General features: G+C 45.5%; 3 protein-coding genes and 1 pseudogene across 5 annotated transcripts in view; all 4 read right to left on the reverse strand.

The window, feature by feature from the left end:
* The window catches only part of LOC123070287 (paired amphipathic helix protein Sin3-like 5), a 5,977-nt gene extending 972 nt beyond the window's left edge, over window positions 1-5,005 (reverse strand). Inside the window, exons 1-13 of one of the 2 annotated variants that reach the window (XM_044493415.1) lie at window positions 4,870-5,005; window positions 3,881-3,991; window positions 3,161-3,386; window positions 2,881-3,088; window positions 2,692-2,793; window positions 2,502-2,576; window positions 2,366-2,420; window positions 1,931-2,088; window positions 1,706-1,851; window positions 1,466-1,572; window positions 1,116-1,367; window positions 589-980; window positions 118-456 (exon numbers count right to left, since the gene is read on the reverse strand). In XM_044493415.1, the coding sequence (XP_044349350.1) occupies window positions 118-456; window positions 589-980; window positions 1,116-1,367; window positions 1,466-1,572; window positions 1,706-1,851; window positions 1,931-2,088; window positions 2,366-2,420; window positions 2,502-2,576; window positions 2,692-2,793; window positions 2,881-3,088; window positions 3,161-3,324 (1,998 nt within the window). In that variant the 5' untranslated portion in view covers window positions 3,325-3,386; window positions 3,881-3,991; window positions 4,870-5,005. The remainder of the gene's footprint in view (window positions 1-117; window positions 457-588; window positions 981-1,115; window positions 1,368-1,465; window positions 1,573-1,705; window positions 1,852-1,930; window positions 2,089-2,365; window positions 2,421-2,501; window positions 2,577-2,691; window positions 2,794-2,880; window positions 3,089-3,160; window positions 3,387-3,880; window positions 3,992-4,869) is intronic. The other variant, XM_044493424.1, reaches the window with a different exon arrangement.
* A 2,376-nt stretch (window positions 5,006-7,381) lies between these two features.
* Window positions 7,382-13,175, reverse strand: LOC123070296 (paired amphipathic helix protein Sin3-like 3). Of its 2 annotated transcripts, XM_044493436.1 has the most exons (17): window positions 13,004-13,175; window positions 11,812-12,034; window positions 11,507-11,726; window positions 11,323-11,424; window positions 11,140-11,214; window positions 10,997-11,057; window positions 10,550-10,707; window positions 10,326-10,471; window positions 10,119-10,225; window positions 9,778-10,032; window positions 9,220-9,632; window positions 8,748-9,098; window positions 8,555-8,616; window positions 8,310-8,448; window positions 8,019-8,120; window positions 7,784-7,884; window positions 7,382-7,693 (listed from the first exon to the last, which is right to left on the reverse strand). In XM_044493436.1, exons 2-17 carry the CDS (start codon window positions 11,973-11,975, stop codon window positions 7,606-7,608), a joined length of 2,544 nt encoding a protein of 847 aa, XP_044349371.1. In that variant the 5' UTR covers window positions 11,976-12,034; window positions 13,004-13,175; the 3' UTR covers window positions 7,382-7,605. The 2 variants fall into 2 exon arrangements, with proteins under 2 accessions (XP_044349371.1, XP_044349378.1); XM_044493443.1 differs by lacking the exon at window positions 13,004-13,175 and having other exon boundaries at window positions 11,826-12,034.
* Window positions 13,176-45,117: 31,942 nt separating this feature from the next.
* Window positions 45,118-47,687, reverse strand: LOC123182818 (AAA-ATPase At3g50940-like; annotated as a pseudogene).
* Window positions 47,688-60,159: 12,472 nt separating this feature from the next.
* LOC123070312 (uncharacterized) lies at window positions 60,160-63,871 on the reverse strand. The gene is made up of 9 exons (XM_044493454.1): window positions 63,567-63,871; window positions 62,258-62,372; window positions 62,061-62,167; window positions 61,588-61,713; window positions 61,355-61,475; window positions 61,166-61,250; window positions 60,948-61,061; window positions 60,816-60,855; window positions 60,160-60,542 (listed from the first exon to the last, which is right to left on the reverse strand). The coding sequence occupies exons 1-9, from the start codon at window positions 63,744-63,746 to the stop codon at window positions 60,390-60,392; spliced, it is 1,041 nt and encodes a 346-aa protein (XP_044349389.1). The 5' UTR covers window positions 63,747-63,871; the 3' UTR covers window positions 60,160-60,389.
* Between the last annotated feature and the right edge of the window lie 7,779 nt (window positions 63,872-71,650).

The following is a 71,650-nucleotide window of genomic DNA, read 5'->3' on the forward strand; positions in this document are numbered from 1 at the left end:
TGCCATACAAGGAAAAATAAATAAAATTATTTCGCAAGAACATATGTAGTTTGCTTAAATGAAACAATAATCCTTTGACTTCCAACCAAAAAATAAAGCAGAGAGTAGGATGAATACCTGGTAAAGCCTGCGAAGCACAACGATGAAACAACAAGTACCTCCTTTCACACCACGTGGTTTAGCAGATGTTTGCCTTGATTCATGCTGCTTTTCATGTTTGGCCCCATGGTCACGAGTACTAGGTTCGGAAGTATCGATTATGCGGCAACGAGAGCTCAACCCATCTCTAACAGAACCAGCAACATCACAACTTACTGGTTCTTTTCCGGCACCACGCATGACATCCAATATAATGGTTTCTCGATCGGGTATGAACTCGCCTTCCTCAATATCTGCACCAGAACCATCGTGTGAAGAGCTAAAGTCTTTGGAATTTTTGCTTACGAATTCACCTCTCTGAAATAAAAATTGACAGGGTGCAGGTTAGTATTACTGAACATGGATACTAAACAAATCATGTTATTGCATATTCAAAATTTGGGACACAATTCTTAAGAACAGAATATTATGTCTTATGTGTATGAGTACCTTGGAGGATAGAGGAAGATTATTGTCAGTGAAAGCATCAGGATTGTCATTGAGAATATCTTTTCTGGTGCCGCAATGTTCACAAGCTTTTTCAGGAGCTACAGTTTCCTCTGATGAAGGCTGTGCACAGTGAGCAGAAAGAAATGGATGTACTATTTTTGTCCAAGTCACCATCTGCTTCTCTTCAGAAGCGCATGCAGAGGAGATTATACTGCTTATGTCCTCGTGTATATCAGGATTAGCATATTGATCTTCGGCCTTTGGCTTCATTTTATTGATTTCTTTGGCATGTCGATCTTCAGCCTTAGGCTTCATTGCATTGATTTCTTTGGCATATTGATCTTCAGGCTTCGGCTTCATTGCATTGATTTCTTTGGCTTCAGCCAGCAAAGCTGCACGGGAAATATGTATGAAAATAAGACTAACAAGACAAAAAAAGATGGAAAAACTTTCTTGAGTAGATGAAGCAGGCCTAATGCTGGTTACAAGTGCCATTATATTTGAGGCAGAGTGAAAGTTGAAACTACCTTTTCGGTTCATTCTCTTTGCATCCAATTGTTTGAAACAGGGGCCGCGATTATCAAGTGCTCTGTAGTAATTTTTTGCTATAACTTCTGAGCAAGTCTTATGCAAACGCAATCGTGACTCCCTTATTTCTACTATGCTCTGATTCAAACGAGAAAGTATAACAGGGAGAGCAGCACTAGCATTGTCGGTATCCAACAGAGCTTCAAGAAATTCCTCACCATATAGTCTTATGATGCACCTCCTGTGTAGAGCTTTGTACAATTAAAAAACAAACAAGAAAGGAATAGTTAGTTAGCTGAACGTACAAAGAGACCGACTCAAAGTTTTGTTTCCGGTGACCCATTCTTACGAGTTAGTTGTTCCTTAATCTTAACATGGCTGCGAACACGATGTTGGAGATTCGCAATGAAGTCTGCAGTCACACTAAACCACTGCAGGAGCATGTCACTCTCAAACCTGAAGAAAGAACACAGCAGTGAAACATCTTCAAAACAACAGGGCACTATGAAAATCATCGGTTATTCGCTGATATATTTCCGAATAAAACAAAGACTGAACAATAATGAACAAATTAGCAACTGGTGCATACATGTCTTCTTCGCAAAGCAACATTTTTGCTTCATATTCATTTGCAGCTTTATGGTTAGGGCTTTCCTCCTCAGATACAGGACAAATCAAAGCATCATTGAGAATAGACCTTCCCAGTTTGGTCCGGTAACTCAATAGAGGTGTACACTGCGATGGAGAACAAGTATGATTTGGATTAGTTGTGCCAGTAGTAATTTACATGAGAATCTCGTTTGTAGGGATTTACATTATCTGGCAGCAGGTAATAGCTAGGAGTGCAATGTCTTTTGAGTTCCTTGGGTTCCAATTTTGGGGGTAATTCATCAATTCTTGAGGTAGTCCATTCTGGCAAGCGTTTAACCTTGTCTTCCTCGTCCTCTTCAGTGTGAGGCGACACTCCATTACCTACGAGAGATTAGTATATATCTTAAGTTACCGATCCTGCTGCAGAACTGCAGTTTGCTATTTCATCTTGGAAGATCAGACATGACTGATATTGATGTGTTGGTCAATAGCAAGGATTCAATTAAACAGAATAGGTTGAATCGCGGACTGCAAATAGCATTTTGGGGAGTAATTAATAAGAAAAGGGCATAAATAATTGCATCTAGTTATCATAGGTGAATGCTGAAATAAGGAACCTAGGGACTGTTTGCATTCAGGGCAGGAGAGGCGGAAAAACCTTCTTTCATATGGACACCATCCAAGCTGTGATTATCATTTTCTTTAACTAAGACCTGCAAAGGAGAATCAATGAGATGACCATGTCACATGAGTAAATAATAAACTGAATGATGTCACTTGATGAGAAAGGGTACCTTCAGGTCTGCCGGGAGAAAATTATCTATAAACTCTTCCAACAGCTCGGGACAGTTACGCATGCATCTCTCCACCTACGAAGACAAGGAATTATGAATCAAACACGCTGGTCTTTTCCAATCTTCTACAGAGAAATTACTGAATGATTACTTAATAGTTATACACAGTTTCTGAAGAAGTAATAAGTACATTACTGTAAACTTCTCGAGGGGTCATGGTCCTGTCCCTGCAAAAATCTTGCATGGTTTGCAAAAAAGCAGCATAATCATCGTCGCTGATGTTAGGACATGTCTGCAGTCATAAGGTAGTCGAAGATCGTGTTAGCAAATAGCAACCACAGGCGAACAGAAGGAGCAACCATGAGATTTTATTCACCACCTTCACTCTGGAAAGAAAATCCATTGGTTTCTGCACCAGGGGGTTGACAGCAACGGCATCGACATTGCCATTGCCTTCGAAGGGGCTACGGCCTTCGGTAAAGTTCAGGAAGCTCTGTTTAACTGTAGGACAGCCCTGGAATAGCTTCAAGGCCGTCTCTATGCAGTTTTCAGGGCAGATATTCCTTATTTCACCATCAGGGTCGGCACTGCAGTTGGGAATTGTGTGAATGTGATCAACAAGGTATTTAATACCGACTAATTATTCAGAACATACATACCGTTTTTTCCAAATGCCGGTCATGGTCTTGACAAACTCGTGGTACACGTCGTCGGGGAGGTTCTCTCTAGCAAATAGCAAACATTGCATAGTCTCCAGCATGTACTCTTTTTTCCCCTCTTTGTATCCAAAATTGTCGTCGTCAGCTTCATTGGGAGACGCCATTTTCTTTCACTGCTGCTAGCTCTGATGATCAGTCCTGCAAATTAATATGCAAACGACAACACCTGCACGTCACAAACGAAAATGCGTCAATGAATGTCATGTCTGAATTCTGAGACTACCAAAATCTATATATTGCTGCATTTCCCCTTTTTTAGGGTGTTTCGCAATTATATTCCTATGCACGCAAACATCTTGTGTAGTGCCGTAGACAGTATATAAAAAGGGAAATAAAAGAGGAAGTGCTATTTTGAAGTGCTATTTTGTAAAATGTGCATCTATCCAAAACCTCATTTTCCACTAATCAATGCCCATGACCGTCGACTTAGAAGACTCGCGATCGCCGCAACTGCTAAAATGTGCAACAACTTAATTTCCATTAATCGACATGCATAATTATCTTTGGCTTGAAAATAAGGAGGAATCTCTAAAATCTAGAGGTACTCGCATGAGCACCAGGACATCATATATTGGCCAAAGAATCCAGAAAAAGGAATCAACTATGAAAGCGATGGGAATTGCAAACATGGAAAGTAAGAAAACCCATTGCAGCACGTGCCTACGGCAAGGGTTGCTGCGGATTCAAATTAATCAGCCTGCTCGCGTCCACGGGGTAAGCTAACACGATGTATGTAATCAGCCCTGCAAATTAATACGCAAACGACAACACCTGAAAGTCACAAACAAAAATGCGTCAATTAATGGCATGTGTCAATTCTGAGACAACCAAAATCTATATATTGCCGCGTTTCCCCTTTGTTTAGTGTGTTTCGCAATTATATTCCTATAAACACAAACATCTCGTGTAGTGGTAGAGACAGTACATAAAAAGGGAAATAAAAGAGGAAGTGCTATTTTTAAGTTAATTTTGATATTATCTGACACGATTGTAAAATGTGCAACTAGCCAAAACCTCAATTTCCACTAATCAATGCCCACGATTATCGACTTAGAAGACTCGCGGTCGCCGCAAGTGCTAAATGCGCGACTAGCCAAAACCTCAATTTCCACTAATCAATGTGCACGTGGTCGCCGCAAGTGCTGAAATGGGAAACAACTTAATTTCCACTAATCAGCGCGCATAATCTTTGGCTTGAAATAGGGAGGAATTACTAAACATCATATATTGGCTGAAGAATTCCAGAAAAAGGAATCCGCTATGAAAGAGATGGGAATTGCAAACAGGAAATGGAATTAAACCCGTTGCAGCACGTGTGTGCGTACGGCAAGGGTCGCTGCGGATTCGAACGAATCGGCCTGCTCGCGTCCCGCGGGACAAGCAGCGGCGCAACCTAACACGATGTAATCGAGCAAGCAAACAATCCACAGGCCGGCGGCACTGGTCGCCGGCGCCGCCTGTTGGAGCGCCAAAACCCCACCGCCAGTGCCGCCGGCTGCACTGGTGTCCCGGCCGGCGACGGATCCGGGTCGGCGCGAGCGCATGGGTCCGTCCGTCCGCTGGGAGTCGGCTGATCTCCGTCGCGATCTTCAACCGGCAATCAATAGAACAGGTAACCGAGGGTGGGCTCGGGATCGGTGGGCACGTACCGATGGGCGTGGTGGGTCGGGATCGACTATCGAGCGAGGACGAAGGGAAGCTTCCGACGGCGAGGACGCGGCCGAGGGAATGGGGCGCCGGGCGAGGGAGGGAGAAAGAGGGGGTTTGAGCGCGCCGCGGGGTGGGGGTGGGGTTGGGGTTTGGGGTTTGGTTGGGGTCGGGTCGGGTCGGGGTGACCGAGCGTCAGACTCTGCAGTGCAGGGGCGGATCCAGCTTGGATCATTTCTGCAGAAAAGGTTCATATACTACTATGTATAGTTATATGGCAGAAATACTAGCGTACATGCCTATGTGACCAATAGGCTTATGGGCAGCACGGCAGCAGGCCACCAGCCTACTAGCCCTGGAGAAGGGATCAGCCACTTCTGCTCGCTGCCCACGCACACGAGACCACTCACACGCTGACAAGCGGCGAGACTACAAGCAATCTGAAATGAATGTGCGCGATGTCGACGTCACGTGGAGAAAGAATGCAGTGCCACACTACGTGGTTGTTTGGATAACAAATGTTAGCATTGAGTTTATAGAAAACGAGTTTTTACCTGATTTTTAGGAAAAACCAGTTTTACAAACTTTTTTGTTAATACTCAGTTTATAGAAGACCACGTTTGGTTGAAAAGAGTTCCCCATTCTCCCGTGATCTCGCCTTTCCGTCGATGGAACGCAGGTAATGGAGCTGGGTGGTTGATCTCGTCGGACGGCCGCGTACGCGCACACGTAGAAGCTTGGTGCCATGGGCAAGCATCTGGAACGATTCGATCCGCCGGCTGCAAAATGTCTGCAAAATGTACGAAACATAGACGTATATACGCGAAAGAGACATGAGGGTTCATGGCAAAAGCCTCCTCGGATCCATGTTCGTTCACACTGTGTGCACGTCGACGTTCATGGCCGTTGGATGATGTGGGTGCAAACCCATTGGTCGACGCCAAGCTGCAGCCATATATGACTCCTCATGCTTTGTTGTCGTGTGCCGACGGCTCGCCGCGAACGCTCAACGAGCTGACCTCGACAGCGGCAACGACGACCAGAACGGATGACACGGAGGACGCGGCGGCCGTGGCACAGCGGCCAGACGAGGACGTATGACCACGTGGTACGACTCACCGGCGAGCCCATCACAGCCGGCGTCGTCTCACTGTCACTCGAGCAGGCCGGCGATATGTAGTCAAGGACATGGAAATGGCCGGTCTTTGCTTAGGAACGGACCCGCCAGGATCAGCAACAGAGAGGAACGAGGATACGCAAATCGAGTTTTTACAAAAACGACTAATAGTCGTTTTTTCACAAACGCGAAATTCTGGGTTTTAGCAAATTCGGTTTTCCATATCCATAGATTAGTTAGGCTAGCCAAACGTGGTTTTAGGTTGTTAGGCCGTTTTCCTAGTTTATATAGAACGGATTTTCTACAAACCACCTATCCAAACAACCCCTACACCTCATTCCACCAAGACTGCTATTGGTGAGAGAGAGACGGGGAGGGGCGATAATTCTTTTTCTTTTTCTTTGTTAGGGTCCACGTGTAAGTGATACATGGACAGGGGTGGGAGATAGTTTTTTTTTCTTTCTTTTCTTTCCAAGGTGGTTCCCACTTATAAGGGACATGTCAGCAACAACCCAACAAAATAGGGAGGGATACAAACATCCATAAAACGTCTCGTAGACGGTTAAAGCCTTTTGACTGAATGGTAACTGCACAAAAAGGCATCCTATATATATCAAAGAGATTCATCTCCACTATCTTATTTATCTTGACATGCAGTCTATCACATCATCCGGTAGGTCCACCATATAAAAATAATTTCCTACTAACTATTCATGCGCATGCTTCTACTACTAACTCTTCATGCGCATGAAACCTACGACAAATAATCATTAACTATTTTTTGCACGCACTCTCAAGAAGCCACATCATCCAATGTTTTTTTTTGTTACCTGTATATGTCTCAACATTATCTAATCCACTGCAGATGTCTAGCTCAAGTCCCCATCCAACCATTTGGTTAGACTTCATGTGTTATTAATGCGAACTTGGACTCATGGTCAAGAAGACAAGAACTTCAACGAGATGAACTCTGAAGGGAAGTTCATGATGGTTCAAGATCAAGAAACCCCTCCCTGACTATACCCAGTGAGGCAGTGACCATGACATCGTTAGGTTGAAAACTGTATTTATATATACAGTAATAATGTATCTAATAACTTGGTGATCTCTTTGCAAATTTTATCCTAAATTTTCCATAATGGTGAGAATAAGCGAGAACTCAAAAATAACCTATTCACAATTTCAATTTCCATTTTCTTTATATACCATTACAGTTAAAACGAATAACAGCCTACAAATTCAAACAGAAAATAAGTAAGATACATCAGATAAAAAACAAAAAAAAGAACAACTGAAAACAAGTAACAAGCATCGCTGGTAAAATGACAATATAAAAGGAGGGTAGGAGGCATACAATGGATTAGAAGTTTCAAATGCATTATGCAAAAAGAATAGAATTGAACTGCATACTATTTTTTTCACAAAAATAACATCAATTGCATGCGATTAGAACAGAATAGTTATCTGCGCTTACCAACGCACATTATGACTTTTGTTTTCTAACTAAATTCATGGGATCAGAGTAGTTCCTTGTAACAAACAAAATTATATTTCTCTATTTAGTTGTAACAATATTTCGAATAATCACATCTAGCATGTAGAATACACCAAGGTATAACATTCAACCATGAGTTTCAGTCACTGCTCCAAGCTGGGAGGAACTCCAAGCTGAGGAAATCGTTGCACTGTTCTCCAACTTGCGTTTTTTCCTAGAAAAAATATGCATTTGTTAGAATACTGAAAACAAGCTAAAAACAGTGCGTATGATTTATATATTGTCCATTTTAGGGAATCACTACCTTCTCTCAAAATGGCGCGGAAGTTTTTCGGTATCGGCAAGAGCTTTCTCTTGCTCCTCTTGATCATACTTCGGTAAAACATTTGATGGATTGTTGGGAAACTGAACAAGGCATAAAACACATGCATCAGTAATAGTATGAAACAGAACTAAAATGCACTTCACGCTGAAACAGCATCTAACATGCAACATGAGGCGGGGTTAGAAACAAAATGGAACAATGATCACAGGATTACGTTTTGATGCCGGGACACAAGTTTGGGTAGAACTGGTCTTCCAAAGTTCTCAAGGAATTGAAAGAGCGAGTTGTCTTGATCTCTTGAATAAATTATGCACAACTGCAAGTAAGCCAAAATAGCAGGATTATCAATTATGCATGCCCAAGTATCTGAGACGAATGGTTGACACTGCTTATCCATTTTCGGATACTTTTTCCAGTGTCAACTAAACAGATTTACAATGATCCACAAAAGAAAGATAAGTAGGTCAGAATTCACGGTCATTATCTCATACTAGATTTAGATTACCTGCTTGATAACTCGGTTTATCACTATATCCAGAGTAAAAAGTTCAACTGACTTTGGCCCAAGAAATTGCAGGCAGAAGTCTTCAAAACTGGAATTATCAATACAATGGGCATGTAGCTTGATTATTTTATCCTTAAACCTGCAACATTCAATGAAGAAGTTGTGATTTTAAAACAAACTCTTACATGGTGAGAAAATGAGCAATTTTGCTTAGATCGTGAACAAGTAAGCATCATGGACGTTACTCTGCATATAATAGATCATCGGCGCATAAACCTCTCGCAGTTTGTAGTCTGTCATATAAAATCTGCCATACAAGGAAAAATAAATGAACTTCTTTTGGAAAAACATATCGCAATAGGTGCAAAAGAAAACTAAGGTCTGTTGAGTTCCAACAAACAACTTCTAAAACAAAAGCAGAGAGCTCAAGATGAACACCTGGTAAAGCCTGCGAAGCACAATGAGAAAACAACAAGTGCCTCCTTTCACACCACGCAGTTTAGCTGATGTTTTGGAGTGTTGACTTGATTCATGCTGCTTCTCATGTTTGTTTCCATGGTCACGAGTACTAGGTTCAGCAGTATCGATTATACGACAACCAGAGCTCAACCCATCTATACCGGAAGTGCCAACATCACAACTTACTGGTTCTTTTCTGGCACCAAGCATGACATCCGACTCAATGATTTCTGGTTCGGGCATTAAATCACTCTCCTGATCAATGTCTTGGCCAAAACCATCGTGTGAAGAGCTCAAGTCGTTAGAATTTTTCTTTAGGAATTCCCCCCTCTGAAATGAAAATCGTCAGCATGCAAGTTAGTTTTACTCGACCTTGGATACTGAGCAATTTCTTCAAAGTTAGAGATTATTATTTTTGGAACAAGAGAATCAGAAATACAGAATGAAATACCTTGGAAGATGAAGAAAGCTTAGTAGCAGGCAAAGCATCAGGTATGCTACTGAGAAAATCTTTGCTGGTGCGGCAATGTTCACAAGCTTTTGCGGGAGCTACAGTTTCCTTAGATGAAGGCCATAGACAATGAGCAGAAAGAAATGGATGTACTATTTTCGCCCAATTCATCACCTGCTTCTCTTCAGAGGCACATGCAGCGGATAGTATACTGCTTATGTCCTTGTGCATGTCTGTATCAGCATATTTATCTCCAGCATTCGACGTGTCTGTATCAGCATATTTATCTCCAGCATTTGACATGGCTGTATCAGCAGCATATTTATCTCCAGCATTCGACATGTCTGTATCAGCATTTTTATCTCTAGCTTTCAAATTCTTTTTATTGATCTCATTTGCTTCCGCCAGCAATGCTGAAAGGGAGACATGTATGAAAATGACTCAGAACAAAAAAAATGGGAAGACTTTGTTGAGTACATGGCTCAATGCAGGATCTAGGTCCAGCAGTGCCTAATACTACTATTTAAATTATGGGACAGGGAGAAAGTTGAAAAATACCTTTTTGGCTCATCCTCTTTGCATCCAATTGTTTGAAAGAGAGGCCACGATGATCAAGCGATCTGTAGTAATTTTTGGCAATAACTTGTGAGTGCGCCTTATGCAAATATGAGCGCGCCTCCGATAAATCTTCTACCTTCTGCTTTAAACGAGAAAGTAGAACAGCAAGAACAGAACTAGTATTCGGACTCTCCAACAGATCATCAAGATCAAGATCATCATCATATAGTTTTTCAATGCACCTCCGGTGTAGAGCTTTGAACAAGAAAAAAAAAGTTTATTAACTGAATAAAGAGGCTCATCCTTCTAAATATATATTAAGGCCAGTGTATCATTCTTACGAGTTAAATGCTCGCTTATCTTCAAATGGCTGCCAGCACGAGTTTGGAGATTGGCAATAAGGTCAGCAGTCGCACGAAACCGGTGTAATAGCATGTCACTCTCAAACCTTAAAAAGAAAAAGGGCATTATGAAAACCATTCTTCCTGATAGCTGAACGAATATAACAAAGACCGAAGAGCAAAACAAATTAGCCACTGGGTACATACATGTCTTCTTCACAGTAGAAAATGTTTGTCTCATAACCATTTATAGTTTTGTGCTTAGAGCTTTCCATCCCAGATATAGAACAAACCAAAGTATCGTTGAGAATAGACCTCCCCAGATTGGTCCAATAACTTGAATGAAGAGTTAACTGCGATCAAGAACGAGTATGTTTTGGATTAGTGCCAGTAGTAATTTTCAGGAAACACATGGGTTTGTAGGAATTTACATTATCTGGCAGCAGGTAATAGCTAGGAGTGCAAGCTCGTTCGAGCTTCTTGGGATCAACTTCTGGGGGCAATTCCTGAGCTTTTGAGGAATTCCAGTCTGGCAAGGGTTTAACCTTGTCTTCCTCATCCTCTTCGGTGTGAGACAATTCTCCGTAACCTATCAGAGATGAATACATATATGAAGTTACCGATCCTGCTGCAGAACTGCAGTTTGCTAATTGTTATTTCATCTACGAAGGTCAGACATGGCAATGGCGACACTGATGTGTTGGTTAGTAGCTAGGATGCACTTAAGAAAAACAGGTTGAACCGTGGACGGCAAACAAGATTTTGGGGAGTAATTAATAAGAAAAGGGGATAAATATTTGCATTTAGTTATCATAGGTGAATCCTGAAACAAGGAACCTAGGGACTGTTTGCATTCAGAGCAGGAAGGGTTGAAAAACCTTCTTTCATATGGATACCACCCGAGCGGTGATTATCATTTGCTTTAACCTTTACAAAGGCCTGCAAAGGAGAACCGAGGAGACAATCATGTCAGATGAGTTCATAATAAACTGAATGATGCCACCTTGATGAGAAAAGGTACCTTCAGGTCTGCAGGGAGAAAATTATCCACAAACTCTTCCAACAACTCAGGACAGTCACGCATGCATCTCCTCACCTACGAAGACAAGGAATTATGAATCAGACACCCTGGTCTTTCCAATCTTCTACAGAGAAATTACTGAAGAATTACTTAGTATACAGTTTCTGAAGAACTAGCAAGTACCTTCTTGTAAACTTTTCGAGGGGTCATGGTCCTGTCCCTGAAATAATCTTGCATGATTTTCAAAAAAGCGGCATAATGATCAGCGCTCATGTTAGGGCATGCCTGCAGTCATTAAGTAATCAAAGATCAAGTTAGCATCAACAGGCGAACAGAAGGAGCAACCATGAGATATTTTTTTCAGCACCTTCAGTCTGGAAAGAAAATCTATTGGTTTCTGTAGCAAGGGGTTGACAACAACGGCTTCGACATCAGCATCGACAATGCCATTGCCTTTGACGGGGCTACGGCCTTCAGTGAAGTTAAGGAAGCTCTGTTTAACTGTAGCCCAACCCTGAAATAGCTTCAACGCCGTCTCTATGCAGTTTTCAGGGCAGATGTTCCTTATTTCACCATCCGGGTCAGCACTGCAGTTGGGAATTGTATGAATGTGATCAACAAGGAAACCATATCGACATCTGATAAGAGACAACTTATTCAGAACATATATACCAGTTTTTCCAAACCTCGGTCATGGCCTTGACGAACTTGCGGTACACGTCGCTGGGGAGGTTGTCTCTAGCAAATAGCAAGCATTGCACGGTCTCCAACATGTATTCTTTCTCCCCCCTTTTGTATCCATAATTGTCGTCGCCAGCTTCATCGGATGACGCCATTTACTTTCCCTGCTACTAGCTCTGACGATCAGTCCTGCAAATTAATACTCAAACAACACCTGCTCATCACAAACGAATATGTGTCAATTGATGGCATATCTGAATTTTGAGACTACGAAAATCTATTATACTGTATTTTCCCTTTTTACGGTGTTCCGCATTTCTATTCCTATACACAGAGAACATCTTGTGTAGTGGCGTAGACAGTACATAAAAAAGTAAGTGCTATTTGTAACCTGACTTGCTACTATATATCTGACACAACTGTAAAATAAAATGTGCAATTAGCCAAAACCTAAATTCCCACTAAATCAATGCCCACGATCGTCGACTTAGAAGACTCACGGTCGCTAGGCCGGCATAGGGATCCTCCGACCAAGTGTATTACAAGTGCTAAAGTGTGTAACAAGTTAATTTCCATTAATCGACACGCAGATCGTCAGCTTGAAACAAGAATCCCTAAAACATCTAGTGGTACTGCTGACATGAGCGTCGGCACCTCATATATATATATATCGATGGCCGTCTTAGAAACCACCCAAGCAGGTTGTATACAAGCAGTGCTAAAATGTGCAGCAACTTAATTTCCGTTAACCAACACGCACAATCTTGTGCTTAGAAACAAGAACCTCTAATTAAGCAGGCAGGCATATATAGGCACTCATCGTCTAGGAATCTCCAGAGAGATGGAAAAGGCAAAGAGGAATTTCAAACATGAAACCCCACTGCACGGCGCACGTACGGCAGCGGATTTGAATTAACCAACGCGCTCGCGTCCATCGGGTGAACAATCCGAGCAATCAACAACAGACGGGCCGGCGGTACTGGTCGCTAGCGCCGCCGAGAAGAGCACCCGACAGACTCCACCGCGGGCATCTCGGGTGCCCCGGCGCCGGACCGGAGCGCGGGCGGCGACCGGTACCGTCGGCGCGCGCGGACGGAAGTCGGCCGATCTCCGACGAAAGTTTGAACGGGCAATCAACGGGAACAGGTGATCGAGGGTGGGATCCGGCCGGGCGGGTACGTACCGACGGGGCGGGAGGGAGGGAGCCCTGCCCTGGCTTCGATCTGGAAGGCTCCTATGGCGATGTGGAGGGCGCGGGCGAGGGAAAGGGCCCGGCGGAGGAAGACGATGAGGGGAGAAGCGGCCGGGGTACGTATTTCAGCGCGCCGCGGGTTCTCTGGGGTTTGGGTACGTTTGGGGTCAGATCGGGTCGGTGACCGAGACCGACGCGTCGCAGCCTTTTCTTTTCCTTTTCCTTTGCGGACTGCTATTTTTTCTTTCTTTAATTCTTTACTAGCAAATATGCCCGTGCGTTGCAACGGGAGAAAAACTATCAAATTATGCAGAAGTGGTAGATAATGGCTATTAAAATGCCAAGGTGAGATAAGGGCTTCTAAAATGTCAATTCAAAAACCATGTCTAAGTGATGTCATGATGAGATAAGAGTCTTTTGAAAAGTCATTTCAAAAAACAAAAAATGGGATGGTTTGACCATGATTTGATTTCCTAAGGTGCAAACTGCATTGATGGACCCTGCCTAAGCTAGACTGATGAATGATGTATATCATTTTGACCTAACGTAGCGGTGGTTGTCATAACAATTACTGTGGTACCAGAATAAACATAGCTGTGTATGAAGGCAAAATAGACATTTAGTTATTTTTATATAGTTTACAAAAACTAACCCATAGAAAGTTGTGTCAATATTTTTTGGGTTCAGCGTTGTACGAAACATGGAAGCCTTTTTTTACCCGATGCGAAGGATTAAATAAAATCATAAATCGACCTCTAGAGATCCCTTATTAAAACTTCTACGCAGGCGATGTTTGATTTTGTTCATCATTTACGGGCCTGTTTTAATTTTGGAAACATTTCAAAAAAATCATGTATATTTTTTTTCTAATTCCAGAATGTGTTTTGAATACTGGATTTTTTAAATCATGTTTTTTTCATGAACATCTATTTGATATTGTGATTTATTTTTCTATGATATGCGAATTTTTTTTGAAATCATGAACAATTTAGGATTTCTCAATAAAACTCGCAGCTTTTTGAAATTTGGTTCTTTTAAAAATCCCGAATGAATTTAAAGAATGAAAAAAAAGGAATTAAAAAAGTAAAAAGCAAAAAACGAAATAGAAAACAGGGCGCCACCAGCCACATATGGGCCGGCCCATTAGCACGTGCAGGAGGAGGAGGCGCGGCATGTACATTTTTTTCTAGTTCAGACTATGTTTGGAATACTGGATTATTTTTAAAAAAACATGATTTTTTATTTCTTGAACATCGATTTGATATTCCGATTTTTTTTATGGTATGCAAACAATATTTTGAAATCATGAATATTTTATGACTTCTCAATAAAGCTCGCAACTTTTCGAAATTTATTTCAAAATCCTGAATTAACTTAAAGAAGAAAAAATAAAAACATAAATAAGAAAGTGAAAAGCAAAAAAGAGAATAGAAAACAGGGCCCACCACCAGCCAATTATGGGCCGGCCCATTAGCGCGTGCAGGAGGAGGAGGCGCGCCATGTACATTTTTTTCTAGTTCCAGACAATGTTTGGAATACTGGATTATTTTTTTAAAAAACATGATTTTTTATTTCATGAACATCTATTTGATATTCCGATTTTTTTCTATGATATGCAAACAATATTTTGAAATCATGAATATTTTATGACTTTTCAATAAAGCTCGCAACTTTTCGAAATTTGATTCTTTTCAAAATCCGTAATTAATTTAAAGAAGAAAAAATAGAAACAGAAATAAGAAAGTAAAAAGCAAAAAAGAGAATAGAAAACAGGGCCCACCACCAGCCAATTATGGGCCTGCCCATTAGCGCCTGCAGGAGGAGGAGGCGCGCCAGGTACATTTTTTTCTAGTTCCAGACTATGTTTGGAATACTGGATTATTTTTTTAAAAAACATGGTTTTTTATTTCATGAACATCTATTTGATATTCCGTTTTTTTTCTATGATATGCAAACAATATTTTGAAAACATGAATATTTTATGACTTCTCAATAAATCTCTCAACTTTTCGAAATTTGATTCTTTTCAAAATCCTGAACTAATTTAAAGAAGAATAAATGAAACAGAAATAAGAAAGTAAAAAGCAAAAAAGAGAATAGAAAACAGGGCCCACCACCAGCCAATTATGGGCCGGCCTATTAGCGCGTGCGGGTGGAAGACCTGCGCTTCCTACGGAGCCAAAAAGGAGGAAAAAGTGTTGGAACCAAGGATCGAACGCTGGTCTCCCGCGTGCTAGGCGTAAGCCTTGGCCATTGGGCTACTTGTGCTCTTGTGTTGTATGAGTGTATCATTCTATAAGAACTAAGTCGTCGGTGATTTTGAAATAAATCCGAATCATCATTTTACTTATGGATGGCATAGTGGGTAATTTATGCGAACTTCGAGGGTGATTTCTATGACGGACGACCAGAAACACTATTTGCTTTATTAGTAGGTAAAGATAATTTCATATATATATATATAGTTATAAATCAATGACATAGAACTTAGATGTATGCAATACTTAGAGCCACACATATAGATGTGCTTCAGCAAAACTGAATTTCATATAAGCCTCAACAATATGGATACAGCGAACAACCTATGCTTAGATAGTTATTCGAGGACAGTGGTATCTCCGGTCCACCAGAGTTCAAGTTCTAGACTTCGCATTGGTGCTCTGCCGGCTTGGTCTTTCGAAGGTGTTCATATGGGTAGGGTGTGCGTGCGTGCATTCATAGTGATGAGTGTATGCTCATGTATGTGAGCGACTTTGATTATAATGTGTTTAAAAATATATACGGATACAAGCTGTAGAACCCGATCATACATGCCATAGGAATTGCGGTTCATCGACTATGATAGACATGATATTTTTTTTATGTGATGCTCTTGGTTGGTGGTTTAGCCGCTCGATGATGACATTTGGTAGCATGACCCTATGCTTGTCGATGTCTCTTCAAGGTGCACCTATGGTCAAGTGTCTACCAATTTGCTCTGTTTGGCGCGATGATGTGATCTCTGATTGGTTTCATCGGTGGGAGCGAGGATATTATCGACCTCATGTGCTCTGAGGCTTTGATGTTGTCCCGCCTGGGTAATTGTTCCCTGACCATCGTTGTGCCCTCCTCTGCGCTTCAGGTGCTCATTTTAGATGAGTTGCCTGCTTCCTTGGAGACCAGTGAGGTCATTGTGGAGCGCATCATGGAGCCTTCGGTAAGCCCGATGTTGTGGTTGGTTCTCAAGCTCACGAGAGGCATGTTGAAGATGATGTGATAAAGATTGGTGCACAATCAGTTTTTATGGAGGAGTTTCTCGGTGAGGTTACTCGCCTGAACCCCACCACCACGACTTGGGACCCAACGCCGTTGCAGGTGGAACAAAGATGGTGACTCTCACATGGAGCAGTGTTCCGGGTGGCTTGATAAGAAGATGGCATGCAATATTCTAACGAAAAAGTGTGTGGAATGTTGGATGATGAAGGATTTTGGTGAGTTGCTAGAGGTGAACAGTGAAGATAGGGGTAAGAATAGGATGAAGACCTATGTAGCTAGACATGTGCAAAAGGCCGCCACGCTTTGATGGGCATCAAAGATAATCACATTGCAAAATGCCAGTCTGTGTTTCTTGTGTGCAAAGGCGGTCACCAGCCACGACGTGGATGAGTGGTGCTTTGGCTCTCGCTCATACATTTGTTTTTGAGGGAAACAACAAGACTCTGTTGTGTATTTTTTATTAATTTTCAAAAAATTAGTACAAAGCAATGTCTCAAAAAAAACTACACATGGATTAAAACAAAATAAAGAAGAAAAATAAAGGAAGCTATACAAAGAGGAAAAAAATGTACAACAAGAACAACATCAGTAGGAAGCTGATCATATCTAAACATAATTATCTAATCTTTTTAGAGAAAAGACGCAGCCGAGCCCGAGTAGGGCGCTAGCCTATAGTCCGAGTTTGAATTAACAAAGCCATCAACCGGCCAGGATACAACTGCAGAGTACAACAAAGAACAAGAACAACAGAAAGCAGCAAGATACAGAGGCGCTGGAAAGCAGCTTACTGAGCCTCAAACACTTCACGCAGGAAGGATATACAATGAAGCACACAGTTGAAGAGGTTGAGGTCCTCCAGCACGGCTAAACCTGAGCGGAAGCAATGCCGGCTCTGGAGAGGAATGAAGATGCACCTAAATGGCATGCCGTCACCAGACACTAAGGGCCTTGACACGATGCATCCATCCAAACTCTGCTCTTCGAAGAAGGCCACAACCTCCTCGCCTGGATCGCAAAGCACCGCATCATCTAAGAGCGGAGAGTTCCCCTGAACAAGAATGGACGCCGCCGACAAACCACAAGAGCGGATCAGAGCATCCATCTGAGTTGACGAGGCTCATCCAAAGCAGAGCAAGCTACACCTCCCAAGCCCAGAACGCGTCGGAGAAAAAGCGGAGGCTTGGGCGAAAAAAGGGCACGCCATCGGCTGCAGTCACTGACCCCAAACAGCGCCCGCCACCACCCAGCCCTCAAGGCGACGCCTTCAAGAAGGTCGCGGAGCCAAAGACGCCGTCGCCGCCCACCGGAGTTAGGTTTTCACCCGAGAAGCTAGGTGGTGAGGAGTGGAAGGGCAGACCTTGACAGACATCTCCATGAAGAAACCGGCGCCCGCGGGCGTCGTCGTCGTCGCGGCCGGCCGAAGCCGACCCGGATTTCCCCCGATCTGGATCCCGACCACCAAAATCGCCCGCATCCCAGAGGCAGGCCAGCCAGCACGCCCAGGGACCCTCGCAGGAGAAGCGCACTGAGCAGGGAAGATGGCCAGTAGCCAGATCTGGCGCCGCCAGCCGCCAGGGCAGCCACGCGAGGCCCCAGCCCACCGGAGATCCGTCGGCCACCCGACCAGATCGCCGGCACCACGCCAACCCCACTGCCCGCCGCAGGAGACAGGGGGCCTCGCCAGGGGCCGCCGCCCAGATTCGAGTCCCTCTGATGAAGATCGGAGCAGAGCAGGCCCCGCCGCCGCAGTCCCCGGCCGCGCCCCAGGCCTGGCCCGGCGCCAGTCTCGTGCGGCGGCGAGGGGGAATGGAGAGAGAGAGGGGGGTTACACCGGCGGGAGGGAAATCACCCCCCGAGACGCCCGCTAGGGGCGGCGCGGGGGAGGGGGAGGACAGTTCCTAATGGGCCTCGCGCGGCGACCACCTTCCCCAAACACTAATTATCTAAATCTTCTTACCCAATCTTCAAAGCCACTGTATTACTCCCTATTGCTCTCTAGAGTGTCCATTTGAGTTCATCTTTGAACTTTCTCCTGCAGATATATAAACTTTGAGGAATATGCTGGAATATGCAGTCATTTATTGTAGTCCCGATAGGCCATGACACTAAGATGATGATCTCCAATAAGAAGGGAACATTCAACAAGTTCTTGAGGTTGTTGATTCCATCTTGTATGCCCAGTATAGTTTTTTTGCGAGAGACATTTCTAATCATGGCAATATGGAGAACACTAGATGTAATAAAAATTACAACCAGGTCCATGGACAACCTAGCGATGACTACAAGCACTGGAACAAGCCAAAGTCACGCCGCCATCATTGCTAGTTGGTGCCCAAGTCGGGCAGATATAAGACCAGCATAACCCCGCAAAAGGGCGGTGAAAGAAGAGGTGATGTCTTGTTTCCCGAACATGCATATTGCATAACACAGAAGTGTAATCCTGAATAAAGAATTGTTTCCTTTGTAAGAGAGGTCTAGTATTTATCATGTCATTTGTTAACAGACAAAAACGATCTTGTGCTTGAGTTGACAACAAGTTTTCCATATCCATTTTATTGAAGGCATAACCTCAGACACAATGGGAAGTAACCTAAAGACCTTGAAAACTTTGTATTGATTGGAGCCCTTAGGCAATTGCCAGTGGTCTGGTTCTAAGGAGAGAGTTAGTTCCTCAACTAATAGCTCAAGTTCCTAGAATCGCAGATAAGCCTCTTCAGATAGTGGAAAATGGAAAAGTGTTGTTGAATCCTCAGCTTGATGCAAATCAAAGATGGATATGTGCTGGTTGATAGCAAAGGAATGAAGGTGTGATCATACTTCAATCAAAGGAACCCCATTCTAGTTGTCAGACCAGAAATGTAGAGTCTAACCATTGTGCAGAGTACTAGAGGCATGCTCCTTATAAATTGGAAAGAGTTTCATGCAATCTCAACACTAGAAGGATGTATTGGGTGTAGGAGTTGGAAGGAAAACCATGATCATAATATACTTCCCAAACCACTTAGACCCATGGAATATCCATGTGATTGATAAACTTATGCACCATTCCAAAAGGCGGCTCACTACTAGGAAAATGGCTATAGATGGGATTGACACTAATGGCGCACCAGAAAATGGTACGCCATTAGTATATACTAATGGCGCACCACAATCTGATGCGCCATTAGAGTTTAAACAACTAATGGCGCACCATGCTACGGGTGCGCCATTAGTATCAATTTTTTTTAACTAGTGCGCCTGTCCAAACATACTAATGGCGCATCCCGGCAAAGTGCGCCATTAGTAGTTGTAACTACTAATGGCGCACTAGGCAGCAGGTGCGCCATTAGTATAGAATTTTTTTTTTGAACTAGTGCGCCTATCCAAACATACTAATGGCGCATCCTGCCCAAGTGCGCCATTAGTAGTTGTAACTACTAATGGCGCACCAGGCAGTGGGTGCGCCATTAGTATAGGATTTTTTTTTGAACTAGTGCGCCTATCCAAACATACTAATGGCGCATCCTGCCCAAGTGCGCCATTAGTAGTTGTAAGTACTAATGGCGCACCATGCAAGAGGTGCGCCATTAGTAAGTGGGCAGCAACAAGATATTTGGGACAGCCTCTCCTACCCACACACTCACTTTCTCCCCACTTCATTCTCTCCACCTCCTCCTTGTCTCGGGTGCCTCCTCTTTTTCACCTCATTTCCACCATAGATTCATTCAAATTAAGTGGTTAAATTACCTTGTTTTAATAGGTAAGTAAGGGGGGAAGCTATATTTAGGTTGTTCTCCTTACAACAATGTGCACATGCACTTTTTACGGCCTAGCTAGATCTATGTATGTTCGTGGTGTTGCATATGTTTGTGGTGTTGCATATGTGTTTGTGTTTGGAGGTGTACCGGTATTTGATATGCGATAGTTGCCAATATTTTGCCGGAATGTTGATTCATTTCCGTTTCGGCGAGAATTTTGGCATTAAGCATTCTTTTTGGTCCTATTTTTAGGGAAGGTCATGCCAAATTTTTGTTTGGTTCTAAAATATCGTTTTGCTCTACCCCGCAGGCGACCATGGTCCGCACGATGACCGAAGGCATCGTGAATAGGTTTTTGAGGTCCGCGAAGGCCGAGATGCTTCAAAAGAACGAGACGGAGATAAGATGTCCGTGTCGAAGATGCAAGCTGAAGAGCCTTATTGCGGACCCGGATTCCGGGCAGGTGCGGGACCACCTGCTGTTGCGTGGTTTCATGGATGGCTATCGGTGGCAAGGTGATGAAGATGACTACGAAGTCGTCCATGCGGGCCGGGCAAGAAATGAGGAAGGGCAGCAAGACAACCACCGCGGCTCGGGCGGGCGAGAAGACGAAGAATCCCCAGGAGATGATCACGACTGTGATGCTGTACACAGTCATCATGTAGAAGATGCAGGACATGATGATGAGGAAGATGCCGGAGCAGGCGACGGGCATGATCATGAAGATGATGATGCCGGCGGAGCAGACGACGCTGGACCATCGATGGGCTGGGTGCAGGACCCTCATATTCAAGAGCTGCTTCTCAAGCAGACGGATAACGCAAGAGCTGCCGCCCGAGAGAAAGCCAAGATGGATCAACTTGAGTTAGACGCGGTTACTCCATTGTATGAAGGATGCAGGCCCGAGGATACCCGCCTGAAAGTAACGCTCATGGCCCTGGAGATGAAGGTAAAACACAAAATGACCGACGCATGCTTCGACGAGAACATGTCATTCTGGCACGAACGTCTTCCCAAGGGGAACAAGTGCCCGACCAGTTTGGAGGAGGCGAAGAAAATCGTGTGTCCTCTGGATTTACCGCACGTGAAATACCATGTGTGCATGAACAATTGCATCATTTATCGGGACGAGCACGCGGAGTCTACAATATGTCCGGTGTGCGGTGTCACTCGATACAAGAAGAGGAAGAAAGCTCCTCGAAAAGTGGTGTGGTACTTTCCGATCACTCCTCGTCTGCAGCGGTATTTCGCGGATCCTAAGGTAGCAAAGCTCCTACGTTGGCACGCGGATAGGGAGGAGAAGAAGCGAGAAGATGACGCAAATGATCCGGAGATAGATAAAAAAGACAAGATGCTGAGTCACCCTAAGGATGCGAGCCAGTGGCAAGCATTGAACTTCGAATACCCAGAATTTGGGAACGATCCAAGGAACATCGTGCTGGGCGCGAGCACCGATGGAGTCAATCCGTTTGGCAGCCAGAGAAGCACACATAGCACCTGGCCTGTGTTTGTGTGGATGTACAACCTTCCCCCCTGGTTGTGCATGAAGAGGAAGTACATTCACATGAGTATGCTAATTGAAGGGCCGAAACAACCAGGGAACGACATCAATCTGTATCTGGGGCTGCTGAAAGAGGAGCTTGACACGCTGTGGAAAACGCCAGCCAATACGTGGGACGCCGCAGAGAAAGAATATTTCCCTATGAGAGCCGCACTGCTCACGACGGTGCACGACTATCTCGGTTACGGATATCTTGCGGGGCAGGTAGTCCACGGATTTTCTGGATGCGTAAGGTGCATGGATGACACAACGTATCGCCAGCTAGATAGAGATCCCGGGTCTTCGAAAACCGTGTTCATGGGACATCGAAGGTGGCTTCGCGACGATGACCCGTGGAGGAAACGCAAGGATCTGTTCGATGGTGAAACCGAACCCCGAAAACGCCCGTGTACGAGGAGCGGCGAGGAAATAGACAAGCTGTTGAAAAATTGGAAAGACTGCCCACTGCCGGGAAAGAAGCAAAAGGCGCCAGAGCCGGGAAAGAAGCGAAAGGCGCCAGAGCCGCTGCTGAAGGTATGGAAAACGAGGTCTGTTTTCTGGGACTTGCCGTACTGGAAGATCCACCGTGTGCCTCACAGCCTTGATGTCATGCATATCACGAAGAACGTGTGCGAGAGTCTGCTTGGTACCCTGCTCAACATGCCAGAGAGGACCAAAGATGGGCCGAAAGCAAGGGCAGACTTGAAATCAATGGGCATCAGGCAGGAGCTTCACGCTATATATGATGATGATGATGATGATGATGATGATGATGATGATGATGATGATGATGAGGCGAAGCAGGACACAGAAAGTCGTCGCAAAGGCAAAAAGGCCAAGAAGACCGGAAATGACTACCCTCCCGCGTGCTTCACTCTAAGTCAGGAGGAGATCGAGCAGTTTTTCACCTGCCTCCTAGGAGTAAAACTTCCTTACGGTTACGCGGGGAAGATAAGCAGATACCTAGACCCAGCGAAGCAGAAGTTCAGCGGGATGAAGTCTCACGACTGTCACGTGCTGATGACGCAGATACTTCCAGTTGCAATCCGTGGGATCATGGACGCGCACGTCCGTGAAACGCTATTTGGCCTATGCAACTTCTTCGACGTCATCTCTCGGAAGTCGATTGGCGTGAGGCAACTCAGAAGGCTACAGGAAGAGATCGTGGTGATACTATGCGAGCTTGAGATGTACTTCCCGCCCGCATTCTTCGACGTTATGGTGCATCTGCTGGTCCATATAGTGGAGGATATCATCCAACTCGGGCCGACGTTCCTGCACAGCATGATGCCGTTCGAAAGGATGAATGGTGTCATCAAAGGATACGTTCGCAACATGTCACGTCCAGAAGGAAGCATAGCCAGGGGCTTTCTGACCGAAGAGTGCATCTCCTACTGCACGAATTATCTAGGCATCGAGAACCCCGTTGGTCTGCCCGTCAACAGGCACCTCGGCAGGCTCGCTGGATGGGGTCACCGTGAGGGTCGCCGCGAAATGCATGTCGACTTCGAGGGTCGACTCGCCGACTTTGAAAGAGCAAACCTAGTCGCGCTACAACACATAGACGTGGTCGATCCTTGGTTGGTAGAGCACAAAACCTTTATTAAAAAGACGTACAATGACCGAGGCCAACAGAGGACGGACGGAGATATACTCAAAGAGCACAACTCATGTTTCACGCGTTGGTTCAAGCATAAGCTTCTGTCGTACCCTTTACATGAGGATTCTTCCGCGGAAGAACAACTCATATTCGCCTTGTCACAGGGCGCCGAGCACAACCTGATGACCTATGAGGCGTACGATATCAACGGCTACACATTCTACACCGAGGCCAAGGACATGAAGAGCGATGGTTATCAGAACTCCGGGGTAACGATGGAATCCTACACCGGTAACGACAAGGACAGATACTACGGAAGGATCGAGGAGATCTGGGAGCTGAGCTACGCTGGAGAGAAGGTCCCGATGTTCCGTGTCAGATGGGCCAAGAACGTCATAAAAGAAGACCGGTATTTCACCACCATGGTTATACCCGAAGCCAAATCCAAGACCGCGGGCGCAAACGTCACCGCGAAAAATGAGCCATGGGTACTGGCTTCCCAAGTGGACCAATGCTTCTTCATTACCGACCCGCCAAAGCCCAGTCGTGTTGTCGTGAGGAGAGGCAAAAGGAAGATCATCGGAATGGATGGAGTAGCCAATGAGCAAGACTTCGACAAGTACGGCGACCCGAGGATCGAACATGACGACGATGATGAAGTAGCAGCATACACCACAAGAAGAAGCAGGACCACCCTACCTAAAGGACGTCCGTTCCACAGAAGAACTCCATTTGCGAAAAAGAAGGGCAAGAAGATTGTGAACAGATAGCTAGCTAAGATCGATTGTATTTAAATCGTAGCCTTCATTTCTCGATTGTATTTCATGGGTACTTTTTGAACTATCATGAATATTTTTAAATTTCATGGACACTCGATCTCGATCCCCCTCCATCTCGATCGCTATCCCACCTTGCCAGATCCGGCCCCCCTCGCCGCCGAGCACCCCCCAGTCCACCGGCCGCCGCCGCCGACCCCCCGCACCCTCGATTCCCCTACCCAACCGCCGCCGCCGACCCCCCGCACCCCGCGCACCGTCTTATAAAAAAAATTAGTATCAAACAGCTTTTTAAATGCTACTGTCTTATAAAAAAATATTACTGTTATTATTTAAACAAGTTTGAACATATTTAAACACAAATAAGTATCAAACAGCTTTTTAAATGCTAAAAAAAATTTGTGGAGCCCACCTCGATCCCCCTCCATCTCGACCGCTATCCCACCTCGCCAGATCCGGTCCCCCTCGGCGCCGAGCACCCCCCAAGTCCACCGGCCGCCGCCGCCGACCCACCGCACCCTCGATTCCCCTACCCAACCGCCGCCGCCGACCCCCCGCACCCCGCGCACCGTCTTATAAAAAAATAAGTATCAAACAGCTTTTTAAATGCTACTGTCTTATAAAAAAATATTACTGTTATTATTTAAACAAGTTTGAACATATTTAAACATAAATAAGTATCAAACAGCTTTTTAAATGATAAAAAAAATTTGTGGAGCCTGGGAGTCGAACCCAGGACCTCCTGGTGTGAGAACTGGCTACTGACCAGTCGAGCTAGTAGAGGGGACTTGGTGTGGATCAGGTCAGGTGGGAGATAACCTGTTGGCTCGAGCAGAAATCAAAAAAAAATACTAATGGCGCACCAGGGTGAGGTGCGCCATTAGTGTGGATATACTTATGGCGCACCGGGGGGTGGTGCGCCATTAGTATTGTGCCCCCATCCATATTTTTCCTCCCCGGCCCTCGATCCCCTTCTCGCCCTCGCCCTCGATCCCCTTCCCCTCTCCTCTCCTCTCCCGACGCCGCTGCCCCGCCGCCTCGACGCCGCCCCGACGCCGCGACGCCGCCCCGACGCCGTGAGACGCCGCGACGCCGCCCTCTCCTCTCCCGACGCCGCCGCCCCGCCGCTTTCCCCACGGAGAAGGAGGAGGAAGAGGGGGCGCTCGCCGTTGACCTCGCCCGGCCGACTCCGGTGGCCAGGCCGACTCGCCATCGCCCCGCCGCCCTCGTCGCCGGTGGCCCGGACGCCGCCCCGTCCACACCACCGTCGCCGGAGCACCCACACCACCACCCGGACCTCGTCGCCCCCGTGAGCTCCCCCTCCTCCTCTCCCCCTATCCCCCTCGCATCCCCCGTGAGCCCCATCTCTATTTCTTCTTGTCACCAGCACCACCACCACCAGTTGCCATTTTGCCCCACCTCGGATCTATGTTGTTGGTTTTTCATGTTTGTTGGCAGTCAGACAAATGTCACTGTATAATTTGGTCAAATATAGCAACCTAGTTGAAATTCCCAAACCATCTCTATAGACAGCTGAAATTATCATGAACATAGAGCTAATATTGACCTGACGTTGCGCTAACAGGAAGCAAACAAACTGTTGGATTTATCTCTTACTTTAGAAGAATCTATCTTTGCTCTATTTTGCGCACCGGTGACAGTTTAACCACTCCGTACTATGTTAATTTCCCTTCGCTTGTCACGTTTAGACTGATTTTAGTGGCCTATATATTGCTCTGAACCTTGGCTTGTCACCACAGGTTGGTGCATTTTGTGTTGTTCTATTTTCGAAAAGATGGAACCTAGAGGGGCAAGAGTTCGTCCAATGTAACTGCTAATGATCATGTTCTGTGATAAGTTTCATTGTCATGAGTATGTAGGGATCTCTTTTCTTCAAACAAAAAAGGGAAGAATAGTGTACAAGAATGAGAAATAATGAGAACAAGAGGAAGAGCCCCCATTAGATAGATGGAAACTTAATGAATATAGCTGCTGTATTTGGAGATAAACGCAACTCTAATTCAGTATCTAATTATCTACAAAGTAAAACTCATAATTACCATATATGCACAATTGGTTCCAGCGATGTATGCCAGTTGCCATTTTGGATTCTGCATCAATCATTTTTATTCATATGATTCATTTGTATTAGGTTTTGGCAGATATTGTTAACTTGACTTGAGACCATCCCGCACACAGGTGTGACTCTTATAATCATACAACCATCTGTAATTCAATCAAGCAAAACCTAATGAACATGGTCAGAAAAATAATGTTCATAATATAAATGGTGAGTCAGAGTGGTTACACACCTCATCTTCCTAAGGACACTTGACATCTCCTCTCTCTTCTTCTTTGCTCTCTTGTGAGTACCAAGCTTTCTCTTGGCGACCTTGAGTGCACGCTTGTCCTTTCCAACCTTAAGAAGCTCAGTGATACGTTTCTCATAGGGAGCGAATCCAGCAACCTCCCTAATCAAGTTCCTGACAAATTGCACCCTCTTGGTACCTTTCTGCAAAATATGCCAAGATAACATTGTAAGAATAACTGCAAACTGGATAGACATGTTATAATAATTCAGCTGAGCATATAGGAGCATGTAAGTTAACTTTGTTTCAGCTTCACACAAGTTACAATTCGCTAAAAAAAGCCAGCTAGAATAGCCAAATAACAATTTGGTCCCAAACACAGCAAGGTCCTATTTTACTTTCAACATGACCTGACAACATGACCTGACAATAGTTCAGTTTACAGCTGAGGACAAAGATTTTGTGCAGGACAAGGCTATTTGTTATCGATCAAATAAATGATTTAGAAACCATCAATAAGTAGGACTAGTGATTTATTATGAAGTTGCTTGGGTTTATTATGAAGTACTTTGATCATGTCTCTTTATTTGTACTGCTGCTAATATACTTTATATGATGATGAAGTGCTACTGAGTTGTGTGCAAATTTCGTTAAATCAGTGATGTGTATGTGTGCTGTCAGTTATGTGTATGTGCTTATTTTAATCCAGTGAAATATGGCACTGAACTGTAGCTAGCTAAACGGTAGTTTTGCTTAAATTGGTGAAATTTGGCACTGAAATGTAGCTAGCAATGCAAATATCTCAATGAATTCAGCTCTGTTTTCTGTGTGAAACTGTTGTTGTTAAATGAAGCCACATTCCAGTCCACATGCCAATGTATTTTCCATGTTGTGATGGAGGCCTTTTTTGCCTTGTCCACCCGAGAGGCCCTTGAGTTTGCTGGAATGTCGATTAACTTCCGTTCCAGCAAATTCGGGTACTCCATATGTCCTATTTTCAGCAAAGGTCATGCTGAAATTTTCCGTGAATTTTAGCATGACTTTGCTAAAAATAGGACATATGGGGTACTTGTGACTAATGCATGGGCCGGGGTATCTTAGTAGTTAATTAAGTAGGATCAAGTGCCCCGGCGTACTTGTGACTAATGCATGGCTTTTAGGGTGCCTCGGTGTCGATAAAAACCGAAATGATGAAAAGTTAGGCTTTTAGGGTGCCTTGGCGTCGAAAAACCCTCAATGATAAAAGCTTAGATTTTAGGATGCCTCGGTGTCGACAAACCCTAAATGATGAGACCATGATCTTGTTCCTTGACAATAACCAACTTTTTGACCAAACTTTGTTTCTATTTAGAGAGAAACATGGCCCACAACGATGAGGCCGGGGGTTCGGGCGGCAAGGCATTCTGGGAGCTGTCCCAGGAGATGGAGGAACAACCTCACTTGTATGAGGCCGCCGCCTTCCCCACCGATCCTGAGACCACGGATGGTGCCGCCGAGGATGACCACACTGATGCCACCACTGATGGTGCCGCCGAGGATGCCACCACTGATGATGGCGGCGCACGCACAGATAGCAGCCAGCCGAAGAGGCAACGGAAGGACCGGCGCCCGATCGTGCTCCGCACCCTCAAGGAGGAAGTTACTGAAGTGGACTCCAACGGGAATCCAACGGCGCCCGAACGAATAGTCAAGGGGTACTCGCTTCAGCTCGGGTGCATTGTCCGGAGCACCGTCTCGATCAACACCGAGAACCTGAGGCATCCTGACCGGGGGAATTTGCGCCACCTCCTCTTCACGAAGCTGCACGAACGATACAAGTTCCCCGCTGAATTCGAAAACACAAGCCTCAAAGGGAATAAAGTGAACAATGCTGCCCTCACGAAGATGAGCAAGGCCCTGTCTACTTGGAAAAGCAATGTGAAGAGAATGATCGAGAAAGGTGAGAGTTATGAGAAGATCAAGGAGAAAAATCCTTCGATCACCGAAGATGACTACAACGACTTCAAGATCAATTGCTCGAGCACCGCAAGCTCCCAATCAAGTGAGTGGGGGAAACAAATGCGGGAGCTGAACATAGGGGAACACACACTCGGTCCCGGCGGTTACAGAGTGGCGGAGCCTATATGGGACAAGGAGGAGGCGGACCGTGCCGAGCAAGGCCTACCGCCCCTCTTCGATAAATACGGTGACAAGCAGACCAGGAACTTTGTCAGGGCCCGGTACAAGAAGGACCCGAAAACAAAGGAGCTTACCACGGATCCGAAGACCAGGCAGCTTGAGCTTGTTCTGGTAAGGAATACACCCCCGCGTAATTAGCTCCATATGGTTGCATTCTAATTAATGAAGCCGAATTTCTAAATGGTTCACATTCCTTCCGCAGGCGACTGAAAGCAGTAGCGCGGGGTCGACTCAGAGCAACCCTTGGGACACCACTCTAAATAGGGGGTTGAATATAATGAAGAACAAGGATAAGCTCAGTAAGCCGACGTCAGCTGGTCGTGTGGCCGGCAAAGGCTTGTCGACAAAATGGGGGTCATACTATACCGCTGGTGTGCGGAAGGAGAAAAAGACCAGCTCGGAAAGCCAGGCGCGAGAGGTTCAAGAACTCAAGGCACAGGTGGCGCGGATTCCGGAGATTGTCCAAGAGCAAGTGGAACAACGACTCGGAGCGACGATCACCGCCCTTGTGCCTACCTTGATCTCGGGGTTGAGTGCGTGGATTGCGGGCGGCCAACAGGGGCCGCCCCCGATTCCTAGCTTCACGGCCAGCAACTCGCATAATGCGATGGCGGGGCCATTGGTGCCTCCGGCGGAGGCGGCATTGGTGTCTCCGACGCCGGCACGGGAGCTTAATGCACCCGGGTGTACGCCGGCCGGCACCTCTTCAGCAAGCGGCCGCTCCGTCAACTGCACGCCCGCCGTTGGCGGTGCCTCGACATTAGCCGAGCTCGACGCCATCATCACGGTAACTAATTAAGCCTCTCTCGGCCGAGGACTTCATCTCCTTGCCTTTGACTGGGCATCCCTGACGCCCTACATGTTTTCGCAGGGCGCCGCCGACGTTCCGTGCACTCTCCTCCACTTCGTGAACAACGAGTTGGTCGATGTCGCCAAGGGCAAAATCGTTCAACCGGGCAACCCCTTGTTCCACGGTACCCAGATGCCACCCAACTTGTTTAGGGTTCAACTGGTTCGGGTGCTGCCAGGCTGCGACGACTTGTTACCTCCGATTCGACCCGTCGGGGCCGACGATGATGACGTGATGACCCTCAGCGCCTGCCTGAGCTGGCCCCTGCTTTGGCCGAAGAGCCAGATTCGTTTGGGGGCGGGGGACACCACCCCAAAGACAACACCGCCAGTCGTGCCGGCGCCAAGTCGGCCCCATGGCAAGACCGCCGTAACGGTGCCGGACATCCCTATGCCACTGGATCCAAACATGCATATGGCACAGGATCAGAACGACGACGACGACGACGATGATACATTTGGCAACGTCGATCAGTACTTTGCCGAGCATGGGTACGATGGCGACTTCATGGGGCCTCCTTCTCAAGAACCAAACCCAACAAAAGACGTGTGCGATCTAGCTCGTACCGCGGAGAAGCCAAGTTGCAACAGGCGCCGTCTGGCGTTCAGCTCTCAGGAGACGCCTCCAGCTGCCGACTTCACCGAGCCTCAGATAGGCGAGGTGCGAAATATTATCAGCCCCAACACACTCAAGAAGGCGGTCTGTGAGCAGAACTCGGTCCCATTACAGGAGAAGAAGAAGGCACGCAAAAGAAAGACTAAGAAGGGTGCGAGCCAGCCGGCACCGAGTACGATCCGTGCTCAGGACGGGCCACCTTCACCGCAGGATATCTCGAGGAGGGTGCATGTGGCGGGTAGGGCGATGCTACCACCAAATATGCTCAATGCTGCAACCGGTGCTATGCGGAGTCTGCACGACAGTGTTCTTTCTTTGGAGAAGCGGCGTCTCAGAGAGAAGGATGTGGCATACCCGGTTTTCGTGGCCAAGGTGCCAGAGGGCAAGGGCTTTGTGGATGGCGACATCGGGGGTACGATCGTCCTGCGGTTTGATGACATCTTTGCTATGTTTAACCTTCATCCGCTGCACTACACCTTCGTTCGGCTATTTTCGCTGAGTATGGAGATGCGGATCATTCGCGACAAGACCCCGGACATCGTGATAGTCGACCCCTTCTACATGCGTGCCAAGATCTTGGGCAGCGCTGGGGACCGGCAAGTCGCGAGTTCTTACCTCGAAGGCGTCATTCTGGCAAACCAAGATAAGGATAACTTCCTCGTGCCTTACTTTCCCGAGTAAGTCCTCCCCTCAACCGGCCCGTAACATATGAATTCTTACTTTTCGATCGTTTTTCTTTTAACATTCCGTGTTTTCTGCAGTGACACACGTTGCACGCTCATCCTCCTAAGCCCCAAATATTCCATGGCCACGTATTTCGACCCGGACCGTCAGTCGAACGTAGACTACACAAATGTCAAGAAGGTTCTTGATGATGTTCTCCCCGGCTACGCCCAATCTGGAGGCACCTTCACCAGGCCTATTCGTAAGTACGGCAAGCACGTGTTCTCCCACAATACGACGTTCTGCTGCGTCAAGCAGCCGCCTGGCGGTCAGAAGGGTGCCTACTACGCCATCCATCACATGCGGGCGATCGTACGGGACCATCATCAACTTCTGCTACCGAGTAAACTCCAAGATTGGGCCGCGAGCGTGTCGGCAATCCAGGACGCGGACCTCCGACAAGAATTCTTTCGCATCCAGTCGGAGTTTGCGGAAATCATCCATCAAGATGTCCTTCGTACCTCGGGGCAGTTCTACCTCAGAAATCAACCGTCCAACAGTGACATCGACACAATGCTACAAATGCAGGATGACAACGCCCGTTCTTTCATGACTCCCACGATAGACGGCGGCTTCATCCACGCTCCGGTCCCTTGAGTCGAGTTGTCTAGTTCTGAAACATCGATTGGCTCATGTTGTAATTAAACTTTAATGAACTTGTAGTATGTCTCTTTGGTTTTGAGAGTCGTTCAACTTAGATGTAATCGATGCTATTAATGTCTTGCTTTTCTCTTCCGATCGTTCTGTTGCATAATTATATATTGCTTATGTATTGTCTGTGAATTGGTACTAACGTTTCGTTTGGCTAGTGCATAGTGATGCCGACGTATGTCGTGTACAAGGGTAAGGTTCCCGGAGTCTACGATGACTGGGAGGAGTGTCGGAGACAGGTTCACCGATTCAGCGGTAACAGTTACAAAGGGTACACCACTAGGGCCGAGGCCGAATCTAGATACGCCCGCTATCTAGCGGGAGAGGGGAGGGAGCGTTGGAGGAACCGGATGAAGACGAGTTTCATCGTGATGATGCTCATCGTGATGACCGCAGCTCTCTTCTATGTGATGGTAGTTTAGATGATCGATATCGACTTGTAATGCGAAGACAAACTCGCTACTCGCGGTCTCGAGACTTGTAATATAATGTTCTATCTTTGTTCGGTCTTTTTAATTCGGAGACTAATATGATGAATTGTATTCGGAGACTAATATGATGAATTGTATTCAAAGACTAATCTTCTATTGTATTTGATGAATCTATTGTTGATGTGTGCTGTCTATATTTTGTCAAATTATACATTTTGTAACCTGTGCAAAAAACAGAAAATAAAAAAATAAAAAAAACCTAATATTCATACTAATGGCGCATCACACGACAGTGCGCCATTAGTATGACAGTGCATACTAATGGCGCATCACCGGGTAGTGCGCCATTAGTATGCTGCGGTTACTAATGGCGCATCCAGAGGTGGTGCGCCATTAGTATGCCAAAGCACCTGGGTGTACATGCCAACTGGGAGGCATACTAATGGCGCACCCTCGCATATACTAATGGCGCACCAGGTGGTGCGCCATTAGTATACCAGATACTAATGGCGCACCAGCTGGTGCGCCATTAGTAAAAATTACTAATGGCGTGCTATCAGTGGCGCACCAGTGATGCGCCATTAATGGCCATATTAGGTGCGCCATTAGTAGTGGTATTTCTAGTAGTGCTAGTGTTCTATAGAGACAGATTCAATATGCCCAGTCCTCCTCTATCCTTTGGCATACATATTAAAACCCAAGCTGCCAAGGGAGGGTTTTTCTTTTCCAGGTCATTACCTCTCCAAAAGGGATGTCTCCCATATTTATCAATATGTTTTATGATGCCTTTGTATAGAAGTAAACAACTCATAAGAAAAGTATGCAAAGAGGATAAAACTGCATTGACCATGAGCAATCTCCCATCATAGCTTAAGAACCAAGAGCAAAAGTTTAACCTTTTCTGAATTCTGTCAATGATAAACATAAAAAAATCCATTATTGGCTTGGTGAAAATGAGAGGAGCACCTAAATAAGTAAATGGAAAAGTGAAAATGGGGCGACCCAGAATGGTGGATAGGACCTGCATGGTCTCATCTGGGGTATTGATGGGTAAAATGCTTGATTTATGGTAATTAACCTTTAATCCAGAGGCTTTGGAGTAGAGATTCACCAAATGTTGTAGTTTCTCCAATTGCTCTAGACATGATGGCATGATGATCAAAGTATCATCAACATATTGAAGTATGCGGAAGTCAGGGAGGGAGTTAAATTTGGTTCGGGGATGAATAATATCTCTGTGTATTGCACAATTTACTATTGTCTATAAAAAATCAGCTCATAGAACAAAAAGGAGGGGAGAAAGTGGATCTCCCTGTCTTACCCTTCTTCTGCATTTGAAAGAGTTGCCAGACACTCCATTCAATAGTACATCAGAAGTTGCAGTGTTGAGAATTTGTTCAATCCAAAAGCACCATTTGATCGCCAGTCCTTTTTCTTCATAATAGCTAAAATCATGCCATGTTCCATCTTGTCAAAGGCTTTATCAAAATCCAGATTTAAACCACTATGTTTTTTTTGCTTTTATGGCATTGAAACAAATATTCATATGCCCAAGCAATACAATCCTATATAGATCTAGATTTGATGAATCCATATTGATTGACATGAATTAGCTCCAAAATTATGGAATGCAGTTTATTGGCTAGAAGTTAAGTAAGCATCTTGATTGTGAAACTGAGGAGGGAGATGGGTCTGTAATCATTGACACAAGAAGCACCAGGCTTCTTGGGAATAAGAGAAATGTAGAGAATTATTCATGCTTTGTTGGTAGACCTCACCTCTGTAAAAATTGGTTACCAAGATCATAAAAATCTTGCTTGATTATTGACCAGCACTTCTTGATAAATCAGAGTTAAAGCCATCCGGGCCTGAAGATTTATTTGAGTGCAAGTCTTTAATGATGACATGTATCTCCTCAGTAGAGAAAGTTTCTTCTAGGAAAGATAAACCATGATGCACTGGCAAGAGGTAAAACAACTCTCAAGGGATATTGTGATGTTGTATTTTGCCCGGCATGTCTTTAATGTTTCATGCAGAAGAGAGGCCTTTGCAACATGATTGGAGACCCCAGTACCATCTAATCTAAGCAATGAAGATATATAGTTGTGCCTATAATGAACAGTAGCCAAAGCATGGATGTTTTTTAAGTTCTCACTTCCTAAAGTAACCCATTTAATTTTCTCTTGTGGTTGCCAATATGCCTTTTGTTCCTGCAAAAGTCTATCCAAATAAATTTTAATATCTTTTTACAGGCTAGACTCTAGAGGTGTGAGTGATCTAAATTTTTTGATTGCATCCATCATTTCAATCAGAGCATTTTGCATCTCTGATAACCTCTTTTAGATTGGAAAGGGTTTTCGCCCAAGTCTTTAAGCTTTTCCCTTAGGATCTTCATCTTAGCATTATTCCTTTTGGTGGCATCAGCATAATGAATACTATGCTTCCACACATTTTCCACCAGAGGCATAAAACTATCATGTTCCATCCACCAATTTTAAAATCTAAAGATGTTGCTTTTTGGCATGGAATTTTGAATCTGAACGACACAATGCACATGGTTAGAGGTGGTCATTGCCATTGGGAAAGCCAAAGTATTTGCATAAGAAAGTGTCCCGGAGGACAAAGTAGAAAACCAATCAAGTCTTTCAAGCGGAGGATTTTCTTGCATATTGCTCCAGGTAAATTTCCCGCCGTTAAGGGGAATATCATCCAAGCCTAAATGACTTATGACAACATTAAACAACAGTATTTCATTAATATTTCTCCTGGTTTACTTCTATCCTCAACACTCCTGATCAGATTAATGCCTCCAATAATGAGCCAATCTGCATCTTCCAGGATCATAGTGCCATCTTACCATTCAAGGAATTCAAGTTTCTTGTCATTCCAGCATGGGGCATATATACTTGTTGTTGGGGAACGTAGTAATTTCAAAAAAATTCCTACGCACATGCAAGATCATGGTGATGCATAGCAACGAGAGGGGAGAGTGTGATCTACGTACCCTTGTAGATCGACAGCAGAAGAGTTATGACAACGCGGTTGATGTAGTCGTATGTCTTCTCGGCCCGACCGATCAAGCACCGAAACTACGGCACCTCCGAGTTTTAGCACACGTTCAGCTCGATGACGATCCCCGGACTCCGATCCAGCAAAGTGTCGGGGAAGAGTTCCGTTAGCACGATGGCATGGTGACGATCTTGATGTACTACTGTCGCAGGGCTTCGCCTAAGCATCGCTACAATATTATCAAGGACTATGGTGGCAGGGGGCGCCGCACACGGCTAAGAATATGATCACGTGGATCAACTTGTGTGTCTCCGGGGTGCCCCTGCCTCCGTATATAAAGGTTCAAGAGAGGAGGAGGCCGGCCGGCCCCTATGGCGCGCCAAGGAGGAGTCCTCCTCCTAGTAGGAGTAGGACTCCTACTAGGAGGGGGAAAGAAGTGGGGAGGGAGAAGGAAAGGGGGGCGCCGCCCCCCTCTCCTAGTCCAATTCGGACCAGGGGGGGAGAAGGCGTGCGGCCCACCTTTGGCTGCCCCTCTCTCTCACCACTAAGGCCCATATGGCCCATTACTTCTCCCGGGGGGGTTCCGGTAACCCTCCGGCTCTCCGGTTTTCTCCGAAATCATCCGGAACACTTCCGGTGTCCGAATATAGCCGTCCAATATATCAATCTTTATGTCTCGACCATTTCGAGACTCCTCGTCATGTCCGTGATCACATCTGGGACTCCGAACAACCTTCGGTACATCAAAACGTATAAACTCATAATATAACTGTCATCGAAACCTTAAGCGTGCGGACCCTACGGGTTCGAGAACAATGTAGACATGACCGAGACATGTCTCCGGTCAATAACCAATAGCGGGACCTGGATGCCCATATTGGCTCCTGCATATTCTACGAAGATCTTTATCGGTCAGACCGCATAAAACATACGTTGTTCCCTTTGTTATTGGTATGTTACTTGCCCGAGATTCGATCGTCGGTATCCAATACCTAGTTCAATCTCGTTACCGGCAAGTCTCTTTACTCGTTCCGTAATACATCATCTCACAACTAACATATTAGTTGTAATGCTTGCAAGGCTTATGTGATGTGCATTACCGAGAGGGCCCAGAGATACCTCTCCGACAATCGGAGTGACAAATCCTAATCTCGAATACGCCAACCCAACATGTACCTTTGGAGACACATGTAGAGCTCCTTTATAATCACCCAGTTACGTTGTGACGTTTGGTAGCACACAAAGTGTTCCTCCGGCAAACGGGAGTTGCATAATCTCATAGTCATAGGAACATGTATAAGTCATGAAGAAAGCAATAGCAACAAACTAAACGATCGGGTGCTAAGCTAATGGAATGGGTCATGTCAATCAGATCATTCAACTAATGATGTGATCTCGTTAATCAAATAACAACTCTTTGTTCATGCTTAGGAAACATAACCATCTTTGATTAACGAGCTAGTCAAGTAGAGGCATACTAGTGACACTCTGTTTGTCTATGTATTCACACATGTATTATGTTTCCGGTTAATACAATTCTAGCATGAATAATAAACATTTATCATGATATAAAGAAATAAATAATAACTTTATTATTGCCTCTAGGGCATATTTCCTTCAGTCTCCCACTTGCGCTAGAGTCAATAATCTAGATTACATAGTAATGATTCTAACACACATGGAGTTTTGGTGCTGATCATGTTTTGCTTGTGGAAGAGGCTTAGTCAACGGGTCTGCAACATTCAGATCCGTATGTATCTTGCAAATCTCTATGTCTCCCACCTGGACTAGATCCCGGATGGAATTGAAGCGTCTCTTGATGTGCTTGGTTCTCTTGTGAAATCTGGATTCCTTTGCCAAGGCAATTGCACCAACATTGTCACAAAAGATTTTCATTGGACCCGATGCACTAGGTATGACACCTAGATCGGTTATGAACTCCTTCATCCAGACTCCTTCGCTTGCTGCTTCCGAAGCAGCTATGTACTCCGCTTCACATGTAGATCCCACTACGACGCTTTGTTTAGAACTACACCAACTGACAGCTCCATCGTTTAATGTAAACACGTATTCGGTTTGCGATTTAGAATCGTCCGGATCAGTGTCAAAGCTTGCATCAACGTAACCGTTTACGATGAGCTCTTTGTCACCTTCATATACGAGAAACATATCCTTAGTCCTTTTCAGGTACTTCAGGATGTTCTTGACCGCTGTCCAGTGATCCACTCCTGGATTACTTTGGTACCTCCCTGCTAAACTTATAGCAAGGCACACATCAGGTCTGGTACACATCATTGCATACATGATAGAGCCTATGGCTGAAGCATAGGGAACATCTTTCATTTTCTCTCTATCTTTTACAGTGGTCGGGCATTGAGTCTTACTCAACTTCACACCTTGTAACACAGGCAAGAACCCTTTCTTTGCTTGATCCATTTTGAACTTTTTCAAAATCTTATCAAGGTATGTGCTTTGTGAAAGTCCAATTAAGCGTCTTGATCTATCTCTATAGATCTTAATGCCCAATATGTAAGCAGCTTCACCGAGGTCTTTCATTGAAAAACTCTTATTCAAGTATCCCTTTATGCTATCCAGAAATTCTATATCATTTCCAATTAGTAATATGTCATCCACATATAATATCAGAAATGCTACAGAGCTCCCACTCACTTTCTTTTAAATACAGGCTTCTCCAAAAGTCTGTATAAAACCAAATGCTTTGATCACACTATCAAAGCGTTTATTCCAACTCCGAGAGGCTTGCACCAGTCCATAAATGGATCAATGGAGCTTGCACACTTTGTTAGCTCCCTTTGGATTGACAAAACCTTCTGGTTGCATCATATACAACTCTTCTTCCAGAAATCCATTCAGGAATGCAGTTTTGACATCCATCTGCCAAATTTCATAATCATAAAATGCGGCAATTGCTAACATGATTCGGACAGACTTAAGCATCGCTACGGGTGAGAAGGTCTCATCGTAGTCAACCCCTTGAACTTGTCGAAAACCTTTTACGACAAGTCGAGCTTTGTAGACAGTAACATTACCGTCAGCGTTAGTCTTCTTCTTGAAAATCCATTTATTCTCAATTGCTTGCCGATCATCGGGCAAGTCAACCAAAGTCCATACTTTGTTCTCATACATGGATCCCATCTCAGATTTCATGGCTTCAAGCCATTTTGTGGAATCTGGGCTCACCATCGCTTCTTCATAGTTCGTAGGTTCATCATGATCTAGCAGCATGATTTCCAGAACAGGATTACCGTACCACTCTGGCGTGGTTCTCACTCTGGTTGATCTACGAGATTTAGTAGTATCTTGTCCTGAAGTTTCATGATCATTATCATTAGCTTCCTCACTAATTGGTGTAGGTGTCGCAGAAACAGTTTTCTGTGATGTACTACTTTCCAATAAGGGAGCAGGTACAGTTACCTCATCAAATTCTAGTTTCCTCCCACTCACATCTTTCGAGATAAACTCCTTCTCCAGAAAGTTTCCGAATTTAGCAACAAAAGTCTTGCCTTCGGATCTGTGATAGAAGGTGTATCCAATAGTTTCATTTGGATATCCTATGAAGACACATTTCTCCGATTTGGGTTCGAGCTTATCAGGTTGAAGCTTTTTCACATAAGCATCGCAGCCCCAAACTTTCAGAAACGACAACTTTGGTTTCTTGCCAAACCATAGTTCATAAGGTGTCGTCTCAACGGATTTCGATGGTGCCCTATTTAACGTGAATGCGGCCGTCTCTAAAGCATAACCCCAAAACGATAGCGGTAAATCAGTAAGAGACATCATAGATCGCACGATATCTAGTAAAGTATGATTACGACGTTCGGACACACCATTACGCTGTGGTGTTCCGGGTGGCGTGAGTTGCGAAACTATTCCGTATTGCTTCAAATGTACACCAAACTCGTAACTCAAATATTCTCCTCCACGATCAGATCGTAGAAATTTTATTTTCTTGTTACGATGATTTTCAACTTCACTCTGAATTTTTTTGAACTTTTCAAATGTTTCAGACTTATGTTTCATTAAGTAGATATACCCATATCTGCTTAAGTCATCTGTGAAGGTGAGAAAATAACGATATCTGCCACGAGCCTCAATATTCATTGGACCACATACATCTATATGTATGATTTCCAACAAATCTGTTGCTCTCTCCATAGTATCGGAGAACGGTGTTTTAGTCATCTTGCCCATGAGGCACGGTTCGCAAGTACCAAGTGATTCATAATCAAGTGGCTCCAAATGTCCATCAGTATGGAGTTTCTTCATGCGCTTTACACCGATATGACCTAAACGGCAGTGCCACAAATAAGTTGCACCATCATTATCAACTCTGCATCTTTTGGCTTCAACATTATAAATATGTGTATCACTACTATCGAGATTCAATAAGAATAGACCACTTTTCAAGGGTGCATGACCATAAAAGATATTACTCATATAAATAGAGCAACCATTATTCTCTGATTTAAATGAATAACCGTCTCGCATTAAACAAGATCCAGATATAATGTTCATGCTCAACACTGGCACCAAATAACAATTATTTAGGTCTAATACTGATCCCGAAGGTAGATGTAGAGGTAGCGTGCCGACCGCGATCACATTGACTTTGGAACCGTTTCCCACGCGCATCGTCACCTCGTCCTTAGCCAATCTTCGCTTAATCCGTAGTCCCTGTTTCGAGTTGCAAATATTAGCAACAGAACCAGTATCAAATAACCAGGTGCTACTGCGAGCATTAGTAAGATACACATCAATAACATGTATATCACATATACCTTTGTTCACCTTGCCATCCTTCTTATCCGCCAAATACTTGGGGCATTTCCGCTTCCAGTGACCAGTCTGCTTGCAGTAGAAGCACTCAGTTTCAGGCTTAGGTCCAGACTTGGGTTTCTTCTCTTAAGCAGCAACTTGCTTGCCGTTTTTCTTGAAGTTCCCCTTCTTCTTCCCTTTGCCCTTTTTCTTGAAACTAGTGGTCTTGTTGACCATCAACACTTGATGCTCCTTTTTGATTTCTACCTCCGCAGCTTTTAGCATTGCGAAGAGCTCGGGAATAGTCTTATTCATCCCTTGCATATTATAGTTCATCACGAAGCTCTTGTAGCTTGGTGGGAGTGATTGAGGAATTCTGTTAATGACGCAATCATCTGGAATATTAACTCCCATCTGAATCAAGTGATTATTATACACAGACATTTTGAGTATATGCTCACTGACAGAACTGTTCTCCTCTATCTTGAAGCTATAGAACTTATTGGAGACTTCATATCTCTCAATCCGGGCATTTGCTTGAAATATTAACTTCAACTCCTGGAACATCTCATATGCTCCATGACGTTCAAAACGCCGTTGAAGTCCCGATTCTAAGCCGTAAAGCATGGCACACTGAACTATCGAGTAGTCATCAGCTTTGCTCTGCCAGACGTTCATAACATCTGGTGTTGCTCCAGCAGTAGGCCTGGCACCCAGCGGTGCTTCCAGGACGTAATTCTTCTATGCAGCAATGAGGATAATCCTCAAGTTACGGACCCAGTCCGTGTAATTGCTACCATCATCTTTCAACTTTGCTTTCTCAAGGAACGCATTAAAATTCAACGGAACAACAGCACGGGCCATCTATCTACAATCAAACATACATAAGCAAGATACTATTAGGTACTAAGTTCATGATAAATTTAAGTTCAATTAATCAAATTACTTAAAGAACTCCCACTTAGATAGACATCCCTCTAATCCTCTAAGTGATCACGTGATCCAAATCAACTAAACCATGTCCGATCATCATGTGAGATGGAGTAGTTTCATTGGTGAACATCACTATGTTGATCATATCTACTATATGATTCACGCTTGACCTTTCGGTCTCCGTGTTCCGAGTCCATATCTGTATATGCTTGGCTCGTCAAGTATAACCTGAGTATTCCGCGTGTGCAACTGTTTTGCACCCGTTGTATTTGAACGTAGAGCCTATCACACCCGATCATCACGTGGTGTCTCAGCACGAAGAACTTTCGCAACGGTGCATACTCAGGGAGGACACTTCTTGATAATTTTAGTGAGAGATCATCTTATAATGCTACCGTCAATCAAAGCAAGATAAGATGCATAAAAGATAAACATCACATGCAATCAATATAAGTGATATGATATGGACATCATCATCTTGTGCCTGTGATCTCCATCTCCGAAGCACCGTCATGATCACCATCGTCACCGGCGCGACACCTTGATCTCCATCGTAGCATCATTGTCGTCTCGCCAATCTTATGCTTCCACGACTATCGCTACCGTTTAGTGATAAAGTAAAGCATTACTGCGCGATTGCATTGCATACAATAAAGCGACAACCATATGGCTCCTGCCAGTTGCCGATAACTCGGTTACAAAACATGATCATCTCATACAATAAAATCAGCATCATGTCTTGACCATATCACATCACAACATGCCCTGCAAAAACAAGTTAACGTCCTCTACTTTGTTGTTGCAAGTTTTACGTGGCTGCTACAGGCTTAAGTAAGAACCAATCTTACCTACGCATCAAAACCACAATGATAGTTTGTCAAGTTGGTGTTGTTTTAACCTTCGCAAGGAGCGGGCGTAGCCACACTCGGTTCAACTAAAGTTGGAGAAACTGTCACCCGCAAGCCACCTATGTGCAAAGCACGTCGGGAAAACCGGTCTCGCGTAAGCATACGCGTAATGTCGGTCCGGGCCGCTTCGTCCAACAATACCGCCGAACCAAAGTATGACATGCTGGTAAGCAGTATGACTTATATCGCCCACAACTCACTTGTGTTCTACTCGTGCATATAACATCAACACATAAAACCTAGGCTCGGATGCCACTGTTGGGGAACGTAGTAATTTCAAAAAAATTCCTACGCACACACAAGATCATGGTGATGCATAGCAACGAGAGGGGAGAGTGTGATCTACGTACCCTTGTAGATCGACAGCGGAAGCGTTATGACGACACGGTTGATGTAGTCGTACGTCTTCTCGGCCCGACCGATCAAGCACCGAAACTACGACACCTCCGAGTTTTAGCACACGTTCAGCTCGATGACGATCCCCGGACTCCGATCCAGCAAAGTGTCGGGGAAGAGTTCCGTCAGCACGACGGCGTGGTGACGATCTTGATGTACTACTATCACAGGGCTTCGCCTAAGCACCGCTACAATATTATCGAGGACTATGGTGGCAGGGGGCGCCGCACACGACTAAGAATATGATCACGTGGATCAACTTGTGTGTCTCCGGGGTGCCCCTGCCTCCGTATATAAAGGTTCAAGAGAGGAGGAGGCCGGCCGGCCCCTATGGCGCGCCAAGGAGGAGTCCTCCTCCTAGTAGGAGTAGGACTCCTACTAGGAGGGGGAAAGAAGTGGGGAGGGAGAAGGAAAGGGGGGCGCCGCCCCCCCTCTCCTAGTCCAATTCGGACCAGGGGGAGGAGGCACGCTGCCCACCTTTGGCTGCCCCTCTCTCTCACCACTAAGGCCCATATGGCCCATTACTTCTTCCGGGGGGGTTCCGGTAACCCTTCGGCTCTCCGGTTTTCTCCGAAATCATCCGGAACACTTCCGGTGTCCGAATATAGCCGTCCAATATATCAATCTTTATGTCTCGACCATTTCGAGACTCCTCGTCATGTCCGTGATCACATCTGGGACTCCGAACAACCTTCGGTGCATCAAAACGTATAAACTCATAATATAACTGTCATCGAAACCTTAAGCGTGCGGACCCTACGGGTTCGAGAACAATGTAGACATGACCGAGACATGTCTCCGGTCAATAACCAATAGCGGGACCTGGATGCCCATATTGGCTCCTACATATTCTACGAAGATCTTTATCGGTCAGACCGCATAACAACATACGTTGTTCCCTTTGTCATCGGTATGTTACTTGCCCGAGATTCGATCGTCGGTATCCAATACCTAGTTCAATCTCGTTACCGACAAGTCTCTTTACTCGTTCTGTAATACATCATCTCGCAACTAACTCATTAGTTGCATTGCTTGCAAGGCTTAAGTGATGTGCATTACCGAGTGGGCCCAGAGATACCTCTCTGACGATCGGAGTGACAAATCCTATTCTCGAAATACGGCAACCCAACATGTACCTTTGGAGACAGCTGTAGAGCACCTTTATAATCACGCAGTTACGTTGTGACGTTTGGTAGCACACAAAGTGTTCCTCCGCCACACGGGAGTTACATAATCTCATAGTCATAGGAACATGTATAAGTCATGAAGAAAGCAATAGCAACATACTAAACGATTGGGTGCTAAGCTAATGGAATGGGTCATGTCAATCAGATCATTCAACTAATGATGTGATCCCGTTTAATCGAATGACAACTCTTTGTCCATGGTTAGGAAACATAACCATCTTTGATTAACGAGCTAGTCAAGTAGAGGCATACTAGTGACACTCTGTCTGTCTATGTATTCACACATGTATTATGTTTCCGGTTAATACAATTCTAGCATGAATAATAAACTTTTATCATGATATAAGGAAATAAATAATAACTTTATTATTGCCTCTAGGGCATATTTCCTTCACTTGTTAGTGTCCAACAACTCCCACATTTGTTAGATTGCATCAGTAGTTATTTTGAACTAGCATTTCCCTCTTAAACTGACTGGAACACCTTGGGTCGTCTAAACCCTCTCCCGGTATCCCAAAGCCGCATTCTCTTTTCTGTCTTTCATGTTTGTGTTTTATTTTTCACTTGGTTTTTCTTTTTTAACCAAGATATATGGTTTTTTATCCGATTTCGCACATTATCTATATCAACTTTCTTATTCTCCGTGCAATCACGGAAGTTGTCCGTACTCTAGCGAGGTCCCATAAAAAAAAGAACCAAGCAATCTAGAGAGAAGGTTGTGACTTCATGATGGTTTTTGAAGAGTTTGGTTGGTTTTGAGCGACTTGATTTCGCCCGTTATCAATCTTAAATGGTAAAAATAGGACAACAGTTGCTCGAAGGTTGTTAAAGAGAGATGTTGTGGGTGAAAGGCAAGTGACCACGATGTTGTGCTTGACGCACACTTAGCATCAAGACATGGCGATAGTTAAGACATTGCGCTTGGGAAAAATGAATGTGTTTACAAAAAAAGCTGTTAATAAGCTGCTTTTTAGTGCTGTAGCAACGCACTAAGAGCATCTCCAACGGCCGCACAAAAATTCCGCGCTCAATAAACGTTATAGCGTGCCACTGTGTTGGAATTTTGCTAGTAGGCCTTTGGACCAAAGCCCAACTAAAATTCTGAAATTCTCTTGGCCCATTCATGCACACATATGAGTGAAGTGAGTGTGGCTAAAGTTTAGTCCCATCCCGGAAGTTGAGAGAGAGTTGCACCTCTTTATAAGGTGAGCTCTTCTACCACTTATATGAGCATTAGAAGAGAAGACCTACACGCGCGCTCCTCCTCCTCGCTCGCCTCGCCACGACGCGGGTTGCGGGATTGAGCCGAGGATAGAGCTATGCACGCTGTCTATATTTTGACGCGTTAATTACTGAACCGTTTCTGATTCTTTTGGATCGTGACGACTCGGATATGGGGTTTATTCCCACGACCTACCCGGCCCGCATTATATAGTCAGGCAGACGTCTGCCCTAGCCGCCGCCGCTTCGTATGGTTTCGCACCACCGTTTCAGATCATTGCGTCGCTAAGTAAGTCTTCTTCATCCCTCCTTTCGGCGTGCACCGGGAGAAGGGACAGCAGGCCTCCGGAACCCCGCCTCTCGTGATCCTGTACGGGAGAGGGGCGATCAGGTTTTTGGGGAGCGCACTCGCGCGACTGCTGGCAGCGACGACTTCGCGAATGACGACTTCTTCCCCGACCTCGGCAACCTCGTCCTCAACGACATGGGTGACAACGTCAACGCCGACGGTGTTGCTCCCGCTGCACCATATGTGATTCTATCCTTGCTGTTCGAGATCGTGGTAGAATTCATGTTTCTAGTATGTGCCCTAGATGTGATCTGTTCATCTGCTATGCTAGTTCACATGATTTAGTTTAATCTCTGTTGTTGTAGTCATGATTTATCTTCTGTTTATTCGGATTAAATCTCGTAGTAATTTGCTCATATTTCCAACACACTGTAGCACTTTTAATGCGCCGGTACCAACTTTGCTTTGGCAGACGCCCAAAAACCCGCGCCCAAAAAGCAGACAGTGCAAATTGTGAAGCGCGCAATCCGGCGCCCAAAATATGCTGCGCGCGATAGTGTTTTTCAGCGCGTGCCCAAAATCTTTTAGCGCTACAGTTTATGCTGGAGCTGCCCGGCGCCCAAAAAACTAAACTTTTAGTGCGCGGAGCTCTTTTTGGACGCCTGTTGGAGATGCTCTAAGTGCCTTATTAGTAGCTCCAAGAATGTTAGCAAGATGTATCTAGTTGCTTGAAAAAATGCTGAAAATTCATAACAAGAACTAGTCTGGCACGTGTACATTTATATAGCAGAGTATTTGATCATCTATAATTGCTTCTATAATCCTCTATATTGTAAAATGTCCAGAGCACGATATGATTTCATTGTCTTCTCCTATTTATTATCACCATTGTGGTTTCCATCTTGGTTCACACCATTGTTCTCACCGGCGTCACCCCTCTTTGCCTTGAGGAACCGGATGAGATCTCGGATTGCGGCGTCCGCCCCGCCATTATTCCTCCCTACAACATCGGTGACCTCTTCGATCGTGGTCGGCACCTCACTCAACAACTGCTCGACCTCGGGAATCATGGCACGGTCTTTAAGTGATTGGTAGTCACGGGACACGCCCCTAAAGTACTCCGGAGTGCAGTACAACACCATTGTCTGCTCATATTTCTCCACCTTGTTGTTTCCATGATGTTTCACGCCCTTGCTCGCACCGACTTCTCCCCTCTTTGCCTTGAGGAACCCGACGAGATCACTAAGCGCAGCGTCGGCTCCGTCGTTCCTCATCAGAACCTCGGCAACCTCTGCCGGTGTGATCGGCACCTCCTCCATCAGCTTCTCGATCTCCGGATATATGGTGTGGTCATCTTCGACGAAGTGGTAGTTCCTGGCCAGGATCCTGAAGGACTCCGAGGTGCAATATCCCATGTGGATGTGCATGTCCATCCTACCAGGCCGCAGCAGTGCCGGGTCGAGCCGCTCCTTGTAGTTGGTGGTGAAGACGATGATCCTCTCCTCCCCGCTCGTCGACCACAGCCCGTCGACGAAGTTGAGCAGCCCGGACAACGTCACCTGTTCGACAAAATACACAAATTAGTTCATCCCCGGAAGCATTGATATATGGTAAAAAAAAGATATCAAAGACCCAATATTATGCATGAATACGTATGATCGATCGTGATTGAACTCCTAGTAATTGAGACAAACCTTGTCCTCGTTGTCTTCTCCTCCGATGAAGCTGTGCCTGGCACGCCTCTCGCCGCCTTCGTGGCCGCGCTGTGGCAGATCGACGCTGCAGTCGATGTCCTCGACGACGAGGATGGAGCGGTTGCTCATGCCGACGAGCAGCCTGCGGAGGTCCGAGTTGGACTTGACCTCGGTCAGCTCGAGGTCGTAGATGTCGAACTTGAGGTAGTTGGCCATGGCGGCTACGAGGCTAGACTTGCCGGTGCCCGGCGGGCCATAGAGCAGGTACCCGCGCTTCCACGCCCTGCCGGTCCTGCGGTAGTAGTCCTTCCTCCCGACGAACCGCTCGAGGTCGTCCATGACGGACCGCTTGAGGTCGCCGTCCATGGCGATCGTGTCGAAGGTGGAGGGGTGGCGGAGGTCCACGGGGGTCCACGCGTCGTACTCGATCATGTGCATCTTGAGGTCCCGGTGCCGGTCCCGGATGGCCTTGGCGGCGTCCACGACGAACGGGAGGTAAGAGGCGAGCGCCTGCTCCTTGTGCTTCTTGTGGAAGCTGAGCTCGAAGGATCTGTGGCAGCCGCCGTGAGGGCCGCGGCGCCCGTGTTGGCCGGCGCCAGAGCCGTGGCTTGCGAAGGAGCCGCTGTTACCGGCGACGTCGCGGGAGACGAGGCGCCAGGTGTAGGTGACGCCGTCGTGGACGTCGACGGTCTCCTCGCCGTGGTCCATGGTGACGAGGATGCCCTGGGCCTCGTCGACGCGCGAGGCGCGGAGGCGGCGGGCGGCGGAGGCGGTGCCGGTGAGCGAGGCGAGGTAGGCGCGGGCGGCGTCGAAGAGCTGGTTGGGCGCGAGGCCCTCGGCCTCGTCGATGAGGACGGTGTGGGTGGGGGAGAGGCGGGCGCGGAGGCGGCGCACCACGTCGGCGGTGGAGAGGGTGAGCGCGTCGCGGAGCTCGTAGGGCAGCAGCTCGTTCATCAGGCCGTTGATGACCATCGCCGCCCCGCCGCCGTTGCCGCCATGGCCACGTAGCGCTCATACTCGCCGGACGACATGCCGCAGGACTTGATCGACGGTAGCACTGAGGAGCGGATCGAAGCGTGAAGGTAGGACAAGGCGTGCGTGCGTCTTCCTCCTGATAAATCCTTTTCTTTCTTGGGGTTGGGACAATCGTGGTAGTGTTGTACTCCGTATATCATATTAGGACACAGATTTCTCAAAAAAGAAGGACTTGACAGATTAGAGATCAAACTACACGTGGCTGTCTAACTTGCCAAATTTGCTACTAGGCCGAATCTCACCCTATGCGGGCATCGGCACGAGGCGATCCGTAGGAGTCGCCCGGTGCGGCAGGGGCTGGCTGAGCATGTATCAAGGCGAGGCCCCTTGTTCCGGTCCAAAGGATTGTAACAGGGACCAATTTGCAAACATGGACTATGGTTGGCGGTTTCTGCCCGAGCCTCGTCATCAAAATCAGATCAGATGGTCTACCCTCAAAAAATACCCTCAAAAAAAATCAGATCAGATGGTCGCAGAGGCCATCGATGAGTCCGATCAAAATCAAAGCAACATCTAAAAACGGAGCCTCTCGTTAGCAAGGGCCTGAATCCACGTACTGTCATGACCCTAAGGCCACCAGGGATGAGGCGGATCGGCCTTTGACGGGAGGCTAAAACCCTACAAGGTAGAGAGGGTGCTTGCTCTGCCTCGCGAGGGCCGCCCGTGCAAGCTAGGGTCTTCAAATTATTATCTTCGTTTTTTATACAAAGCCACAAACTCAATTGTAGGTACCTTCTCTGTTTCTAAATATATGTCTTTTTAGATATTTCAATATGGACTACATACGAAGCAAAATGAATGAATATACACTCTAAACTACGTCTATATACATTCATATATAGTTAATATTGAAATCTTTAAAAAGACTTTTATTTGGGAACCAACCTGTATTTGGATTGTTAGAGGGACAGTGGTATCTCCAGCCCACCAGGGTTCAGGTGTTGGTGATCGCATTATTACTCATGGATTGTTTTCACGATTTCCGGCGATGCGCTTTTAGTGGAAGAAGATGTTCCCATCAACGACGAGGCGCCTACGGCAACTTCGTAAATTTCAAGATGATATGTCGGCTTAGTTCTCGAAGGTGCTCATAGGGGTAGAGTGTGCATGTGTGCGTTCATATGGGTGAGTGTATGCATGTATGTATGGGTGTTTGCATCTGTACTGTGTTAAAAAAAGACTTATATTTAGAAACGGAGGGAGGATCAATGTAAAATTTAATGCCTGCTTTGTAAGTCAGTTTTTCTCTTTATTTACTAGGATCATTAATACGACACATGCATAGAAGGAAACTGAGTGAAGAAAGTAGTTGATTGTCAGTAAGACTATATGCATGCAAGCATTAAATAGATTGCTATTACAAAAAAAATATTATTCATTTTGACTCGATTACTATAGGCGGCATTGTATAGATGCAAAAATATATATTTTATAGTGGCCTCGTATAAGTAAATGGAGGGAGTAGCTGTGAACTTGTTGAATGAAATTATGATTGAAGCAATATTATTTGTAAGGGAATCACCTTTGTGTATAGCCGAACACTGACCGCAGTACCAAGAACCAACGAGATTTTTTAAATAAAAACAATAGAAGCACCAGTTAACAGGCTCCATAAACAGGATTTTACTAGAAATGTTTAATGTACTACTTTGAGTCAGGGAAAACGATATGGTTTGTATATTCAGATTGAAATGTATCACAGTAAAATGATGGTGGTTTTAGTGATAAAAGAATTTTCGTGCTGACCTTTTTTTTCACCCGGACACATGAAATAAAATGTGAAGAGAATATATTTCGTGGTAAGGTAGATACAATTTAAAAATATCAGCACATGATAAAATAGCAACAAATATGTGTGTTATTTATTTAGTAAAATTGTCATTAGAAAAATAAATTTGAAAATAATGATAGAAATTTCTGCAGCTCTATTATTTTCATATTTGCAGGGAAATATTTAACGTACTATTTTGTGTATTCAGATTAATTGTAGCACAGTGAAAATCTTGGTGATTTTAGAGTTAAAAGAATTAGTAGGCGATAGATTATTATGTGATTAAAAAATCTGTATGAATTTTTTTTAGTAATGATGTGACCCCTTATGTTGTCAGTACTGATCTTGTTAATAAGCCTGGAAGACAGGAGAAATATATTGTGCCTGCACTGCGTCAACAAGTTAAAATGACGAGATTGTCAGACTGTACAACATGGACAAGTAAACTGCAGAAGGGATTACCTGGCCTCCGTACGTTTGTTGGGTCCAAAAGCATGTATGCTAATTTCTACCGAAAGAAACCTACATGCATGTAACGTGTGCGTCCAAGCAAAGGACTCCAGCATGTACACGTTTTTCTTAGAAAAGGTTAATTGGCTTACGTGCCTAATTGCCGTGCCTAATTGGCCGGTTGTAATTAAACAAGAATTGGTTCGGTTAGGATTTTTAGAAGAAGGTAGTACAAGTCGGTTCCGATCGGTCCGGCCGGCTGGACTAGTATTTATAGCTAATCACATCGGATCGTTAGGGGGGCAGTTTGAGTTTTTGGTTGTCGAACAAAGGCTGGCAAGCCGGGGTATCTTCCCGTAGCGAGTTAATTCGTGTGTTTTTGTCGAGGAGTTTAAATTATTGCTTTGTGTTTTTGGCGAGGGATTAGATACGCCGTCTCTAGTTTGTTGCTGATCCGTGGAGAATCGTCCACGTACTTCCTCTCTTGGGTGTATGTGTTGTTTCTGTGGTGATTGCATCTACCCGATCACGAGCGCCACATCGTTCCAGGTGACACCGTACCGTGAAAGATTGGGAAAGCATTCACGCCTTCAGTAAGAAAAGGAGGTTCCAACAAATTGTTAATGGCTCTTTATGGAGCACAAGACTGTTGAAATTGGTTGAGGGAATGGATGTACAAACCCAACACCTGGGTTCAAATACTCACAAAGGCGAATTTAGATTCCTATATGTCATTGTCATCGATGATCGTTATGGACCTGTCACACTCCGGTATGTCAGCACCATTTGGTACACCACGATGTATTCACCGGCGATTGCTGTAGTGCTGACAATCAACGGCGGAGCTACGTTGTGAGCTGAGGGGGCCGTGGCCCCCCCAGCCCAAACAATTTTCATACTACTATACGTACTACTGGCCTGCAGACAGTTCGGCGGCTTAGACTTGTTAAGAGTTAACCACGATGTGCTATTCCAGTCCGGCACGGTTTGGAATCAATCACCAATTAGGTTAGGTGTAGCTAGGCTTGGACTAGTATAAATATACAATGTAATCTACCCCTTGTAATTATATAACCCAGATCAAAGCAATAAAAAAATCTCAGGAACGAGACGCTCCTGTTGCTATAACCCATCGAGTCTTCTGTGTCGCGTGCGCGTGTCTTGTTTGCATCGTATACGAGCGTCCGGCGGCGAAATACATCAAGCCGCTAGCCGGGCTAGCTAGGTTTGTTCGTCTGTTCACCAAGATCAATCAACTTGCTTGGACAGCTAGTTTGTACGTGGACGCGTGTGTATCTCGGCCAACGGTCGACGAATCGTGTTGTACAAGTACGTCGGAAATTACTCAATGTACGGGGTCTGTGCCAACAAGACTTAGGCTCGTCCTCATGCACAATGCACCAACGAACGAGCCCTCTTCACTCACCAGCTCGGCTGCTTCTCAGCTCATGTGGTGTTCTTCACTCAACCAGCCGATGACGCCGCAATGGACAGCCTCGAGCCCTTAGATGCCGCCCTGCCTTTGTTGAGGATACGACGAGGAGGTTAGGAAGAGCTCTGCGTTTGGAACGGTGGCAACGACATTATAAAGTGGTTTTTGTGTGTGTGATAGCGCTACAATTTTCTCTCTCAGTTGGTTAGTGGTTGATTGAATTGAAGGATACACATTATAAATTGTTCTCTCAGTGTTTTCTTTGCGATTACTCTAAGTGCACTTGCTCACTGCAGAATTTTTTTTTGTCTTTTGGCCTCCCCAAACATTTTTGTCTAGCTCCGCCACTGCTGACAATGACGGGGAATTTCAAAATGGTTGTGCCGGATCGAATGATCAATGGATCTTGATGGCTCATGTTGAGTTTGAGATTTCAAGTGATGGCGGAGGAGAGTTTGGATGTGGTGAAGACTGTGGACCGGATGATCAGTATTTTGCAGCAGTCTTGGTTAGCAGGGGCGACAACATAGGAGGACTTCTTCTTGGTGCTGCTCTTTGCACACAAAGTCTCGACCTTCACTAATTGTACCTGTCAATGGCGGATCTCTGTTCGTCTCCTTGTTGAAGGAATTGCCTAGAATTCAGTTGTATTTTCTTCAAGGTGAAAACCCATGATCTATGATCAGGCGACAACGGTGTTGGTGCACGGTTTCCTTCTTCGAGGCGTCGTTCTAGGAGAACCTTTTTTGCAGTCCTGGTGTGGCCTCCGGTAGTGCTAGTTCATGCTCCTTCGCTGATCAGTTCGGCGTTTTTTCTCTTTTCTTTTTTTCTTTTAGTTGTGTGCATCCTTGATGTCTCGACTAGCTCTTGACGTTATGTTGTTGCAAAGGCTGGTGTAATTGATATCCGTTTGATATTAATATTTTTCATTATCGAAAAAGACACAACACAGTTGAAATAGGGGAGAATTTTCATAAACTTTTGTGAGGAAATTTAGCAGATGCTTTCTTGTTTTCCAGGCCTAATTTCTTGCCGAGACAAATAGTTTGTTACGGTTGATAAACGTCTGTCAGCTAACCAAGACTGTCTACGGTAGCTTTATCCTTTATACAAAAATCAAGCATGTCGACGCTGGGAAGTACTCCTACAGAACATGCACCTACCATCCTTACTAGCCGAAAGGCTATGCCGTATGTGTAAGAGACAGTGCGCAGTTGGGAAGAGGCAGCCAGGTAGGGGTGGTTAAATGCTACACGGGACTGACGATCTGATAGGGACTAGTAGAGCATCCGTGCGTTGCTACGGGTTATAATTCATATAATTAAATCAAACAAATGATTAAGCCTAGCAGGACCCAAGTATGCAAGACAGATTCATGAAAGGATTAGATGGATTGACTTTTTTTTTTCGAAACGGAGGCAAAAGATTTGCCTCATTCATTAAATAAGAGAGAAGAGTTTTAGGGTGTTACAAGTGACCACACACACGGCATGGCAACTACTCGCGTACAATAATGGACCCCAGTTTTTTAGCACCCGCAAGAACCCAAAGCTTGGCGTCATCGATGATAGTCCGGAGGAGGACCGGTGGAGGTGCACTCTTGCGACGGAAGACCCGAGCGTTACGCTCGTTCCAGATTGTTCAAGAAACCAACATTGTAAGGGAGGCCAAGGCTCGTCGATCTGGGTTTTGCAAGCTGGTTCGCTTGTCCCACCATTCCAAAACGGATCCATCCAAGTGCCAAGAAGAGGTGTCCATGTGAGCAAGACCGAATTCAAGGATGACCGAGTTCCATAGCCTAATAGTGTAGAGACATTTGAAGAAGAGGTGCGCGCCTGTCTCGCCTTCAGTCCTGCAGAGTGGGCAAAGTCCACAGTTTTCCCATCCGCGCCGCTCTAATCTGTCGGCAGTCCAAATCCGGTCTTGGATAGCCAACCAAGCAAAGAATTTGATCTTGGGAGGGGCCCAAGCCTTCCAGATCATGAAGTCCATAGGCGATAGCGTCAAGCCGAGGAACTGTGCCTTGTATGCAGTGGCCGCCGAGTAGATCCCGTTATTGGCATGTTTCCAGATAATGTCATCGTCAGCTTGTGTGTCCAGATGGATTGACTTGACTCCACGTGGACTAGACACTTCACCTTTGACGATTGACAAAGGTCACCATAGACTAACTGTTCATGTTTATAAGCCCTTCCGTAGGCATGTACTGCATTCTCTCTCAATTGGGTGAAATGAAGGGGAGGGCACTATAGCTCCTATGTAGTTCTAGGGTTGAGTCCAGGGAGGCGTTTTGACTTGGATCGCCCTCAAGAAAAAGAAGTTCAGAGAGTGGGCGAGGAGTCGCAAACGACCAAACATCCCGCGATACCTTCCTAACATAGATTGGCTTGTGCTCTATAGACCGGGTTTGCTATTGCACATCTAAGTTCTATATCACTGATTTTACATGAAGATCCGTATGAGTATTTCTTTACTTCTTTTCTTTTTATATTGATTGAGTCACTTATATATGAGCTATAGTGAAACGCTTCATGAAATTCACTCGAAAAAATTAGATAGAGTTGTTTTTAAGGTGGATTTCGAAAAAGCGTACGATAAAATCAAATGGCCATTCCTTCAACAGGCATTGCGTATGAAAGATTTTGATGAAGCCTGGCGCCGCGAGGTTGAATCGTATACGCAAAAAGGGAGTGTTGGAATTAAAGTGAATGACGAAATAGGTCATTATTTCCAGACACATAAGGGCCTGAGACAAGGAGATCCGATGTCCCCTATCCCGTTCAACATTGTAGTTGATATGTTGGCAAACATGATAGGAAGGGCTAAGGAGGCTGGTCAAGTGGGTGGCCTGGTACCTCATCTCATTGACGGAGGTGTGTCCATCCTTCAGTACGCCGATAATACAATCATCTTTATGGAGCATGACTTGTCCAAAGCGAGAAATATGAAGCTGGTGTTATGTCTCTTTGAACAATTGACCGGGTTAAAGATTAACTTTCACAAAAGCGAGTTGTTCTGCTTTGGTAGAGCCAAGGACGAACAAGAGGCATATAGGCAATTGTTTGGGTGCGATTTGGGGGCCTTACTTTCACATACTTAGGAATACCAATCCACCATCGTAAGTTGACTAACAGAGAATGGAAGTGCATTGAGGGCCAATTTGAAAAGAAACTGAGTTGCTGGAAGGGCAAGCTCATGTCATATGGAGGCCGATTAATTCTGATTAACTCGGTTCTCACGAGTATGCCTATGTTTCTTTTGTCGTTCTTCGAAGTCCTAGTTGGAGTTAGGAAAAGACTGGACTTCTATCGATCACGGTTCTTCTGGCAGGGTGATGAACTAAAAAGAAAATACCGTCTCGCCAAATGGGATATCATATGTCGACTGAAAGACCAAGGGGGTCTTGGTATTGAGAATCTTGAGGTCAAGAACAAATGTCTTCTCAGCAAGTGGCTGTGGAAGTTATCGAGCGAGACTGATGTCACTTGGGTGCAAATCCTCCATAGCAAGTATCTCCACTCCAAAACTTTGTCTCAGGTGACAGTAAGGCCGACTGACTCACCTTTTTGGAAAGGGCTTATGAAAGTGAAACTAACCTTATTTAATAGGACAAAGTTTATCATTGGTAACGGTGCTAGTACGCGATTCTAGAAGGATACTTGGCTCGGAGAGACATCCCTTGCCATTCAGTACCCGTCTCTGTATCGTATTGTTCAACAACGTGAGGTGTTCGTTGCAACGGTACTTCAATCTATCCCCCTTAATATACAGTTCAGAAGGACGCTAGTGGGCAATCGTTGGGAAGAATGGCTCCATCTAGTAAGTAGCCTGATGGAGATTCAGCTTTCGCAACAACCCGATAAATTATGCTGGAAGCTTACTAGGTCTGGAGTATTTACAGTTAAATCAATGTATCTTGATGTTATCAATTCAAACTCGATTCCTAGTTCTAAACATGTTTGGGCTGTCAAAGTCCCTTTGAAAATCAAAGTATTTATGTGGTTTGTCCATAAACAAGTTATTTTAACCAAGGACAATTTGACAAAGCGTAATTGGACAGGACCTACTAGGTGTAGTTTCTGTGATCGGGATGAAACGATCAAACACCTTTTTCTTGATTGCCCGCTAGCCAAAGTTTTATGGCGAACAATTCATATTGCTTTTAATATTACTCCATCGAGTTCTGTCAACACGTTATTTGGAATGTGGCTTAACGGGATAGAGCCCGAAACAGCGAGACATATTCGCCTAGGAGTCTGTGTTTTATTGTGGGCAGTATGGAACTGCAAAAATGATTTAGTTTTTAACATGACAACAAACATTCATTTTTTGCAGGTTATTTTCCGAGCCACGGCGTTGATCCGTTTGTGGTCGCTACTCACCCCGACGGAGGCCAGAGAGCGTTTGGTTATTGGATCTATCCGCTAGGAGATGGTAGCTCGGGATATCTCCAACCGGTTTGGATGGTGGTCATGTAATAGAATAGTCAATTAGTTTACCTACCTCTCTTTTGCCAGCCGGTTGTGGCGTCCTTTATTTGACTAGTTTGCCTCTAACCTTTTTGGCTCTGCGTGAGCTCTTCTTCTTTTTTCGTTTTGAGACTTTAAGATCTTGTTGAAACCTATTTATTTGTTTAATAAGATGGTTGTATGCATTATGCAGAGGCCGGGGAGTCCCCCTTTTTAAAAAAAACTTATATATGCAATATTTATGACACGTCTAAATGTGCCCTAAACAGACCCAAAAAAACACCGTTGTGTCAGTCTTATCGTGTATGATGACCTTCATCATAAGGTTGTCGTATACACCCCACGAAGAGCATATCTAGCCGATCCCCTAAAACATAGATGAGTAAGCGGTCGCGTACATGGTAGTGGAGTAGTTTTACTCCATAAAATTCTGATTGTTTCTAGCCGATTTTCTAAATTTAGTGGAGTTAAACTTATTTTTGGGTTATGCATATCGTCCAACACTTGTCATGCAGCCTAGAATCGAATGTGTAAGCAAGAAAAAGAAGAAACTAGTTTACCCTAGAGTGGAATGCTAGACCTGGACGGCATGGCAAGCCACGAAAGGAATGAATAAGCTCCCTCCGGGCTCTCCCTTCGGAGTTTCACGCCACTGGAACTCACAAAAGCAGCGCAGCTAATGAATCAAGGCCGGGCCGTGCAGCAATCCAAGGTGCCGGACGTGAACTGCTACTACGACCGGCGGGTGGCGCGTCAAGACGAAGTGGTTCATGCGCAAATACGTGCTCAGCTCGTGGAAGATGCTCACCTTCCTCGCCACCATCAACATGTTACTGCTCATCATGTTACAAGCCTTCTGCTCTGTGTACACATGCTCGCGCTGGTTCAGCGACGTCGTCATACATGGTCACATAGTAGTTATGATACTATGTCGGAATCATACATGGTCATACATACGTCGCGCTGGTTCAGCTTGGCGGAATCGGGGTCGGAGGGAAGCAAGAAGAGTCACGAGATTTTACTCGGCCGCCTCCATTCCGAGTGTTTTTACTCGTCCGTGGGGCCGAGCAGTTAAAACTCCTCTATTGACTTAGGCTGCTTGTAAGGCTGATCATAGTGGGGAGTAACTTATACTAGTGTCATGCATATGACACTAGTCTAAGTTACTACCTCCATAGTGCAAAGTATCTTAGTAGTAATGTCATAGGTTGTTTCGTTTATTACCTTATAGACTCATTTTACCTCGGGAAACGCTATGTTACAGTAGCATATTATGTTACTCCAAACACCTCTCTCCTTATTAAATACTTGCCACATAAGCAAAATTATCTTGAGGTGTGTTAAGTTACTACCTAAGTTACCCCCACTATGGCTAGCCTAATGGGTAGTATCATAAGTTAGTACCATGCATATGATATTAGTGTGTGATACTACCTCCTAATACATAGTATCATGTACTAGTATCATAGATGACTTTATTTATTGCCATGCATGACACATAGTAGCATTGCATTTATTATGATACGGCATCATGATATGATACTCAACCATCTTTTCCTTCATTTAATGCTATGTCACATCATTAAAATTGCCTACTTGGCATGCATGATACTAGTTATGATACTCCCATTAGGACCAGCCTTAGGACTTCGGCTACATTCGGTTTAAAGGACTAAGATCTTCTTTATAGATTTTAGGGGATCGGCTAGAGATGCTCTAATCTGTTTTCTTTTCATTTTCTTCTCCCTTCTCAACATCACTCAAATACCCATCAACGCGAAAGAGTTCCCCTGAAAAAACATGAAAGAGTTGACCACACACCTGCCGTATGGCGCCAATCTCTTTTCTGACTACTACTACGTCACTAATGGCACCTCCTACTACTTACTCCCTCCTTTCCGATTTATAAGGCTCAATTCAAAAATCTCACCAAGCAAGGTAGATGATAAGTGGTGGAATATTTTTTGTAGTTTGCAAAAGCACCCAATTAATGCTTTTGTTTTCCTCAAAAAATTATATTTATGAATGCATTAATTGCAATGCATGCATGCATAAAGTGCATGCATTGGTCAGTTTTCTCTTAATACTTGTATGCAATGATTTAATGCACCTTGAAGTCTGAACATGTGATGGGGAACAATCAAATTGAGCCTTATAAAATGGAAAAACTGAAATTTTGAGATAAGCCCTATAAACTGGAAAGGAGGGAGTATTACGCAATGCTTTCTTATATTAATAAAAAGTAAACAAAAAACAAAAACAACGGAATAAAAATCATGTTCCATTATAACATTATTAGTCTAATATCCATGCATGATGCGTACAACCAAAACTATATAAGGTATTGACTGGTTGTTTTCACCTTTCGAACGAAGGCCACTACTCTTTGGAAAAGGTTCACGAGTCGAATCAGTAAGATTTCATTAAGAAGATTTATCACCACAGGGGCGTGCTATTTCATTGTTTTGTTATCTAGCCGGGCTAGAGAAGAGCTATCTTTGCCTATTAGGCAAGCGGATAGCAAGTTCTAAATTCTGTCTCGGAAGGATATGGATTTCTATTACTATGAAATTCATAAATGAAAATGAAGTAGTTGATGGGAGGGCTATCGTTATCCTTTTACTTGTATGTGTTCCTAAGAGAAGGAAAATGCAAGCACCAATGTAAGTCCAGGACTTCACATCTCCACCTAATTATACAGTACTAGTTTGCCTAAAAAACCCGTAATAATACTAGTATATTATGCATATATAAGGTGCGTGCATATACTTTGAAATGCTAAAAATCCGATTTTAGAATTTAGTTCTGCAAGCACGATAATTTCCTGGTAGAAAATGAACTTAGGTAGATTTGCCATACTCCAACTAAATCTGTCTTCCTCGGTGAATATTTTCCATAAAAATTCAATTTACAATGTCTAAAAATCTGACGCTCGCTGAAATTCAGGTCCTATTTTATTACTCTTGTACTGAAATCTCTACTACTTATATAAATAAAATTAGAAAAGAACAGCGTTACTTTTCCTACCAGACGAAGTGCTTTCCAACATTTCATATTTTTCCTGATGATCATTCCTTGAAAATTGTCTTAATTGTCTCATCTTTTATTGACTTACCAAATAAACTATATTTTCTTTGGCAAGTCAATAAGTGATTATAAAATAAAATCACATGCAGAATTTGATAAAAAAAATATTTACACAATCATATAATATGGACATGTAAATTATGGGCTAATGCGTTATAATATTTATACCCCATGGCAACGCACATGCAAATACCTAGTCTATATAAAATAACCCTCTCGGAATATGATTTCGCTTCGCTTTATAAATAAGGCGGCCACCACGTCCATACAACAAGTTCAAGTGTCGAATAGGAATAAAAAAGTCTGTTGGGGCATCAACATAAACACAATCAAAGAAGCATAAAAGAAATAAGAAAAAGGACCACCAAGTGGCTAGAGTCTCGAGAGGCCTGCAATGAGGCATGACGGCGAGTGACATTAGTCATGGCGTCCATCATAAGGCCCATCCAACCGCGAGTTCGCTATCTAGAAAACGGGTGCCAGTGACGAAAAATGCAACAAATTTGAAAATTCAGTTAGAGGCACGCCTAAGAAAGACCCTCTCAATGATCATCTTATTGCGTATCATCCATATGGTCCAAGCTAGCTCTCATGTGTGTTTGGAAACAAGCTTGTTTTCTCTATCGTATGTATAATCTATATATCGTGTTTTCCAATTGATGATTCTAGTAGTGCAGTTTGTGGCGCCTCTTGCAGTCGCCGCCGCGGCAGGCCGACTGGCACCACGCGTCGCACTCGTCGTCCTTCTCCTCCCGCTTGCACCCCTTGTTCTCCAGCGCATGCAGATCTTCTCCTACTCATGCAGATCTTTTCTTGTAGATCTATTTGCTATCGATGTTGGAGCTTGCGTCATATCAAATATAATTGCCGCTTTTCGAGATTTATCTGCCCGTATGACTTCCTGAAGCTGAGTGTAACTTGATCATGTCTGCTGCCAGAGCGTCGTCGTTCTAATTCCTCTCCTGACTGGTTTGTTGGTTGATCTATCACTGATATCCCCCTTGGTCGTCGGGTCCAACGATGAATTCCCAGCTACAACCTTCTTCCGCACTTGGCTCCTGGGGAGGATCTTGAAGCAAGTATGGATCAAAGTGCTTGGTCGACGAAAGGTGGGAGGCGAAACTCAACCGGGCCAAGGAAGATTTCTCCGCGGAGCTTAGGCCCATGTGGTGGTTCTTCCAGGACGTGTGCACGCCTGTCATCACGAAGCTGATCACCGCCCTGGGTGTCCCCTACGTGCTCGCCAGGGGTGTCTTCCCATGGCTGGGCTACCCGCCGCCGTGAACTCGACGGTCTGCCGCTTCGCATGGTTGGCAACTGAATACCCTTTTCTGGAGTTTCTGCTACTGTTAGTTCAGACAGGAATGGGAACAAGGATGATGCAAGAAAAGATGGATAGATTTCCAGCGGAAGAAGTTGTACATGCGTGTGGAATTTTGAGTGTTTCTGCTGCTGGTTGAGTTCGAACGAAACAAAATGAATCACTTGCTTGTTCGTTGAATCCAGATAGATTTATAAATTTCCCAACTGACAACTTGATAGCTCACATACTACATCTGTTTGGATGGATGGCCTTTAACTTGGCTGCTCCACAAGACAGTGGAGAATTCAAGCAAGCATCAACAGTGGGGAATTCTACCAGTGATGATACGGAACCATACAAACTACACCAGATAACCACGTATGATACAGGGAACTAAACCAGTATAACGCAAAAGTACTCGCCACAAATCAGGGACTATGGTCTGACAGCACCGTGATTCAAGTTCAGGCTACTCCAAGGCACCTTCCAAAAGCTCGGCACGGCACAGGACCACAGAGGTACTGAGATGCAAAAGTCGACCAACCATTCTCATTGTCAAGCCTACCACTCCAACATGGGAATAAAGCGCACAACCACGTACACGTCGTGTTTCGAGTCCCGACTTCCGAGCGTTATAGTTTGAAATCACCAGGGACGGTCGATGCTAGTTACTAGTAGTAGTAGTAGATAGTATATGTTTTTCCCCTCTCCGCCACAGGCCTCGCATGCCAGATTCCTCCGTGTCTCGCTCGCTACCTGAGCCACCACCGCTGGACCATGGAGATGGGTGTCTGGAGGAACGGTGCGTAGCGGTCGATGTACGGGTTGACGGTCCGCCCGATCTTGGCCCACGCGCTCTGGTGGTAGCTGGATGTCACGGGCGCGCGGTACATCATCTTCAGCACCTGAATAATAACAGTCAAGCAAGCCAGGAAAAACGACCAGTAAGTGACGATGCAGTGGAAAGGCAACTATCAGCATAACAAAGTCGCAACTGCTAAAGGAAGCGCCGCTAGCTGAAGATTGATGGTTGCTAGGTGTACACTCAACTATGGCTTGATAACATGCCACAAAACACATCAAATTGTGCCTCGCGTTATTTATTCCCCAGCTATGTAGTGAATGCATGGAATCAGTGAGAACATATATAAAGATCAGATGTGCAGAAGATAACTTACGTTCCAGTACATGAATGTCTGGATGAAATTGCGCCTCCACCTGCAAGATAACAAGGTGTTGTAAGTCATAAGATGCGCTAACTAAGATGAAATAAAGTCTTCATGATTCCAAGGAAAGTCAGAGCAACATACGAGAACAGTGATATGATCAGAAGGAACCCCAAGGCAAGTTCAGCATTCGAGCTAAGGAGGCTGAGCGTGGTGTTGTTTGTCTCCACCCAAAGGCAAGGCTCTTCCAAGTATCCCCTAAACGAGATAACAGAAAGACAATGTTAGCCACAGGGCAGTGGAGACTGGTTGTGCAGCAAACTACACAAATGGAATTCAGAGATAATTCAACAGATAACTACCTGTAGAAAGATGAGCGGGAAAAGTTACGCCTTAGGAATCTGGCAACATGATCAAGCGCCCAGCAGAAGACAGGTAGCGCAGCAACTGTGAAAAAAAAAAGGAAGATCGGAACTTGTAAACATTCATGTGAAAGTTTCGGAAAACAGATATCAGAATCATGAACTTGCAAGAGAAAAACTGTATATTACTCTTTAAGTGCAGCTGAGATGTGACGAGCAACAAAGAGAACATTAAATGGATAAAGTCCTTGGCTCCAAGTACTGACTGCAACCAACCCTGAATTGCAGCCATGTTCAATTCTCTTGGTTTCTTCATGCACAACGGGAAAAAAAAGGTGAATTAGATCAACAGGGTCATCAGGGCAAGAAACACAACAAAAATAGGATGGACCATTCAAGGTTCAGGTAGGAAGGTATTTTACCCCATAGGTACTGTATAACGAATATCCTGAGGAGAGGACTGTTCCCAGCAACGAAAGCTTGCAAGCTCTGTCTGCAAGATGTTTTGGCAAGATCGGAAGCATTCCCAGACCAGCAACAACCAGTACCTGATCAGATGGAAAAGTTTGGGCATGTCATGCTCAACTACAATAGACCAACAAGCAAGAGATAAAGGTAAGAACAAAGGTAACATGCACAAACCATTGTTATATAATTTACATATAAGAGGTGATTTTCCAATGCAGAATGAAGGTATTGATAAGGAGAAGACTAAAAAGAGAGATGACATGTCAGGTTGTCCGCAAGGATCACCGTAATTGTAGGAGCAAACTAGGTTGTCCACAAGGTCTGCCGTAAGGGTAGGAGCAACCAGAACCAATGAATTTGCGCCTTTCAGCGAATATTACATAATTACACATTCATACTGTGAAGAGAAAGGTGGCTTCTTCCTTACCCAGGCATTTACGGAGAAATGTATAGTCTTTGCATCGAAACGTAAAGGGTTTGCAGCCCCTGCTTGTGGTGCTGCTGGTGGCGGGGCAGCTGATCTGGAACTAGAACCTACACATGATATGTATGAACTCAGCTGTCAGACACAGTCCATGAAATCGTTGGATCTTATATGGCTAGTAAAAGTGCAGTATATTTGACCTGAATTGCGAGCCCTGACACTCTCACTGGATGCTGAAGGTGAAGACCTTATGTCTGGCCTGCTCGGCTGAGTGGAACCAGTGGTTGACATAGGCTCGACCACCAAATCACGATCCTAACAAGTCAAGAAAGCAAACCAAGCAGATTTAGACCTTATCATGGTTTGAAGGATATGACTCGTATCGGTAATGAAAGAAACAACCAAATTCAAGTGTCAAACTTGTGTTCTTCATCTAAACTTTTTGACACTGAGTAATAACACTAACTCTCCCCGCACAGTGGAAGACACATGTCCATCTACTTAGCAGATGGTTTGTTTGAGCAATTTAACTAAGGTTTCCCTGCTGATGAAATAATACAGGTTTGAACGAGCTTGAGCTCAAGATGCAGCAACAGAGAGCACCAGAGGGTTGTGACATCAAGTTACAGCACCTCCAATCTCATTAAACTGATAGTAAGTAGCAGATGGAAACAGCACTTTCAAACTTATGACAAGGAAGCCATAGCGATCCGCGGCCAACAAATCACGATCTTATCAAATCAAGAAAGCAACCCGACCAGCTTTAGACACCACCACCCTTTGCAGGATATGATTGAAACCCACAGGGGGGGTATTCAGAAATGGCCATATTCAAGTAGATAACTGTGTTTGCCATCTTCTAGACTCTGCCACGTCCGACATGGAGTAAAAAATCGCAACCCCACAGAGAGGCAGCAAGAAGGAAATGTATATATCTACCAAACAGCTGGTTTGTTCAAGCGAACAAGCGTATCTGGAGCCTGCTGAGGCTCGAGAAGCAGTAACCGGTCGACCTGGAGAACACCAGAGAGAGGGTTCTATTGTAGCAACAAGCAACAGCAAACCTCCCCTTAGCTAATCAGCTACTAGTAAGTAGTAGCATTTTCCTAAAACAAGCAACGCCTGCAGATCGCAATTGAATACAGCCTGCGACCTGCCTGCCGGGAGTAGTCCAATTCTGGTACCAAAATTCAGCACCAAAGCGAGCATCTGGATCTCGAGATGCAGCAAAAGGAGCTACAACACCTCCATCTGTACTAATCTCAGCTAGTAGAGCACTAAGCAGCAGCTGAAGACATCTCCCGGTCTGAAATAGTCAAGGACGAGCAGCACGAACAGATCGGCGCCAACTAGTGAGCAGGCGGCCTCCCGCGAAGCACCCCGACTAGGGTACCGCGATCCAGCAAGCCGCGGCACAGAAGGGCGGCGGCAGATTCGGGCTACTAGGTACTAGCTAGGCGCCAATCGACCGGAGCGAGGGGGGAAGGGGAGATAGGGGGAGATGCTCACGATGAAGCGCTGGTAGAACTTGCGGCGGAAGTGGGCGATGACGTCGGGGCGGGCGGCGAGGTGCGGCGGCACGAGGACGTTGGACCAGTAGTCGGCCCAGCGCGGGTCGGCCTCGTAGTCGTAGGCCGCCGCCGCCGCGCGCTTCGCCTCCTGCTCCGCCGCCGCGTCCCCGCCCCCCATCTCGGCCGCGCTGCTGCTGGTGGCGTCGACGGCGACTTTGGAGACTTGGGAGTGGTGGGTGGTTGGTTGTCTTCTCTGGGGAATTTCAGGAGGAGGAGATTTGGTCGGTTCGATGACGCGACCGCCGCATCGGACGACTCGACGCGGCTTTCTCTTCTTTCTTTTTTCTTCTTTTTTTTTGAGGGAACGGCTTTCTCTTCTTTCTTTCCCCTTCGCTCGCTCTTTGGGCCTTTAGCGGATGGATGGAATCGATCTCGCTGGGCCTGTAGATGCTCCTTGCTGGGAATCTGGGCCGTCCAGCTTGTTCAGGGGCTCTGTCGTCGTCGTCGGCCCTTTGTGTTTTGCGCGAATGCGAATCCCGCCATCCGTCCGCGTCAGGTCTCTACATCCGTATGTGATTCATAGTAGAATCTCTACAAAAACTATATTTAGGAACGGAAAAAGTATAAGATAATAGAAGCTCATGACTACAGATAATCTAAGAAAGCAAATCACTCGAGTGTGTATTATGTTCTCACAATGAATCCACGAATCATTTGGTGTTGTTTGAATGTCTTGTTTGAATCACCTTGAGGTTCCATTGATATAAGCTCAGCCACATCTCTACTACTACTACAACAATCTGGTTTTCTTACAAGAGCAAAACTCTGCTCTCAATACAGCCTGCGCGGCAACTGTCACTGCACCACGGTGGAGCTTTGGCGACACACCTCTGTAGGCAAAGGTCCACTGGTCTCCACACAGCATTTGCCGGCATAGATATGTAGCTTTGTTGTCGCATCATCTGTCGATCGGCAACCATCCACCATCGTCGACCAATTATGTGTCGGCAACATCTTAACGACAACAACAATTCATCTGGCAGCAGGTTTCTCACTCGACGTAAGTAGACGCATGGGCACGACCAAGGGCCAGCATTGGTAGCTTGTATGCACATAAGATAAGTGTCGGCGTAGTGAACACGTGTGAAGCAGTCAATGCAAGTACCTGAAATGTTGGCGCGCGAGTGGGGGAAATTTCGGCTACGCCGTTCAATTTAGACCAGCCCCCAAAATCAAGGACCCAAACCTAATACACAGTTGCCGCTCCACCCATGGTCCTCAATGTGCCACCCTCACCCTCCCACCCTATCCGCATCGCCGCTTCACCACCTGTTGCCGCGCGCCGTCCGTCCTTGCACTCCTCCACCTGCACACCCTCTTCCTTGCCGCCACCATCCTCGCGCACCCCGTCCTCTGGCCACAGGGGTCGCAACTCCACCCGTCCGCTGCCCCCCGACCACCAGATCCATGAGTCCACATTTTGCTTGCACTGTTGTGGCGCTATTCTTGTACGATACTGGCTACCTAGTTTTTTTCTTGAATACAGTACAGACGCAAGCGCTCATATACACGCGCATATACTCACCTTTACAAACGCACACCCTACCCCTATGAGCACCTTCAAAAGACTGACCCGACATCTCACTGAATGCGCATCGCCAGAAATCCTGAAATAAATCCAGAAATAAATGCGAGCACCAGGACTTGAACCCTGACGGGCTGGGGATACTACAGTCCCTCTAACCATCCAACCACATGTTGGTTCGCAATACTGGCTACCTAGTTAGTAGTTTTGGTTTAGCTACATCTACATGCTCTTGTGTAAGTGTGCTGCATAGTTACCGTGGTGTTTTTGTTGGTACAACAAGTGCAATATTGGTTTTTATTCTGACCATTTGTAATTCTTACTGAAGTCTCCTTTAAACCCTGAGAATCACTAGTAGAAAAGAGGGCTTTGGTTCAGGCCGGGTCAGCCCATTAGTCCCAGTTCAGTCCAGAACCGGGACCCATGGGGGCATTGGTTGTTGGAAATATGCCCTAGAGGCAATAATAAAAGCATTATTATTATATTTCCTTGTTCATGATAATTGTCTTTATTCATGCTATAATTGTGTTATCCGGAAATCGTAATACATGTGTGAATAATAGACACCAACATGTCCCTAGTAAGCCTCTAGTTGACTAGCTCGTTGATCAACAGATAGTCATGGTTTCCTGACTATGGACATTGGATGTCATTGATAACGAGATCACATCATTAGGAAAATGATGTGATGGACAAGACCCAATCCTAAACATACACAAGATCGTATAGTTCGTTTGCTAGAGTTTTCCAATGTCAAGTATCCTTTCCTTAGACCATGAGATCTGTAACTCCCGGATACCGTAGGATTGCTTTGGGTGTACCAAAAGTCACAACGTAACTGGGTGACTATAAAGGTATACTACGGGTATCTCCGAAAGTGTCTGTTGGGTTGACATGGATCAAGACTGGGATTTGTCACTCCGTATGACGGAGAGGTATCACTGGGCCCACTCGGTAATGCATCATCATAATGAGCTCAAAGTGACCAAGTGTCTGGTCACGGGATCATGCATTACGGTACGAGTAAAGTGACTTGCAAGTAACGAGATTGAACGAGGTATTGGGATACCGACGATCAGATCTCAGGCAAGTAACATACCGATTGACAAAGGGAATTGTATACGGGGTTGCTTGAATCCTCGACATCGTGGTTCATCCGATGAGATCATCGAGGAGCATGTGGGAGCCAACATGGGTATCCAGATCCCGCTGTTGGTTATTGACCGGAGAGCGATCTCGGTCATGTCTACATGTCTCCCGAACCCGTAGGGTCTACACACTTAAGGTTCGGTGACGCTAGGGTTGTAGGGATATGTATATGCAGTAACCCGAATGTTGTTCGGAGTCCCGGATGAGATCCCGGACGTCACGAGGAGTTCCGGAATGGTCCGGAGGTAAAGAATTATATATAGGAAGTGCTATTTCGGGCATCGGGACAAGTTTCGGGGTCACCGGTATTGTACCGGGACCACCGGAAGGGTCCCGGGGGTCCACCGGGTGGGGCCACCTGTCCCGGGGGCCACATGGGCTGTAGGGGGTGCGCCTTTGCCTACATGGGCCAAGGGCACCAGCCCCAAGAGGCCCATGCGCCTAAGGTTTCAAGGAGGGAAGAGTCCCAAAGGGGGAAGGCACCCCTAGGTGCCTTGGGGAGGAGGGATTCCTCCCCTTGGCCGCACCCCCCTAGGAGATTGGATCTCCTAGGGCTGGCGCCCCCCCCCCCCTTGGCCCCCCTATATATAGTGGGGGAGATGGAGGACTTCTTACCTTTTGCCTTTGGTGCCTCCCTCTCCCTCTCCAACACCTCCTCCTCCTCCATAGTGCTTGGCGAAGCCCTGCCGGAGTACTGCAGCTCCATCACCACCACGCCGTCGTGCTGCTGCTGGAGCCATCTTCCTCAACCTCTCCTCCCCCCTTGCTGGATCAAGAATAAGGAGACGTTACGCTGACCGTACGTGTGTTGAACGCGGAGGTGCCGTCCGTTCGGCGCTAGGATCTCCGGTGATTTGGATCACGTCGAGTACGCCTTCCTCATCCCCGTTCTTTGAACGCTTCCGCGCGTGATCTACAAAGGTATGTAGATGCAATCCGATCACTCGTTGCTAGATGAACTCCTAGATGGATCTTGGTGAGATCGTAGGAAAATTTTTGTTTTCTGCAACGTTCCCCAACATTGGTCCCGGTTCGTGAGGCCACGGGCCTGCCGGGCCTCGTGGGGGCATTGGTCCCGGTTCGTCTGGCCCCTTTGGTCCCGGTTGGTGGGACGAACTGGGACGAATGGGCCTCGCTCCTGGCCTACCACCATTGGTCCCGGTTGGTGGCTTGAACCGGGACCACAGGCTTCCCTTTAGTCCCGGTTCATGCCACGAACCGGGACCAATGAGGTGCCTATATATACCCCTCACCCGCGAGCAGAGCGCTCCAGTGCTCTGTTTTTCTCTGGCCGGCGAGGGGAGGGCTTTGTGGTGCTCTACCTCACCTCCTATGCACATGAGGTGTTCGATGAAATGCTCGAGCCACACTAGTTAAGCTTTCTCCTGTCGAAGCTCGACCTCAAAACTCCATTTTCCTCGAGATTTGTCTAGGTTTAGCGGCCCGTCACGTCCCATTCCCGTCTTCACCGCCATCGATCGCCCGCGCCGATCTCGTCGCCGGCACCACCGTGGTGAGCCTCTTGTTCTTATCTTCTTTCTGAAAGAAAAAAAATTCTTACTTTAGATAGATACTTGTCTAATTTTCTTACTATTTTATTGCTTGTTATTATATAGTGCGATGGTTTTGGTATCCGCCCCCGTTGGCCCTCGTCCTGTCTATGATTCGGATGTGGTATACATTATCTTTTTATAACTATTTGGTTCATTTATTGTTTATGACAATTATGCCGACGAACGTGACATAGATTTTATTTATGTAGGAGGTAGTTGAACCGGAAATTCCAACCGACCCTATTATCGAGAGGTTAAATTTAGTTGAAGAAGAAAACAATTGCTTGAAGGAAAAAATAAAAAAATTGAGGAGGAGAAGATGATATTGGAGTTGCATGTTGTGGATGTCGTCGATGATCACAAGATCAAGATGGATGCAATGCGCTTGAAGATTAGAAAGATTAGAAAATATGCCATTCATACTGTGGCTTGGTATCATTATGCCGTTGGATCAATTGTTACCTTGGTTGCGATTATGATCGCATTTGTTTTCGCATTGAAATGTTTTACATAGTTTCAATGTATGGTTTAATTAATTAGATGCTCTGGAGAGCTATATGTTGTTAGATGAGAACTATGCATGTACTTTGGTTTTAATGTGATGATGAACTTCTATTAATTTGGTCACTTAATTATCTATTCATGATGTTCTGTAATGGTTTTTGACACACTTAATTATATATATGCACGCAGATGAACCGGCAATGGATGTACGGTGACAGACACACCTCCGAGTACATTAAGGGCGTGCATGATTTTCTCGAAGTGGCTGAGGCAAACAAGCAGAATGGTTTTATGTGTTGTCCATGCCCTAAATGTGGGAATACGAAGTCTTACTCTGACCGGAAAATCCTTCACACCCACCTACTTTACAATGGTTTCATGCCACACTATAATGTTTGGACGAGGCACGGAGAAATAGGGGTTATGATGGAAGACGGTGAAGAAGAAGAGGACGATGACAACTATGTGCCCCCTGAATATGGTGATGCTGCAACAGGGGAAGCTGCTCAAGATCAAGAGGAACCAGACAATGTGCCCAATGATGCTGCAACGGGGGAAGCTGCTGAAGATCAAGAGGAACCAGACGATGTGCCCGATGATGATGATCTCCGTCGGGTCATTGTCGATGCAAGGACGCAATGCGAAAGTCAAAAGGAGAAACTGAAGTTCGATGGCATGTTAGAGGATCACAAAAAAGGGTTGTACCCCAATTACGAAGATGGCAACACAAAGCTCGGTACCGTACTGGAATTGCTACAGTGGAAGGCAGAGAATGCTGTGCCTGAGAAAGGATTTGAGAAGCTACTAAAAATATTGAAGAAGAAGCTTCCAAAGGATAACGAATTGCCCGACAATACATACGCAGCAAAGAAGGTCGTATGCCCTCTAGGATTGGAGGTGCAGAAGATACATGCATGCCCTAATGACTGCATCCTCTACGGCGGTGCGTACAAGGATCTGAACGCATGCCCGGTATGCAGTGCATTGCAGTATAAGATCAGACGAGATGACCCTGGTGATGTTGACGGCGAGCCCCCTAGGATAAGGGTTCCTGCGAAGGTGATGTGGTATGCTCCTACAATACCACGGTTGAAACGTCTGTTCAGAAACGAAGAGCATGCCAAGTTGATGTGATGGTACAGTGAGGACCGTAAGAAAGACGGGAAGTTGAGAGCACCCGCCGACGGGTCGCAGTGGAGAAAAATCGAGAGAAAGTACTGGCCTGAGTTTGCAAGTGACCCAAGGAACGTATGGTTTGGTTTAAGCGCGGATGGCATTAATCCTTTCAGGGAGCAGAGCAGCAATCACAACACCTGGCCCATGACTCTATGTATGTATAACCTTCCTCCTTGGATGTGCATGAAGCGGAAGTTCATTATGATGTCAGTTCTCATCCAAGGCCCTAAGCAACCGGGCAACGACATTGATGTGTTCCTAAGGCCATTAGTTGAAGAACTTTTACAGCTGTGGAATGGAAACGGTGTACGTACGTGGGATGAGCACAAACAGGAGGAATTTAACCTGCACGCGTTGCGGTTTGTAACCATGAATGATAGGCCCGCTCTCAGTAACCTTTCAGGACAGACAAACGAGGGATACCACGCATGCACGCGCTGTTTAGATGAAACTGGAAGTATATACCTGGACAAATATAGGAAGAATATGTACCTCAGCCATCGTCAATTTCTTCCGACCAACCATCAATATCGAAAGAAAGGCAAGCATTTTCAAGGCGAGGTAGATCACCGGAAGAAGCCCGCCATGCGTACCGGTGATCACGTACTTGCTATGGTCAATGATTTACACGTAATCTTTGGAAAGGGTCCCGGCGGACTAGCTATTCCAAATGACGCTGAGGGACACGCACCCATGTGGAAGAAGAAATCTATATTTTGGGACCTACCCTACTGGAAAGACCTAGAGGTCCGCTCTTCAATCAACGTGATGCACGTGACGAAGAACCTTTGCGTGAACCTGCTAGGCTTCTTGGGTGTGTATGGGAAGACAAAACATACACCTGAGGCACGGGAGGACCTGCAACGTTTGCACGAAAAATACGGCATGCCTCCGAAGCAGTATGAAGGTCCTGCCAGCTACGCTCTTACGAAAGAAGAGAAAAAAAATCTTCTTTGAATGCCTGCTCAGTATGAAGGTCCCGACTGGCTTCTCGTCGAATATAAAGGGAATAATAAATATGCCAGAGAAAAAGTTCCAGAACCTAAAGTCTCATGACTGCCACGTGATTATGACGCAACTGCTTGCGGTTGCATTGAGGGGGCTTCTATCGGAAAACGTCCGATTAGCCATTGTGAAGCTATGTGCATTCCTCAATGCAATCTCTCAGAAGGTGATCGATCCAGAAATCGTACCAAGGCTAAGGAGTGATGTGGCGCAATGTCTTGTCAGTTTCGAGCTGGTGTTCTCACCATCTTTCTTCAATATCACGACGCACGTCCTAGTTCATCTAGTCGATGAGATTGTCATTCTAGGGCCCATATTTCTACACAATATGTTCCCCTTTGAGTGGTTCATGGGAGTCCTAAAGAAATATGTCCATAACCGCGCTAGGCCAGAAGGAAGCATCTCCATGGGCCATCAAATAGAGGATGTCATTGGGTCTTGTGTTGACTTCATTCCTGGCCTTAAGAAGATAGGTCTCCCTAAATCGCGGTATGAGGGGAGACTGACTGGAAAAGGCACGCTTGGAGGGGACTCAATAATATGCATGGATGGATATTCTTGGTCTCAAGCATACTACACAGTTCTACAGAACTCTACCTTGGTGACCCCGTATGTCGATGAACACAAAAACAGTCTGCGCTCCAAACACCCGGAGTAGTGCGACGACTGGATTACATGTGAACACATCAGGACTTTCAGCAGTTGGTTGGAAACACGTCTCAGAGGTGACAACACTGTTTGTGATGAGTTGTACTTGTTGTCCAGGGGACCATCTTTGACTGTATTAACTTACAAAGGATACGAGATAAATGGGAATACATTTTACACGATCACCCAAGATCAAAAGAACACCAACGAAAACAGCGGTGTCCGCTTTGATGCAGCAACCGAGAGGGGAAAGGACACATATTATGGTTACATAGTGGACATATGGGAACTTGACTACGAACATGATTTTAAGGTCCCTTTGTTAAGTGCAAATGGGTCAATCTGTCAGGAGGTGGGGTACAGGTAGACCCACAGTACGGAATGACAACAGTGTATCTGAAAAATCTTGGGTACACTGACAAACCGTTCGTCCTAGCCAATGATGTGGCACATGTTATCTAT

Source organism: Triticum aestivum, chromosome 1A, assembly GCF_018294505.1.
Source record: "Triticum aestivum cultivar Chinese Spring chromosome 1A, IWGSC CS RefSeq v2.1, whole genome shotgun sequence".
NCBI classification, from domain to species: Eukaryota; Viridiplantae; Streptophyta; class Magnoliopsida; order Poales; family Poaceae; genus Triticum; species Triticum aestivum.

Bases quoted from the DNA above. Each gene is read 5' to 3' on its own strand.
- LOC123070312 (XM_044493454.1), bottom strand. From the start codon at position 63,746: ATGGGGGGCGGGGACGCGGCGGCGGAGCAGGAGGCGAAGCGCGCGGCG. The intron at 62,373-63,566 runs GTGAGCATCTCC...TTGACTTGTTAG, and splicing joins AGTTCTACCAGCGCTTCATC to GATCGTGATTTGGTGGTCGA. The intron at 60,543-60,815 runs GTAAGTTATCTT...GTTATTATTCAG, and splicing joins AGACATTCATGTACTGGAAC to GTGCTGAAGATGATGTACCG.
- LOC123070296 (XM_044493436.1), bottom strand. From the start codon at position 11,975: ATGGCGTCATCCGATGAAGCTGGCGACGACAATTATGGATACAAAAGG. The intron at 10,708-10,996 runs GTTTTTCAACCC...CATCTCTGATAG, and splicing joins TGGTATCCATATGAAAGAAG to GTTACGGAGAATTGTCTCAC. The intron at 9,633-9,777 runs GTATTTTTCAAC...TCTCCCTTTCAG, and splicing joins AAAGAGGATGAGCCAAAAAG to CATTGCTGGCGGAAGCAAAT.